The sequence below is a fragment of the Bos indicus x Bos taurus genome, chromosome 1, assembly GCF_003369695.1.
Source record: "Bos indicus x Bos taurus breed Angus x Brahman F1 hybrid chromosome 1, Bos_hybrid_MaternalHap_v2.0, whole genome shotgun sequence".
NCBI lineage: Eukaryota > Metazoa > Chordata > Mammalia > Artiodactyla > Bovidae > Bos > Bos indicus x Bos taurus.
In genome coordinates this window covers 148,008,586-148,080,203 of record NC_040076.1, presented here as the reverse complement: position 1 = coordinate 148,080,203, position 71,618 = coordinate 148,008,586, and the positions used below count along the sequence as shown (strand labels likewise).

At 46.8% G+C, this 71,618-nt stretch overlaps 1 protein-coding gene across 3 annotated transcripts; it reads right to left on the bottom strand.

Moving 5' to 3' along the window:
- Positions 1–43,107: 43,107 nt before the first annotated feature.
- On the bottom strand, positions 43,108–71,098 carry CHAF1B (chromatin assembly factor 1 subunit B). Of its 3 annotated transcripts, none has more exons than XM_027548719.1 (14): positions 70,991–71,098; positions 70,152–70,366; positions 69,124–69,256; positions 68,300–68,417; positions 67,191–67,294; positions 62,881–62,977; positions 60,989–61,073; positions 59,593–59,686; positions 51,844–51,913; positions 51,618–51,742; positions 48,047–48,194; positions 46,862–47,293; positions 46,181–46,275; positions 43,108–45,303 (listed from the first exon to the last, which is right to left on the bottom strand). In XM_027548719.1, the coding sequence occupies exons 2-14, from the start codon at positions 70,275–70,277 to the stop codon at positions 45,203–45,205; spliced, it is 1,728 nt and encodes a 575-aa protein (XP_027404520.1). In that variant the 5' UTR covers positions 70,278–70,366; positions 70,991–71,098; the 3' UTR covers positions 43,108–45,202. The 3 variants fall into 3 exon arrangements, with proteins under 3 accessions (XP_027404520.1, XP_027404529.1, XP_027404540.1); XM_027548728.1 differs by having other exon boundaries at positions 51,651–51,742; XM_027548739.1 differs by lacking the exons at positions 51,618–51,742; positions 51,844–51,913 and having other exon boundaries at positions 44,586–45,303.
- Between the last annotated feature and the right edge of the window lie 520 nt (positions 71,099–71,618).

The following is a 71,618-nucleotide window of genomic DNA, read 5'->3' as shown; positions in this document are numbered from 1 at the left end:
GCACACCTTAATTCTTCTCTCCTGAAGCATTTCTATTTACGAAGCTCAATAAATGTCAATAAATGATTGACAGCCTGGAGCTTTCCAGCACACTGGAGCCCCTGCAGGGAGCATCACTGGCCTCCAGCTCTAGGGAGGTCTGGTTTTTTTTTTTAGTCATCCCAGGCATTCTTCCAAAATAAAGCATTTGCATAGGATTCCTATCCAGCATAATAAATAGCAAGAAGGCAGGACTTAACAGCCAGGAAAACACTGGAGCTTTTTGGTTGAGTGGCTTCAACAGGTGTCTGGGGAAGCTGATACCTGCCATGGGTAGGAGCTCACTGTGACCTTGCTGATCAGAGGATGGAGTCAAGGGGCTCCCAGGACAGAGAAGAGGTTGTGGGAAGGGGGAGACCCAGTGTGCCCTTGGGAGTCCTTGACCCCAGCGCTCCGCTCAGACAACCCTCTCAGCAGGAGGGGTAGTCTCCTTTCCATCCGTAGCTCCATAGATATTTCTGCTATGACGTTCGTCATTCACCGTTGTAGGGTTTATGAATTGCTCCATAATACCCGAGCATAAGAGGAGAGCATGGCAACCCACTCCAGTGTTCTAGCCTTGAGAATCCCATGGACAGAGGAGCCTGGCAGGCTACAATCCAAAGGACACAACTGAAGCAACTTAGCACGCACGCAACCGCCAAGCGTAAGAATATCACCTGCGTTTGTTTTCTTTTTTAATTAAAACTTGTTGTTCTGTTTAAAACCATAATGAGATACCACTACATGCCCATCAGTTCAGTTCAGTTCAGTCGCTCAGTCGTGTCTGACTCTTTGCGACCCCATGAATCGCAGCACGCCAGGCCTCCCTGTCCATCACCAACTCCCGGAGTTCACTCAGACTCACGTCCATCAAGTCGGTGATGCCATCCAGCCATCTCATCCTCTGTCGTACCCTTCTCCTCCTGCCCCCAATCCCTCCCAGCATTAGAGTCTTTTCCAATGAATCAACTCATCACATGAGGTGGCCAAAGTACTGGAGTTTCAGCTTCAGCATCATTCCCTCCAAAGAAATTCCAGGACTGATCTCCATTAGAATAGACTGGTTGGATCTCCTTGCAGTCCAAGGGACTCTCAAGAGTCTTCTCCAACACCACAGTTCAAAAGCATCAATTCTTTGGCGCTCAGCTTTCTTCACAGTCCAACTCTTACATCCATACATGACCACAGGAAAAACCATAGCCTTGACTAGATGGACCTTTGTTGGCAAAGTAATGTCTCTGCTTTTCAATATGCTATCTAGGTTGGTCATAACCTTGCTTCCAAGGAGTAAGCGTCTTTTAATTTCATGGCTGCAGTCACCATCTGCAGTGATTTTGGAGCCCCCAAAAATAAAGTCTGACACTGTTCCCACTGCCTCCCCATCTATTTCCCATGAAGTGATGGGACTAGATGCCATGATCTTCATTTTCTGAATGTTGAGCTTTAAGCCAACTTTTTCACTCTCCTCTTTCACTTTCATCAAGAGGCTTTTGAGTTCCTCTTCACTTTCTGCCATAAGGGTGGTGTCATCTGCATATCTGAGGTTATTGATATTTCTCCTGGCAATCTTGATTCCAGCTTGTGCTTCTTCCAGCCCAGCGTTTCTCATGATGTACTCTGCATAGAAGTTAAATAAGCAGGGTGACAATATAAAGCCTTGACGTACTCCTTTTCCTATTTGGAACCAGTCTGTTGTTCCATGTCCAGTTCTAACTATTGCTTCCTGACCTGCATACAAATTTCTCAAGAAGGCAGGTCAAGTGGTCTGGTATTTCCATCTCTTTCAGAATTTTCCACAGTTTATTGTGATCTACACAGTCAAAGGCTTTGGCATAGTTAATAAAGCAGAAATAGATGTTTTTCTGGAACTCTCTTGCTTTTTCGATGATCCAGCGGATGTTGGCAATTTGATCTCTGGTTCCTCTGCCTTTTCTAAAAGCTTACCAGCTTGAACATCTGGAAGTTCATGGTTCATGTATTGTTGAAGCCTGGCTTGGAGAATTTTGAGCGTTACTTTACTAGCATGTGAGATGAGTGCAATTGTGCGGTAGTTTGAGCATTCTTTGGCATTGTCTTTCTTTGGGATTGGAATGAAAACTGATCTTTTCCAGTCCTATGGCCACTGCTGAAAATTTAAAGGATTAACAACATCAAATGTTGACAAGGAAGTGAAGCAACTGCAACTTACATTCTTGGGAAGTAGACTGTAAATTTGAACCACTGCTTTGATAATTCCGAGGGGGCACTTGGGGGTGCTTCTGGGTGTTGGTAATGTCCTCTCGACCTGGGAGGTAGCTACACAGCTGTACTCATTCTGGAATCATGTATCCAGATGGACACTAACAATTGAGGTACTCTGTTTCAATGTTTGTTCTCTTTACAACTCATGCTATGCTTGTCTCCTTTCCCCACTAGATTGTTCTAGTCATTTTTTTACTCCTGTACCCTTGTACGGGAGTGAGGAATCATAGTTCCTCAACAAGTGACTTGTGGTTGAAGGCATGGCTTTGGGCTTTACAAAAGAATGCCACTATTGAATCCCTTTAGATATGCCACTCATATATTTTACCTATGACATTATTTTATTTGAGGCTTCCCTGATGGCTCAGTCAATAAAGAATCTGCCTGCAATGCAGAAGATCCAGGTTCAATTCCTGGGTCAGGAAGACCCCCCTAGAGAAGGAAATGGTTACCCACTCCAGTATTCTTGACTGGGAAATAAATCCCATGGACAGAGGAGCCTGGCAGGCTAAGGTCCATGGGGTCACAAAGGGTCAGACACAACTTAGCGACTAAACCACACCACACAGTATTTTATTTAAAAAGTCCATTTGCACAGAACTTCTCGGGACCACACTGTGTGGAACACAAGGCCTCCTAGAACCATGGGCCACTCTGCTAATGGAAACTCCACCACAGGGCAAAGGACTTCACTCACACTGAAAGGGAGGAGCAAGTGCCGGCTGACGGACTTTATACGGTGCCCGAGAACCCATCCCTTTTCCCAAGTGGTGGTTGACCCTCATTTCACCAGGAGAGCCAGCGGTAGACTGCAGAAATAGACACATGCTCCTTCCATGCCCAAATGCGGCCAGGGTTATGGTTAAACTGGTGTCTTTGAAGAGAAGCTCTGAAGTATGATTCTGGTGCTCGAAAATACCTGCACACAGATGCCTTTACACAAAATTCTTTTCATGAAAGCAAAGGCTTTCCATTCATATGTAAAGAAAAGGCTTTAAGCTTCCCCCATTTGATCATCTCCAAATCTTCAACCTTATTTACGGCTACTCCCATCTCCTGCTTCCTTTGTGTTCCTCTCTCCTCCTCTCAAAAACCATCTTCACACGAACTGGGGTCCCCAACCCTCCAGGTTTCTCTAGATCTGCCTCCTTGACTATCTCTCTCTGTCCTGTGGTTTTCAATTCTTCCATATCTTTCCTGATTTTCTATTTGTTCTATCAGTTATTGAGATGCGGCTTCCTGGGTGGCTCAGATGGTAGAGTCCGCCTGCCAATGCAGGGCACTCAGGTTCGATCCCTGGGTCAGGAAGATCCCCTCGAGAAGGGCATGGCAACCCACTCCACTATTCTTGCCTGGAGAATTCCATGGACAGAGGAGCCTGGTGAGCTACAGTCCAGGGGGTCATGTAAAGTTGAGGTAGGAATATTGAAATCTCTGACTGTAAATTGAGGATCTGTCTATTTCTCCTTACAGTTCTTAAGTTTTTACTTCATGTATTTTGAAGCTCTGTTATCAGCTGCATAAACTAAGAATTATGTCCTATTGATCTAAACTTAACCATATCAATAGTCACCTTAAATGTAAATGGTCCAAATATTTCAATTAAAAAACAGAGGTTGTCAAAGTGGATAAAAAAGCAAGACCCAACTATAAGATGCCTAATGTAGAAATCCACTTTAAAAATAAAGACAAGTCCATTCCTATGTCTGTGTCTCTAGAAGAGGGTAGAATAAATTGAGAGAGAAAGTAGCATTGAAATATACGCCTTACAACGTGTAAAACAGATAGCTAGTGGGAAGTTGCTATATAACACAGGGAGCTCTGTGATGACCTAGAGAGGTGGGACGAGGGGACAGGAGGGAGGTTCAAGAGGGAGTGCATGTGTGTATACTGATGGCTTGTTCATGCTGCTTTACAGCAGAAACCAATGTAACATTGTAAAGCAATTGTCCTCCAATTAAAAATAAAATTTTTTCAAAAGACAAAGTAAGTTAAAGGCAAAATAAAGGGAAGATACACATTGTTAACACTAATTTTTAAAAGAAAGATAGAGTGGCTATATTAATATCAGACAAAATAGGTTTTAGACCAGAGAAAATTAACATGGATGTTAAAAGGTTAAAATAATGGTGAAGAAGTCATAACAATTCTGAACTCTTTTGGATATGAATTATTCACTCTTCCAGCTCCTTCTCATAAGACAGCGAAAGTAATATTTTTAAATTGGGAGCTGCCAGCAGATGGTGATTGCAGCCATGAAAGTAAAAGACACTTACTCCTTGGAAGGAAAGGTCATACTCCTTATGACCAACCTAGACAGCGTATTAAAAAGCAGAAACTTTACTTTGTCAATGAAGGTCCATCTAGTCAAGGCTATGGTTTTCCCAGTAGTCATGTATGGATGTGAGAATTGGACTATAAAGAAAGCTTAGCACTGAAGAATTGATGCTTTTGAACTGTGGTGTTGGAGAAGACTCTTGAGAGTCCCTTGGACTTCAAAGAGATCCAACCAGTCCATCCTAAAGGAGATCAGTCCTGAATACTCATTGGTTGGACTGATGCTGAAGCTGAAACTCCAATACTTTGGCCACCTGATGCAAAGAGCTGACTCATTTGAAAAGACCCTGATGCTGGGAAAGACTGAGGGTAGGAGGAGAAGGGGACGACAGAGGATGAGATGGTTGGATGGCATCACCGACTCAATGGACATGAGTTTGGGTAAACTCCGGGAGTTGGTGATGGATGGGGGGCCTGGCGTGCTGCAGTTCATGGGGTCGCAAAGAGTCGAACATGACTGAGTGATTGAACTGAACTGAGTTCAGGACAGCAGACTAAATTCATGTGTTTAAGTGCCTAGCCCTCCCAAGACCCCATTAAAATAGGAATTAAAAAAAAGGACAAAATATAACAACAAAGAGAATGGGAGAAGGGACATCAGGGTTTTTTTAATTCATGAAGATAGAAAGCTAATATGAAAAATATAATTATTGAATCAGGATGGTGAGAGACACAGCTGAGAGTACCAGTGAAAAGTCTGCAGTTAAGAAGAGGGACTCAATCTATGGCAGGCCCTAGGGATATTCAAAATGAAGGCTTGCAGAAGAGGAGAGAGGAGGTGAGAATGCAAAATGTCAGGGGATTCCTTGTTTATTGCCTCCCCCCAGCCCCACCACACACACAGAACATGAAAGCAAGTGGACAAACTGGGGAGAGAATCATTACCTGGGAGAGGGAGGTAGTGTAGGTGCTTCTACTTTGGGCATTTGAGAAGTCATTGGGGGTAAAACCAGCTTCCTGCTCCCTCTGGCATTAAGGGAAGACTTCCTTTTGCCAAGCCCTGCTTCTGTAAATAACACTGCTTGCCAGCTTCTGAATTGCTTTACATTTCAAAGAAGCATCAGACATTTGAGGAAAGCCTGCAACATGAAAGAGAAAGAAAAGAGAAAAAACTGACACCAGAGGAAACAGATAGTTCAGAGAAGAGAAGGTTTTAAAATCTCTATTCTATATTGTCAGAGAAATTCAAGATCTTATTCCATCCGTAACAACAGAATGCCATGAAAAAGGTAAGAAAACGGAAAAGGCTCTTAAGCAAAAGCTTTTCTAATAGAATACATTTTTAACAGTTAAATAGAGGGAATGGAACATAAAGTAGAGAAAATGTTCCAGAGCATAACAAAGATTAAAGTACAAATAAAATGGAACCAGAAACTAGAAAACATCATATAAAACATACGAAAGACACAAAGCATCATTTTAAGAGATGAAAAATCTGACAACTTAGGAGTTCCTGAAAGCAATAAAGGAAAAGGACCAGTGGAAAAAACGGTGAAAAAAATTTTCCAAAACAGAAGGGAGACCTGAATTTTCCAAATTGGAAAGGGTTTAGCATGTGTGAAATGGAATGAATGATCAAAAATTTACACTAATAAGATACATCTCCATGAAATTTCAGAACATCAGAGTAAAAGAAGAAAAGACTTTAAAAAAAAACCCCAGAGAGAAAAAAAAATCTCCAGATCATATAGAAAGAATAACTGGCTTTTTCTCATTCAAAACAGTCCTACATTCTAGCTAGTCTCTATCTTAGCATACTGTCCACTCCCCTATAGGCCTTCTTAGACTGTGTGACTGTTTTTATTAATTCACACATATGGTTTTTTTTCTGTCTCCTCCATTAGATTCCAGGTCCTTCAAGGCAGAAATTTTGTCCATCTTATTCAGTATTGTAGGTGTGAGGCCTGGCAAAGGCCTAGGCTGAAAATAAGTCCGTGTTTGAACTGGAGGGAAGCAGAGAAGGCAGGAGGCATGAGCCTCTCCCTGGAAAGTTAGCAGACCAGCACTGACTCATACCATGGTGTAAATGACTGCTACTTCAGCAAGTTCAAGTGCCTGAGGGTGGAGGGAAAGGGGCACCAAGATTTACTTGGGTCCTTACACCACGTGGCAGCCTATCCAACGAAAGAACATTTTTGGAAGAGGTCTCAGCCCAAAAGCTGCCTTTGGAGCTTGAGTTAAATTCAGTCCCTTGCCTGCCTTTTCCACACTGGCCAGGCCACGTTGGCATAGAAATCCTCCCTTTTGAAGCACTCCTTCCATTTCAGCCACCTGCTTTTTTCCACTCCTGAAACACCAAACTGCAAAGCCCAAGCAGTGTATGAGGGCCTAGGTCTTACAGGATTAAGAAACTCTACCAGCACACACCATGGGTTCCACGGGAACATTTCAAGTAGGTGAGACTGGAGGATTGAGAAATTGAGAAAGTGTTAAATGATGGATGGTAATACTATAGGAAGCCATAGAAAATTGCAAGCAACACATTTTGAAAAGAGAATCCTTTTAATTAAAATGTAATAATGACCCAGTAATTTCACCCCTAGGCAAATACCCAAACTAATTGTAAAAAGCTTAAAAGAAAAGAAAAGAAAACAGATATTTAAACAAACTCTTGTACATGAATGTTCATAGCAGCATCACTCACATTTTCCAAAATGTGGAAAAAATCAAAACGTCCATTAACAGGTGGATAATTAACAAAATATGGTATTGGGTTGGCCAAAAGTTTGTTCAGGTTTAAAACCCTAGCCAACTTTTTCTCCCGCCCAGTATATCCACACAGTGGAGTATTACCCAGCCACAAAAAGGAAGAAGGTACAAATGCATGCCTTAATGTGCACGCGTGTGTGCATGCTCGGTTGTTGTAGTCGTGTCTGACTCTTGGCGACCCTACAGACTAGCCCGCCAGGCTCCTCTGTCCATGGGATTTTCCGGGCAAGAATACTGGAGTGGGTTGCCATTTCCTCCTCCAGAGGATCTTCCCGACCCAGGGATAGAACCCGCGTCTCTGCGTTTCCAGCATTGCAGGCAGATTCTTGAACACTAGTGCCACCTGGGGAGCTTTAATGTTAATGAACCTCAAAGAAAACATGCTAAGTAAAAGGGACCAAACACCAGGGTCACCAACTGTATGATTGCAATTATATGAACTTGAATGATGTCCCCAGGATTTATCCACATGGGCATGTACCATAACTTCATTCTTTTTTAAGGCTGAATAATATTCCACTGTATATCTAGACTAGACATGCTGGGTATGTTCCCTGCTGGACCAGCCCAACCAGATCAGAGGTTCCCAGGGTTTGTGGGGGAGAAGAACAAGGAGGGAACTGCTGGGAGCAGTTCCTCCACTGCAGCTGCATCAGGGCTTAGGGAAAAGACTCTCAGCTAACTCAGCATCAAGCTTTCTCACAGCTCAGGAACTCTTTATCTGTTGTTTCTTCTACCTGGAATGCTCTCTCCCCTAAATCGTCAAATGGCTTATTACTTTCCTTCACTCACGCTCCTTCTCAAATGTCAACTCCTCAAAGATGCCCTCCTTTCCTCTCTAGGAAGATCTGGAAGCTGCTGACCAGTGGCAACTGGTGGCTAAAATAAGTGCTAATAGAAGAAAAATCTTGCAAACCAGGCTGCTCCAGCTCAACCTCTCCAACTCAACCGATGCAGAGGAATAAACTGAAATCCAAGGGTAACCCCCTCATGCACAGAACAACCTAAGACATCAACCCAGTTTCCAGTGGAGTCAACAAGTTCAGAATGAAAACACAGGGTGAGAGTTTCCAGAACACTGCTGTCCATAGCCTTGCTCCCCCTTCCAAACCCCCAAACAATTGAAGATCTAAACAGAGAATAGGAACTATCAGCATGCCACATGCCAGAATAAATACTAAAGGGATGGCACAAATAGTGCTCAGGAACACAAAAAGACAAATTCCTCGAATATTACTTTTGAACAACCCAGACAACAAACATGTCCAAAAGTATCGTCATGCCTCTTTGCAGTCTATCCATCTCTCCACCTTCACCCACAGGTTACTATATGGTGCTCTTTATAGAAAACTCCAGACAGATCTTAGTGTTCTCATCACACCCAGAAAGATAATTAAGTGATATGATGAAGGTATGAGCTAAAGCTAGACAGTAAGCATATTGCAACATATAAATGTATCAAATCAACATGCTGCACACCTTAAATGTATACAATGTTATACATGAATTATATCTCAACTTTGAAAAAGAAACTCTAAAAGACAGGAACAGGGATAATTACACTTTGTCATTTCTTATCATTATGACTTTTATGTCCTTTTTTTTTTTTTGCCTTACTGCAATATTTGTAACCTCCAGAACAATGTTGAATAGAAGTGTTGAAAGTGAGAATCCTTGCCTTACTCCCAATCTCAGAGAAAACAACTGTCTTTCACCATTGGATACAATATGAGTTTGGGCTTCCCTGGTAGCTCAGATAGTAAAGAATCTGTCTACAATGCAGAAGACCCATGCACGATCCCTGGGTCGGGAAGATCCCCTGGAGAAGTAAATGGCTACCCACTCCAGTATTCTTGCCTGGAGAATTCTATGGACAGAGGAGCCTGGTGGGCTACAGTCCAAGGGGTCACAAAGAGTTGGACATGATGGAGCAACTAAAACATTAGCTTCGATCAAGTATATTTTAGAGAAGACTATATGAATGAATGTGTAAGGCCTCCCCAGATAGCCATTTTGCTTTTTTACATTTCTTTTCCATGGGGATGGTCTTGATCCCTGTCTCCTGTACAATCTCACGAACCTCTGTCCATAGTTCATCGGGCACTCTATCTATCAGATCTAGGCCCTTAAACCTATTTATCACTTCCACTGTATAATCATAAGGGATTTGGTTTAGGTCATACCTGAATGGTCTAGTGGTTTTCCCTACTTTCTTCAAGTTCAGTCTGAATTTGGCAATAAGGAGTTCATGATCTGAGCCACAGTCAGCTCCTGGTCTTGTTTTTGCTGACTGTATAGAGCGTCTCCATCTTCGGCTGCAAAGAATATAATCAATCTGATTTTGGTGTTGTCCATGTGTAGAGTCTTGTGCTGTTGGACGAGGGTGTTTGTTATGACCAGTGCATTTTCTTGGCAAAACTCTATTAGTCTTTGCCCTGCTTCATTCCGTATTCCAAGGCCAAATTTGCCTGTTAACTCCAGGTGTTTCTTGACTTCCTACTTTTGCATTCCAGTCCCCTATAATGAAAAGGACATCTTTTTTAGGTGTTAGTTCTAAAAGGTCTTGTAGGTCTTCATAGAACCGTTCAACTTCAGCTTCTTCAGTGTTACTGGTTGGGACATAGGCTTGGATTACTGTGATATTGAATGGTTTGCCTTGGAAATGAACAGAGATCATTCTGTCGTTTTTGAGATTGCATCCAAGTACTGCATTTCAGACTCTTTTGTTGACCATGTTGGCTACTCCATTTCTTCTGAGGGATTCCTGCCCGCAGTAGTAGATATAATGGTCATCTGAGTTAAATTCACCCATTCCAGTCCATTTCAGTTCGCTGATTCCTAGAATGTCGACATTCACTCTTGCCATCTCCTGTTTGACCACTTCCAATTTGCCTTGATTTATGGACCTGACATTCCAGGTTCCTATGCAATATTGCTCTTTACAGCATCGGACCTTGCTTCTATCACCAGTCACACCCACAACTGGGTGCTGTTTTTGCCTTGGCTCCATCCCTTCCTTCTTTCTGGAGTTATTTCTCCACTGATCTCCAGTAGCATATTGGGCACCTACTGACCTGGGGAGTTCCTCTTTCAATATCCTATCATTTTGCCTTTTCATACTGTTCATAGGGTTCTCAAGGCCTGATATGAATGAATCAGTTCAGTTCAGTTCAGTCGCTCAGTCGTGTCCGACTCTTTGCAACCCCATGGACTGCAGCACGCCAGGCCTCCGTTGTCCATCACCAGCTCCTGGAGCTTACTCAAACTCATGTCCATTGAGTCGGTGATGCCATCCAAGCATCTCATCCTCTGTCGTCCCTTCTCCTCCCGCCTTAGAGTTCATGAATTCATGACTGTTTGATAACATATTTCTGTCGCCTTGTCATAGGAATGATTACTTGACTGGGTATGGAAAATTGGGTCATACAGAACTCTTCAAACAAAACCCTCATTAGACACTGTTCCATTTTCTTTCTTTCTTTTAAAACTGCTAAGGATAAATCTGAAATCAGATCATTTTCTTTTAGTATATAACTATTTTTGCTATATGCCCTTTAACCTCACCCTTTCAGTAATTTCACTCAGACTTTATAGTTCTTTATTATTTTTGTCCTAAATAATGAAGGACTCAATGTACAAATGTGTGTGTGTTTTCCTCCATTTCAGCAAATTCTGGTTTTTATTATACCTTTTAGTTTTTTTTCTACTCAGCTTGTTCTATTATATTTTTTAGGTCTACAAAATTAACTGTACGTTGGATATTTGGGTTGTCAGTCCTCCACATTGAGCCCTGCTTTTTTCAGATGGAAAGGGCTGTTATCATGATCACAGTGACAGCTTCACAGAAGTGTGTGTTTGTGTACATAGATGGATCAAATGGCATGCTTTGTACACATGCAGTTTGGTATACTTTAATTATACCTCAATAAAATTGAAAAAAGATTACTTAAAATGTAAGCTGTTTGAGAGTTAAAATAAATATAAGTAACTAGAAATGAGGAAGTCATAGGATGAAATATCAGCTTTGAGTCTTTAATCTGTTAAATATAAATTACCTCTAAATAAGGCAGACATTCTAATTGCAAGAATATAATTGTTTTAATTCCTGGAAAAGAAGAAACTATTTTTAATTGACAATAGTATAAAGTAGGGCAAAAACTCCAGAACAAGCAAATAAAACTGGGGAGGAGGAGGACAGATGCTCTGTTTTTCATCTTTCATAAGAGAAAATAAAAAAGAGATAACTGTGTTATTGAAACTGATATATTGTGAGAAAATAGGCTTAAGTATATTGTTTAAATTATAATGGTTAATTTGGAATCCAAACAGACTATGTGCCTTATAAATTCAAAGGAGAAACATCATTAACATAGCAAATGATTAGAAATAGAAAAAACAGAAAGGCAATATTAAGTACACACACACAAATATGTTTTCAGTTAGATGTGATCATTTAGAAAATAATCAGGTAAACTTACTAAAAGGTAAGAATTTTCATACTGGATTTTTAAAAATCTAAGTATATGCCCATATATTAATATTAAAACAAAATAACTTAGACAAGCTGAAAGCAAAATTACAAGCAAAATGATAGATAAATGGGGAGTATAATCATGGCAAATAAAAATAAAGCAAGGGAAGACATATAATATTAAAACTAAAGAAACTTGAATTTTTTGAAGGAAAACTAGGTTATACATAAGGGTCACTTCATCATGGTCAATTTTATAATCCATAATGAAAAAGTCTCTCTCATGAACTGGAAAAAACTGGCAGAAACACATTCGTAGCAAAACATTTTAAGTCACTATTATCAAGTAAGGCCAAACAAAACAAAGTGGAAAAAAAACAAAACCCTCAGATAAAAATGACCTGAATAATAGGATGAAGAAGTTTGATCTTATGCATATATGTCTAATTCTGCATCCTGAAAAGAAAGAGAAAATACAGTACTCTGTCTTTTCAAAAACAATGGCAGTCTTATAAAATTTTACAATATATTAGATCACAAAGAAAACCTCAATAATTTCCAAGAAGTGAAATAGAAACCACATTCTAAAGCTATAATAAAACTAAAAATAATAAAGTTGAAGCAAAAAAAATATTAATACCCAAGCTATCGGAAATGTTGAAAAAAAAGTCTGTTTTTCCTTGTTTCAAAAAGGAAATCAAACTATAACTGCAGCCTATCTAGGAAATTACAATAATGAGGGTATTAAATACCAAACCCCAGGGGATAGGGTCAAAGTTGAAGGCAAAGTAATAATCATATCCTTAAACACTTCTTGCAAAAATGAACCACGAACTTGGGTGGGTGGGGGGGACTAGAAAAATTAATACAAAACTTAATGAAAACATAGAGAAAAAAACACACAGAAGAATTGATAATGAATTCAAGATTTAGGGTTTTGCAAAACAAAGTACAAAGACCACAAACCAGCTTGATCACTTTTGGGAAAAAAAAAAAAGATAAAGATGAGAGAACACAAATACATAAAATTGAAATTAAGCAGGGGAAGCAATTATTAAACAATACTTTTGGCAACTCTTGCCAGTTAATGGTCTTCTGAGAAAGTGCATTTTACATAAACCTGGACTGAAGAAAAGATGGGAAAGCTAAATCAGTAATTTGGGTAAAAATAGTAAAGGCTGGCAGTGAACTGTTCCCCCACAAAAGCCTCATGCTCAGATAGGCTGATGGCAAGTCTTTCAAACTTTGAAAAAACAAGCACTTTCCAGGCTGTTTAAACTTTTCAATGGATGGTGGTTCCTTCCACTCAAGACGGTTGTAAGTGTGGAGGATAAAGGGAGGCAGAGTTCCCGCTGAAACTTATCAGCACGTTTGAATTTGGAACGGCCTTCCCCATCACAGGTTCCGATCGCAGAAGAACCGTATAATCAGCCAGTGACACAGCCTGGGGAATGTGAGCTCACAAGTGGTAGCTGATGCCTTAGGTAGGTGATCTACTAGCTCACCCCTGAGAAACTCACAGGAGGAAAAGGCAAGAGGGGGTTCTTCTCTGGCGGCACAGTGGATAAGAATCTACCTACCGATGCAGGAGACATGGGTTCCATCCCTGATCTGGGATGATTCCCACTTGCCTCTGAGCCACGAAGCCAGGAGCCACAGCTGTTGAGCCTGGGCTCGAGAGCCCAAATTAGCTGCAATTCCCGAGCCCATGTGCCGCAACTATCAAAGCCCTCCCTCCCAGAGCATGTGCTTGGCAATAAGAGAAGCTGCCGTGATGAGAGGTCCGAGCACTGCAACTGGAGAGTGACCCCATCACCACCACCACCACCAGAGAACAGCCCGCAAAGCAACAAAGACCCAGCATAGCTCAAAATAAAATAAATAAAATCATTTTTCAAAAAAAGGAAGAGAAACATCAACACAGAAGGATGGATGGAAGAAAAACAGCCCAAGAAAGAAATCTAGGAGGACTAAGCAGAAATTTAGATCCAGTGTGGCTTGACGCTCAAGTCACTGAAACACAGACCCAGGAGAAGTGACCAAGGGCATGAACCTGATTCGGGCCATTCAGTAGGGAGGTTGGGGTGATGGTAAGAACACAGTCAACAAGCCCCACATGGAAAGCGTGCCTTTCACAGTTACCGAGCACCTGAGGGAGACCAGGCATAGAAAAAAAAGGTGTAAATTTTATGTCCCTTAACATGAGTAAAGAAAAACAGTTTATTCATCAATTAAAAAAAAAATTATTGAAGGGCCGGGGAAAGAGGGAAAGCCCCTGGATTCTTTGTTCTGGGCTCAGTGTCCAACTCTTGGTGACCCCGTGGACTATAGGCCTCCAGGCTCCTCTGTCCATGGAATTCTCCAGGCCAAGAACACTGGAGTGGGTTGCCATGCCCTCCTCCAGGGGATCTTCCCAACCCAGGGATCAAATCGAACCCAGGTCTCCCCCATTGCAGGTGGATTCTTTACCGTCTGAGCCACCAGGGGAGCCCATTTCTCAAGTCTAAAGCACCCTTCTGTGCTCAGCTAGACCCAAGGGCTGGGACCCCTTTGCCATTCAGACTCCAGCAGGAGGTGCCAGAGGGAGCCAGGCCAGTAACCGCCCCTGGTTCTGACTCTGGGACCCTTGGCTTGCCTTGGACAAGCTTCGCTGCACCTCTTCAGAGTGACATGGCAGCCAAGTAGATTCTCCTCAGACCTAAGCTGTGACTCAGAGCAGGCCCAACCTGTGCCCTCTCATTTCTCCTGCTCCAAGGGCCAAAGCTGGGGCTTCCCTGGTGGCTCAGGGGTAAAGAATCTGCCTGCAGTGCAGGAGATTCGGGTTCGATCCCTGGCTTGGGAAGATCCCCTGGAGAAGGAAATGTCAACCCGCTCCAGTATTCTTGCCTGGAGAATCCCATGGACAGAGGAGCCTGGCGGGCTACAGTTCACGGGGTCACAAAGAATCAGACAGGAGTAAGTGACTGACCACACCTGCAGGATAGCAAAGACAGCAAAATATATAATATACACACACACTAGGCCAAGTATCTCAGTTATAAACACTGATACAGTTCCTTTGTAAAAGATTAGCAAACAGATTACATAAATTTACACCGTAAATGAAATGATTTATTCTAAATAGATCTCAGAGGTCTCAGTAGGTCAAAAAAGAAAAAAAGTAAGACCACCACAAGGATCATTAAGACAGATAGACTTTCAGTTCAGTTCAGTTCAGTCGCTCAGTCATGTCCAACTCTTTGCAACCCCATGGACTGCAGCACTCCAGGCCTCACTGTCCATCACCAACTCCCAGAGTTTACTCAAACTCATGTCCATTGAGTCAGTGATGCCATCCAGCCATCTCATCCTCTGTTGTCCCCTTCTCCTCCTGCCCTCAATCTTTCCCAGCATCAGGGTCTTTTCAAATGAGTCAGCTCTTTGCATCAGGTGGCCAAAGTATTGGAGTTTCAGCTTCAACATCAGTCATTCCAGTGAACACCCAGGGCTGATCTCCTTTAGGATGGACTGGTTGGATCACCTTGAAGTCCAAGGGACTCTCAAGAGTCTTCTCCAACACCACAGTTCAAAAGCATCAATTCTTTAGTGCTCAGCTTTCTTTATAGTCCAACTCTCCCATCCATACATGACTACTGAAAAACCATAGCTTTGACTAGATGGACCTTTGTTGGCAAAGTACTGTCTCTGCTTTTTAATATGCTATCTAGGTTGGTCATAACTTTCCTTCTAAGGAGTAAGCGTCTTTTAATTTCATGGCTGCAGTCACCATCTGCAGTGATTTTGGAGCCCAGAAAAATAAAGTCAGCCACTGTTTCCACTGTTTCCCCATCTATTTGCCATGAAGTGATGGGACCGGATGCCATGATCTTAGTTTTCTGAATGTTGAGCTTTAAGCCAGCTTTTTCACTCTCCTCTTTCACTTTCATCAAGAGGCTCTTTAGTTCCTCTTTGCTTTCTGCCATAAGGGTGGTGTCATCTGCATATCTGAGGTTATTGAGGTCTTGATTCCAGCTTGTGCTTCATCCAGCCCCAAATGATTCATATATATATATATATATATATATATATATATATATATCCTCTTTTTCAGATTCTTTTCCATTAAATGTAATATTGAATATAGTTTCCTGTGTTGTACAATAGGACATTGCTATTTATTTTATATGTAGTAGTATCTGTTAATCCCAAATCCCTAATTTATCCCTCCCTCTCCCTTTCCACTGCCTTTTCTAGTTACAGAAAGAAGCAGAAAACAAAGTCAGGAAAAAAAGCACTTCTTTAGATATGAAAAGAGGGAACTTGCTTCATGGTTGAACATTATTATGAAAGTGTTGAACTAGACTATTGAACAATAGAATCAAGAAGAGAAATAAATCACTGAAAATCAGAGGGAAAGTTATACTTATTTCCTGATAATCTAGTTCAATAAGATGGTGGGTTAAAAACAAACAGACCTCCCAGGTGGCCCAGGGCTAAGACTCTGCACTCCCAGTGCAGGGGGCCTGGGTTCGATTCCGAGGACACTAGAACCCACACGCCGCAACAAAGATCCCACATACTGCAACTGAGACCTGGTGAAGTCACATAAATATATAAAAAACAAATAAATAGATAGATGATAGGGAGATAGAGAGAGATGTAAAACTTTTATATAACAAGCAATAGGCATTGCATTCAGATCAAGGCAGGATCTGTTTAAGGATACAGAAACTGCAGCAGTTGTTGTAAGAGAGAGTAGTTAACACGAGGAATTAGTTAAACAGGTATTGGAGGATGGAGAAAAGGAGAAGGTGATTGTAGTAGGCAGAATAATGTCCCCCCCAAAGATGTCCACATCGTAACACCCAGAACCTGTAAACATGGAGGGTGACAAGGCAAGAGCAACTGAGGTTACAGGTGGAGTTAAGGTTTTAATCAGGGGACTCTAAAAGACCCTGATGCTGGGAGGGATTGGGGGCAGGAGGAGAAGGGATGACAGAGGATGAGATGGCTGGATGGCATCACTGACTCAATGGACGTGAGTTTGAGTAAACTCCGAGAGTTGGTGATGGACCGGGAGGCCTGGTGTGCTGCGATTCATGGGGTCGCAAAGAGTCGGACACAACTCAGCAACTGAACTGAACTGAATAGGGAGAGTGGCCTGGATTCTTCAGGTGGGCCCAGTTTACTCTCAAGGGTCTTTATAGGGGGACGGGGTGGGGAGGGGATGTAGGGAGGAGGCACCAGCGGACAGCTGGCAGCCTGAGAAGGACTTAGCCCAGCGTTGCTGCTGGCTTTGAAGGTGGACAAGGGGAATGAGCCCAGAAATGAGGCATCTGGAAAAGGCAAGGATTCTCCTCAAGAGCCTCCGGGAGGGACCAGCTCTGCCAACACCTTGATTTCAGCCCAGGGAGAGCAGCACTGGACGCCTAACCCCCACAACCGTAAAATGATAACTTGGCGTTCTGTTTTATGTTTTGGCCGTGCCCTGCAGCACGTGGGATCTTAGATCCCTGTTGTTGTCATTCAATCACCGAGTCACGTCCGACTCTTTGTGACCCCACGGACTGTAACATTCCAGGCTCCTCTGTCCTCCATTGTCTTTCAGAGCTTGCTCAAACTCATGTCCACTGAGTCAGTGATGCCATCTGTCGTCCCCTTCTCCTCCTGCCCTCAATCTTTCCCAGCATCAGTGTTTTTTCCAATGAGTCGGCTCTTTGCATTAGGTGGTCAAAGTATTGGAGCGTCAGCATCAGTCTTTCCAATGAGTATTCAGGATTGATTTCTTTTAGGATTGACTGGTTTGATCTCTTTGCTGTCCATGGGAGTCTCAGGAGTCTTCTCCAGCACCATGGTTTGAAAGCATCAGTTCTTTGGTGCTCAACCTTCATTATGGTCCAACTCTCAGATCCATACGTGACTACTGAAAAAACCATAGCTTTGACTAGAGACCTTTGTCAGCAAAATGATGACTCTGCTTTTTATATGCTGTCTAGGTGTGTCACAGCTTTCCTTTCAATTTCATGGCTGCAGTCACCATCTGCAGTGATTTTAGAGCCCAAGAAAATAAAAGCCGGTCACCATTTCTGTTTTTCCCCCATCTATTTGCCATGAAGTGATGGGACTGAATGCCATGATCTTAGTTTTCTGAATGTTGAGCTTTAAGCCAGCTTTTTCACTCTCCCCTTTCACCCTCATCAAGAGGCTCTGTAATTCCTCTTCACTTTCTGCCATTAAAGTGGTATCATCTGCGTATCTGAGGTTGTTGATATTTCTCCCTGCAATCTTGATTCCAGTTTGTGATTCACTCAGCCCAGCATTTCTCATAATGTACTCTGTATATAAGTTAATTAAGCTGGGTGACAATGTACTGCCTTGATGTCCTCCTTTCTCTGACCAAGGATCAAACCTGTACCCCCTGCACTGAAAGCATGGAACCTTAACCACTGGACTCCCTGGGAAGGCCCTATTTTGCATTGTTTTAAGCCACTAAGTGTGTGACCATTTGTTGCCGGAGTCACAGGAAACCAGCGTGGGGACAGTGAATTAATACAAAGAAAGAAACATCAGGAAGCAGCTGAGCTCTGCAGTGTTGGAAGCAGGGGAAGAGCTGAGAGGTCTGGAAGCTCAAAGCACAGGTCTGCAGAGCTAGGACCACTGAAGGTTGCGGGGGGCTGGCTCAGGGGGTGCAGACTGGCACCAACACCAGGGCCCTTGAGGGTCCTGCAAGGTGACACCAACAAGATGGCAAGCAAAGGAAGATGTGAGCTCACCTTCTCTAGCCTTGTGGTCTCCCTCTGAGCCGCTGCTAACAGAAATGAAAGCACAGTCAGCTTCCAAGGGAGAAATGTCATGGGAATCCCCTGGCGGTCCAGTGGTTAGGACTTGGCACACTCCCTGTGGGGGGGTGGGAAGAGGAAGCCCAAGTTTGATCCCTGGTGGAGGAACTAAGATCCCACAAGCCTTGTGGTGTGGCCAAAACAAACACAAAAAAGGTGAAATGCAGGTACGAGCATCCCTGTCTCGTTCCTAATCGTAGAGGTAAAGCTTTCCATTTTTCTCCACTGAGTATAATGTTCCTTGTGGATTTGTTGTATGTAGCCTTTATTATGTTAATGTTATGTTGCTTCTGTAGCCAGCCTATTGAAGGTTTATATATGAAGAGAGGTATTTTGTCAAATGCTTTTTCTGCATCTGCTGAGATAGTTGTGTGATTTTTATCTTTCATTTTCTTAGTGTGAGGTGTTATGCTTATTGATTTGCATCCATGGCACCCCAGGGATGAAACCCCTTGGGTCATGGTATATAATCTTTTCTATGTGTTCCTGAATTCGGTTTGCTAATATTTTGTTGAGAATTTTTGTATCTACATCCATCATGAATATTGGTCTATAGTTTTTCTCTTGGGATGTCCTTATCTGGTTTATCAGGGCAGTGCTGGCCTTGTGGTAAAAGTTTGGAGATACTCCCTCCTCGATTTTTTGGAAGTGTTTAAGAAGGACCTGCGTTAATTCTTCTTTGATGTTTGATAGAATTCGTCTGTGAAACCATCTGGGCCTGAGGTTCTCTGTGTTGGGAGATTTTTGGTTTCTGGTTTAATCTCTGCTCATTTGGTCTCAACACTCTCACTTGACACAGTGTTGGAAGGCCTACCCAGAGCAGTGAGACAAGGTCAAAAAAATCAGGAAGAAATAAAATTGTGGTTTGCAGATGATCAGATTCTGTATACAGAAAATCCCAAGAGTCAGCCAAAAAAAAAAAAAAAAACCCATTGAAAGTAATCAATGATTTTAGTAAAGTTGCAGGATACAAAATCAATGTGCAAAAATCAGTTTGAGATGGATCTTTCCATCACTGGCAACAGAAACACACCCTAACTGATACATAAAGCTGCAGTTATTTAAAACAGTATCAGTAGACATATCCCTAGGTAGATTTATGGGACAAAAAAGAATAGAGAAAGAGATTTATGGACATAAGGAAATGTATGAAATAAAAAAAAGGTGACTTCAAACTAATTGGGCAAAGATAAATTACTCGAGGAAAGGTGTTGAAGTGCCTGGCCAACTTTGGAAAATAAAGCTTAACTTTCAACTTCACTTCTGACACTGCCATAAAATCAATCTCATAGAGATCAAAGATTCACTCTTAAAAATAAATGATAAACCAGAAGAGAAAGAGTGAACATTTTTATAGTCTTGGGGTGACAAAGGCCTTTCTAAGCAGAAAGAGAAAAAACAAACTTAACTATATACAATGTAGAATTTAAAGCTAGCAAAAATTACACATAAAAAATCAAGACAAACTAGGGAAAAAAATAATAATACATATATAAAGGCACTCTGATAAACTGATAAGAAAAAAAGCTAAAAAAGAAAAATGGAGGAAAGATGGGCATAAAAACGGCAAATTAAAAAAAAATTAATGGGTGACTTCCCTCGTGGTCTAGTGGTCAAGACTTTGCCTTCCAAGCAGAGGGTGCCAGTTTGATCCCTGGTCAGGGAGCTAAAATCCCACATGCCTCATGGCTAAAAAACCAAAACATAAAACAGAAACAATATTGTAACAAATTTAATAAAGTCTTTAAAAATGGTCATCATCAAAAAAAAACAAAAACTTTTAAAAACTTAATGGAAATTCCAAATGAAAGCAAAAGCGACTGATCTGATCTGATCTGATACCAAAGATTTCGGGACGCGGGGTAGCTCCTCTCAGCCGCACTTAGTGTGCCGGTCGTCGCAGCTGCAACCCCACCTCCAAGGAGCCGTGGCTGCGCGGGCGCAGGGGGACCTAGAGGAGCTATCCCACGTGGAAGGTCAGGAAGGGCGGCGGTGAGGAGATACCCCTCGTCCAAGGTAAGGAGCAGCGGCTGCGCTTTGCTGGAATAGCCATGAAGAGATACCCCACGCCCAAGGTAAGAGAAACCCAAGTAAGACGATAGGTGTTGCAAGAGGGCATCAGAGGGCAGACACACTGAAACTATACTCACAGAAAACTAGTCAATCTAATCACACTAGGACCACAGCCTTGTCTAACTCAATGAAACTAAGCCATGCCCGTGGGGCAACCCAAGACGGGCGGGTCATGGTGGAGAGATCTGACAGAATGTGGTCCACTGGAGAAGGGAATGGCAAACCACTTCAGTATTCTTGCCTTGAGAACCCCATGAACAGTATGAAAAGGCAAAATGATAGGATACTGAAAGAGGAACTCCCCAGGTCAGTAGGTGCCCAATATGCTACTGGAGATCAGTGGAGAAATAACTCCAGAAAGAAGGAAGGGATGGAGCCAAAGCAAAAAGAATACCCAGCTGTGGATGTGACTGGTTATAGAAGCAAGGTCTGATGCTGTAAAGAGCAATATTGCATAGGAACCTGGAATGTCAGGTCCATGAATCAAGGAAAATTGGAAGTGGTCAAACAAGAGATGGCAAGAGTGAATGTCGACATTCTAGGAACCAGCGAACTGAAATGGACTGGAATGGGTGAATTTAACTCAGATGACCATTGTATCTACTACTGCAGGCAGGAATCCCTCGGAAGAAATGGAGTAGCCATCATGGTCAACAAAAGAGTCTGAAATGCAGTACTTGGATGCAATCTTAAAAACGACAGAATGATCTCTGTTTGTTTCCAAGGCAAGCCATTCAATATCACAGTGATCCAAGTCTATGCCCCAACCAGTAACGCTGAAGAAGCTGAAGTTGAACGGTTCTAGACCTACAAGACCTACAAGACCTTTTAGAATGAACACCCAAAAAAGATGTCCTTTTCATTATAGGGGACTGGAATGCAAAAGTAGAAAGTCAAGAAACACCTGGAGTAACAGGCAAATTTGGCCTTGGAATACGGAATGAAGCAAGGCAAAGACTAATAGAGTTTTGCCAAGAAAATGCACTGGTCATAACAAACACCCTTTTCCAACAACACAAGAGAAGACTCTACACATGGACATCACCAGATGGTCAACACCAAAATCAGATTGATTATATTCTTTGCAGCCAAAGATGGAGAAGCTCTATACAGTCAGCAAAAACAAGACCAGGATCTGACTGGGGCTCAGACCATGAACTCCTTATTGCCAAATTCAGACTTAAATTGAAGAAAGTAGGGAAAACCACTAGACCATACAGGTATGACCTAAATAAAATCCCTTATGATTATACAGTGGAAGTGAGAAATAGATTTAAGGGCCTAGATCTGATAGATAGAGTGCCTGATGAACTATGGAATGAGGTTCATGAGACTGTACAGGAGACAGGGATCAAAACCATCCCCATGGAAAAGAAATGCAAAAAAGCAAAATGGCTATCTGGGAGGCCTTACAAATAGCTGTGAAAAGAAGAGAAGCGAAAAGCAAAGGAGAAAAGGAAAGATATAAGCATCTGAATGCAGAGTTCCAAAGAATAGCAAGAAGAGATACGAAAGCCTTCCTCAGTGATCAATGCAAAGAAATAGAGGAAAACAACAGAGTGGGAAAGACTAGAGATCTCTTCAAGAAAATTAGAGATACCAAGGGAACATTTCATGCAAAGATGGGCTCAATAAAGGACAGAAATGGTATGGACCTAACAGAAGCAGAAGATATTAAGAAGAGATGGCAAGAATATACAGAAGAACTGTACAAAAAAGATCTTCACGACTCAGATAATCACGATGGTGTGATCACTCACCTAGACATCCTGGAATGTGAAGTCAAATGGGCCTTAGAAAGCATCACTACGAACAAAGCTAGTGGAGGTGATGGAATTCCAGTTGAGCTATTTCAAATCCTGAAAGATGATGCTGTGAAAGTGCTGTGCTCAATATGCCAGCAAATTTGGAAAACTCAGCAGTGGCCACAGGACTGGAAAAGGTCAGTTTTCATTCCAATCCCAAAGAAAGGCAATGCCAAAGAATGCTCAAACTACCGCACAATTGCACTCATCTCACACACTAGTAAAGTAATGCTCAAAATTCTCCAAGCCAGGCTTCAGCAATATGTGAACCATGAACTTCCTGATGTTCAAGCTGGTTTTAGAAAAGGCAGAGGAACCAGAGATCAAATTGCCAACATCCGCTGGATCATCGAAAAAGCAAGAGAGTTCCAGAAAAACATCTATTTCTGCTTTATTGACTATGCCAAAGCCTTTGACTGTGTGGATCACAATAAACCGTGGACAATTCTGAAAGAGATGGGAATACCAGACCACCTGATCTGCCTCTTGAGAAATTTGTATGCAGGTCAGGAAGCAACAGTTAGAACTGGACATGGAACAACAGACTGGTTCCAAATAGGAAAAGGAGTATGTCAAGGCTTTATATTGTCACCCTGCTTATTTAACTTATATGCAGAGTACATCATGAGAAATGCTGGACTGGAAGAAACACAAGCTAGAATCAAGATTTCCGGGAGAAATATCAATAACCTCAGATATGCAGATGACACCACCCTTATGGCAGAAAGTGAAGAGGAACTAAAGAGCCTCTTGATGAAAGTGAAAGAGGAGAGTGAAAAAGTTGGCTTAAAGCTCAACGTTCAGAAAACGAAGATCATGGCATCTGGTCCCATCACTTCATGGCAAATAGATGGGGAAACAGTGGGAACAGTGTCAGACTTTATTTTGGGGGGCTCCAAAATCATTGCAGATGGTGACTGCAGCCATGAAATTAAAAGATGCTTACTCCTTGGAAGGAAAGTAATAACCAACCTAGACAGCATATTCAAAAGCAGAGACATTACTTTGCCAACAAAGGTCCGTCTAGTCAAGGCTATGGTTTTTCCTGTGGTCATGTATGGATGTGAGAGTTGGACTGTGAAGAAGGCTGAGTGCCGAAGAATTGATGCTTTTGAACTGTGGTGTTGGAGAAGACTCTTGAGAGTCCCTTGGACTGCAAGGAGATCCAACCAGTCCATTCTGAAGGAGATCAGTCCTGGGATTTCTTTGGAAGGACTGATGCTAAAGCTGAAACTCCAGTACTTTGGCCACCTCATGCGATGAGTTGACTCATTGGAAAAGACTCCAATGCTGGGAAAGATTGGGGGCAGGAGGAGAAGGGGACGACAGAGGATGAGATGGCTGGATGGCATCACTGACTCGATGGATGTGAGTTTGAGTGAACTCCGGGAGTTGGTGCTGGACAGGGAGGCCTGGCGTGCTGTGATTTATGGGGTCGCAAAGAGTCAGACACGACTGAGCGACTGAACTGAACTACCAAAGATTTCACTGTGTGTTAAACTGACACACACATGGTTGGTGGGAGTGTGGACCACTTTGACCGCTTCGTAGGCATTTGAAAATACAGATCACCCTTTGGCAGATGCGTTATCTTTTGACTTGGTGGTTTCTAGGCCTTATCCAGAAGGAATCCTTTCACATGGAAGCAAAAGTAGCTGCCCAAGATATCCCCTGTGGCATGTGTCTTCACTCGTGTGTGTTTGTTTGCTCAGTCGTGTCTGACTCTGTGACCCAATGGACTGTACCCAGCAGGCTCCAATGTCTGTGGAATTTTGCAGGCAAGAATGGCTGGAGTGGGTTGCCATTTCCTACTCCAGAGGATTGACCCAGGGATCGAACGCGTGTCTCTTGCATTGGCAGGCAAATTCTTTTACCTCTGAGCCATCTGGGAAGCTCTTGTCGTCTTCACTACCAAAAAAGAAAAGGAAAAAAGTGAAAAGATGACTCAGGGGCACCTAATGGGGGAAATGATTAAGGAAACCATGCTAAGACCACTAAGCACCTATTAAAAACTCTTCCCAGGCTTCCCTGGTGGCTCAGTGGTCAAGAATCCACCTGCCAACGCAGGGGACATGGGTTCAATCCCACATGTTGCAGAGCAGCTAAGCCTGTGCACCACAAGTGTTGAGCCTGTGCTCTATGGGCCAGGCGCTGCAACGACTGAGTCCACATGTTGCAGCTACTGACGGCCACGCACCCTAGAGCTGGTTCTCCATAATAAGAGACGCCTGAGCACCCCAACTCGAGAGTAGCCCCTGCTCGCCATAGCTGGGGAGAGCCCGTGCCCAGCAATGAGGACCCCATAGACTGTAGCCCGCGAGGCTCCTCCGTCCATGGGATTCTCCAGGCAAGAATACTGGAGTGGGTTGCCATTTCCTTCTCCAGGGGATCTTCCCGACGCAGGGATTGAATCCGGGTCTCCCGCATTGCTGACAGACTCCTTAACCTCTGAGCCACAAAGAAGACCCAGCATAGCCAAAAATAAATAAAAAACCAAACTGTCCCCAAGGTCACAAATGGCCTTTACTCTCCAAAAACCACTGGCCAGTGTTCCTGTCCTTAACCTTGCTCATTATGGTCGCATGGGAACCACCCCATCCTTTCCGTAAGTCTCTTCCTTAGACCCGAGGACACGTGGTCGCCAGGCCCTCCTCCCGCTTGCCGCCTGCTCTACTGCAGTCTCTTTGCTCTTCTTCCCCTCCAGACCCAGATCTCCGTCCTTGGCATTTTTCTGTTCCTTGACTGGTGAGTTTGTTCAGCCCCTGATTTTAAAATTTCATTCACATGCTGCTCTTCCAGAGTGCCAGGTCTGACCACTCCACAGCCTCCTCCATTTCCGTACTCACAAGTCTCCTAGCATCTCCAGCAACGCGGCTGAAAGAAACCAGGCTGTCTTCCCAGACCGAAAGGTTCCCCCATCTCGATCCATGGTGTCATTGGGCTCTTAGTCCTGAACCCAGCATCGTCTGTGCTTTCATCTTGCAACAATTGGGCAGTGAGACGCTGGAGAGATGCTGCTAGTTGAGCGCCTGTCACCCTTTCTTCCATTTCTTCGTACCAACAGGATTCCAGTTTTGTTTGGAGGTAGCCCTGGGCTTCCCTGGTGGCCCAGAAGGTAAAGAATCCACCTGCAATGCTGGAAACCCAGGTTCAGTCCCTGGGTTGGGGAGATCCCCTGGAGAAGGAAATGGCAACCCACTCCAGTATTCTTGCCTGGAGAATCGCATGGACAGAGGAGCCTGGCGGCCTATGGTCCATGGGGTCACAAAGAGTTGGACACGACTGAGTGACTAATGCGACAACGAGCAATGTACCCAGAAAAACACATTTATATTTCCAAACCTCTTATATCTAGACCTGGGCCAATTAAATATAAGTGGAAGTTGCTAAGGCTTCTGGAAAGCCATCTTTAGCATCTTTTTTATCAACCCCTGGAACACAGATGTGACACTGGTGGCATGCAGCCACTTTACGGCCACAAAGCAACACACACGACGTAGTTGTTTTTTGTGTTTAAATCTTTCGACCATCCGATACCAAGTATATACAGTAAGGTGCCTTTTTAAAAGTGACAATTTAAGTTTAATTGATTAGCTACCGTTTGTCCAGAAAATTGATATTAGCCATCCTTGTGTTTTTGCATTCCAGGTCCAGCTTCTCTGTCCTCCTACATTGGAAATTGGGGAATTTCCTGGCAGTTCAGTGGTTAGCACTCAGCACTTGTACTGCAGGGGGCCCAGGTTTGATCCTTGGTCAGGGAACTAAGGTCCCACAGGCTGTCTGGTGCAGCCAAAAAAAAAGGAAATTAGCTACAAACAGACTAATCAATGTCCTCAAGACTCAGTAAACCATAGGATCCCCTCCTGTTCCCTTCATCTTGAATGCTGGTCTGCTGCAGTGTGATTTTTAAAGGAAAAAAGGAAAACTAATAAATCTGAGAGCTCTCTGAGTATCCAGAAGTTGACACCTTCTCTGATCCTCAGCCTGGAAAATGGGGAGCCAGTAACCAACGTACACAGAAGAAATCCCAACTGTAACTGGTTATGAAGCTCATAAATATGCACCTCCAGGCACCCCGGGAGGTTGCCACAGTGTTTCGTGTTTCAGAATGTCATTGCAAATGGGGCCCACTTGTAAAAACACTTTTTCCACTGAGCATTAGCACCACCGAGAGGGGGATCAATCCGCTGGACTCCTTACAAGGGAACAAAAAAAGAAGAACCTTTCAGCCAGGCGTTTTATTGACTTTTTAACACACGCTGGTCACCGCCTTTTGGTTTTTGCATTTCCACAGTAATTTCCTCTCTTTACTCCACTTTTTATCTCCAAAGGTACATTTTCTTTTTTCTAAATGGACTAAATAAATAAGTCTGTGAAAGGTTGACTTCGTAGCAGGATATGGGAGACATGTTGAGCTCTCCGAGCAGGAAATGTACTTGCCAGGGAGTCGATAAAGCATCTCTCTTTGGAGGTGTGTTTTGGAATCCGGGAAACAGCCTGAGTCTGTCTGGCAAGAGGAATAGCATTCAGCAGCCCCGGGCTCGGCAGGACGCTCAGACGCGGACGCAGGTCTCAGCAGAACAGCCTAGAAGGTGTTAGTGATACGCTGAGAGCCCGCGGGGAGGGGAGTGCCCGGTTATATATGACTCCTGATGATGGGGGCTTGTGGGGCCTCCCACCACCTGCCTAATTCTTGGAAACCTCTCTCTCCTGAACCAAGGCTTTGGCTTCCGTTTGATCTGGATTCTTCCAGAAGGGACTATCTTAGGGATAAGGTATGGCCGTGCAAGTTAAAACCCCAGCTGGCATCCATGTGATTTATTTAACAGATGCTGTCCTCCTGGTGTTAAAGCTACAGAAAAATAATAATAATAATAATATTAATTCTGTTTGCTCCCAGCTTCAGGGCACATTGGCAAGTGCTGTCTCTGGCTTGGATGTCGCATCAAGCAAAGGGAAGCCCCCACAGAGCTTCTGCTTTTGCCTGGCAGGGCCCCCGCCCCAAGTTTCAGGCTGGATGCTGGTAACAGCAGCTCCCTGCTCAGGAGACCTTGAGATGCTCAGGCCCAAGTTTCCTCCTCTGTAACCGAGGGCACCAACAGAGCAGCCCTGAAGTCCCAGCCCACTCTGTGTTCTCTGGCTGCCAACATTTTCTGCATTCTCAGGAGGAAGGGGGAAAAGGGAGAGCGGTGGGTGTGCAGGGAGCCCGTCCAAGGGCCCCTAAGACTCGTGGCATCTCTCCCTCTAGTGGGAGAAGGGCAAGCACGAAATCACTGGGTCCAGACAGACTCGCAGGCTGACCTTCAGAATACCCAAACCGGTTGCTATCTGTATCCCCAACTGGTGCGGTCTGGGGGGAAACCCCAGGAGTCAACTCATGGGTTTGTTCTTTTTTCTAACTGGAGGATAATTGCTTTACTGACTCATTAAAGACCCTGATGCTAGGAAAGATGGAAGGGGGGAGGAGAAGGGGACAACAAAGGATGAGATGGTTGGATGGCATCACCGACTCAATGGACATGAATTTGAGCAAACTCGGGGAGTTGGTGATGGACAGGGAGGCCTGGCATGCTGCAGTCCACGGGGTCTCAAAGAGTTGGACACGACTGAGCGACTGAATGGAACTAATGGAATTCCTTTACAACGCTGTGTTGGTTTCTACTGTGCAACAGGGCGAATCTCTCATAATCATATATGCCTTCCCTCTTGAGCCTCCACCCCTGTCCCCCCAGCCCAAGTCATCACAGAGACACAGGCTGGGCTCCGCATGTGATACAGCAGCTCCCCACTAGCTGTCTATTTCACACGTGCTCATCTATATGTGTCAACATAACTTTCTCAGTCCCTCCGACCCTCTCCTTCCCCTTCTCTGTCCACAAGTCCCTTCTCTACGTCTGCATCTCCATTGCTTCCCTGTAAATAGGTTCATCAGTATTACTTTTCTAGATTCCACGCACATGCGTTAATATACGATTTTTTTATTTTTGGCCGTGTTGAGTCTTAGCTATTGCATGTGGCATCTTCCCTTGTAACGTGTGGGCTCTTCACTGTGGTGCACGGTTTCCTCCAGTTGTAGCTCAAGAGCTTCTCTCTAGTTGTGGTATGTGGGCTTAGCTGCTCCGTGGCTTGCAGGATCTTGTTCCCTGACCGGGGATCAAACCCATGTCCCCTGCATTGGAAGGCGGATTCTAAACCACTGGACCTCCAGGGAAGTCCCTCTCTTCATTGTTTTGATTGCAGGTAATCTTCATCTTCAGATGACTCGAATGGGCACCAGGCTAAGCAAACTACTGTTCGTGCTGGAGTGATTTCAGAGCCAACAGGACTACATGTCCAAGCCCAAGTAACAGGGACAGGGACCTGGGTAGGTTGGTAGGAAGGGAACAGGTGATGGAAGGTGAGAGGGAGATGAAAGGGACGGGGGGGTATGGTTATATGGCAGGGAAATGGTGCACGGATGGATGGATGGATGTTGATTGGAATGAGGCTGGGTCATGGCAGGTGGATAGGTGGATGGGTGAGTGTGTGTCTACAGAAAAGAGACTGTTTTCATACTAGCTTTTTTTGGCCACGTCGGGAGCAGCATGCAGAATCTTAAGCTCCCTGACCAGGGATAGAACTCCTCCCCCTGCAGTGGAAATGCAGAGCCTTAACCCACTGGACAGCCAGGGAAGTCGCTTCGTAATAGCTGTTAGAGAGAAACGATCAGTGTTCACAATGATTCCAGAAAATCCTCTGGCTAAACAGCAGGTTAAGAGACAAATGTTCCTCACTGGTTTAATGTTTTCCACCTTGTGAGTTCGCTCTTCACAGAACTTGTCTCTTTCAGCAAAGTTTTTATTATTTCCCAGCTGTCCTTTGTAGAGTCACACGACAGAGCCTTTCGTACCTTAATGGCTCATTCATTCAACAGCTGGAGGAGGCAATGGCACCCCACTCCAATACTCATGCCTGGAAAATCCCATGGACGGAGGAGCCTGGTAGGCTACAATCCATGGGTTCTCAAAGAGTCCAACAGCACTGAGCAACTTCACTTTCACTTTTCACTTTCATGCATTGGAGAAGGCAATGGCAACCCACTCCAGTGTTCTTGCCTGGAGAATCCCAGGGACGGGGGAGCCTGGTGGGCTGCCATCTATGGGGTCGCACAGAGTCGGACATGACTGAAGCGACTTAGCAGCAGCAGCAGCAGCCTTCAACAGCTATTTATTCATTGTCTCGCTTTTGACAGGCACCATGCAATATGTTTGTTCTATTTTTTTCCTCTCCAAATAAAAGGGAAATCCTGACAGTCTAGGCAGACAAAAAGCATACAAGTAAATTAATTTATAATCATACACTGTGATCAGTGCCATGAAGTCATGAGAGAATGACAGGTGGGTCTCATCTGGGAAGAGGTTAGTGAGGACCTCTTGAAAAGAAGAGGTTGAAGCCAAGACCTGAGGGTCAGCAAAGAGCCAGGTGGGAGTACAGCAGCGAAGGGGCCTCCAGGCAGAAGGTGTGGCATACGCAAGGCCCTGTGCAGGCAGAGCGCTCGGTGTTCAGGTCAGACGGACGGCCAGGACGGCCCCAGTGTGCTGTCCCGGCTGACCTCATATACGGCGTGTTGGTACCATCCCAGCTTCATCAGGTATCTTAATGTATCTACCCAAAGTGCCCCGGGGCAATCTATTTCAGGGTCACCCTGAGGATAAGAGGCAAGTGATAAATACATCAGAGGGGAGTTTGGGAGCCAAGCGCGCTGGCTGCATGACGAATTCTGTCTCTGCACACTGAGAAACCACTGGATAGGGCTCCTGTAACTTCCTCAGGTACCTTGTACACGTAAAGGCAGCTGGGAGATTCAAGACCAGGAATTTCACCATGATCCGTCCATAAGTTAAAATCTCTTTCCTGAGCGTGTCAGACACTGTGCTATGCACTGGAGATTTTAAAAATGAAAAAGAGAAAAAAAAATTAAAAAGAGAAGACAAACAAATGGCTAATAAGCACACAAAAAGATGCTCAGCATCCTGTCATCAGTGAAATGTGAATCAAGACCACAATGGTAATTACCATATGTACTGGTTTAAGATTTTTTTTTTTGATGTGGACCATTTTTAAAGTCTTTTCTGAAAAAAAAAAAAAATAAAGTCTTTTCTGAATTTGTTACAATATTGCTCCTGTTTTATGTCTTGGTGGGGGTTTTTGTTTTTTTGGCCACGAGGCACGTGGGATCTAAGCTCCCCGACCAGGAATCGAACTCACTGATTGACCCTGTGCACTGGAAGGGGGAGTCTTAACCACCCGACCACAGGGGAAGTTCCTGTATTCATTTCAGGCTGCCGTAACAAAGAACCAGGAGCTGGGCAGCTTAGACGACAGAAAGGTCTGGTCTCCCAGTTCTGAGGCTAGAAGTCAAAGACCATGGGTGTGGGCAGGGTTGGTTCCCTCTGCGGCTGTGCGGGCCCCTGAGGCCTTTCTCGCGGGCTTCTCCGTGGTCCTCTTCTCCCTGGGTCTTCATGTTGTCTGCCCTTTGTGCATCTCCACCCCTGTGTCCAGATTTCCCTTTCTCATAAGAACACAGGCGTGTTGGATAAAGGCCCACACTGACCTCGTTTTAACTCGATTGTCTCTGTAAAGATCCTATTTCTAAATAAAGATCCTATCTCTAAATAAAATTACATTCTGAGCTGCTGGGCTTAGGATTCCAATGTATCTTTTTGGGGGACACAATTCAACCTGTTGTGCTATTCTTGTTGTTCAGTCGCTCAGTCGTGTTCAGCTGTTTGCAACCCCATGGACTGCAGCACGCCAGGCTTCCTTGTCCTTCACTGTCTCCCGGAGTTTGCTCAAATTCATGTCTGTTGAGTCAGTGATGCCATCCAACCATCTCATCCTCTGTCGTCTGCTTCTCCTCTGGCCTTCAATCTTTTCCAGTATCAGGGTCTTTTCCAATGAGTCGACTCTTCACATCAGGCAGCCAGAGTATTAGAGTTTCAGCGTCAGTCCTTCCAGTGAATATTCAAGGTTGATTTCCTTTAGGATTGACTGATTTGATATCCTTGCTGCCCGAGTGACTCTCAAGAGTCTTTTCTAGCACCACAATTCAAAAGCATCAATTCTTCAGCGCTCAGCCTTCTTATGGTCCAACTCTCACCTCTGTACATAACTACTGGAAAAACCATAGTTGACTATAAGGACATTTGTCCTCAAAGTGATGTCTCTGCTTTTTAATATGCTGTCTAGGTTTCTCATAGCTTTTCTTTCATGGAGCAACCATCTTTTAATTTTGTGGCTGCAGTCACCATCCACAGTGATTTTGGAGCCCAAGAAAAGAGAACTGATGACAGACTCAGATGGATACTTGTATACTAGGGTTCATAGCAACATCATTCATACTAGCCCCAAAGTGGAGACAATCCAAGTGTTCATAAGCAAATGAATGAATAAACACAATGTGTTATACCTATACACTGGAATATTATTTGGTCATAAGAAGAAGTTAAGTTCTAGTACATACTGCAACATGGATGAACCTCAAAAATATTATGCTAAGTGAGGTAAGCCAGTCACAGAAGGACAGATAGTGATGATTCCAGTTATACAAAACATACAGAATAGGCAAATTCATACAGACAAAGTAGAACAGAGGTTGCCAGAGGCTGTGGGGTGAGAGGAATGGGGAGTTGCTGTTGAATGAGTACAGAGCTTCTGTTTGGGGTGATGGAAAAGATCTGGAGATGGTGGTGGTGGTAACAATATAATGAATGTAATTAATGCCACTGAGTTGTATACTTTAACACATTGTTGATCAGGGGGATTTTTGCAGAAATTAATGTCTGTGGTGATTCGTTATGTAAGTGACTATTGAAGCATCTCTGGTGAATAAAGTTCTGGTAACAAAAAACATTGATACATCTTTGACAATAATAAATTAAAATGGCTAAAATGACAAATCTTATGTTTTATATATGTTATGATAACTTCGGGCTTCCCTGATAGCTCAGTTGGTAAAGAATCTGCCTGAAATGCAGGAAACCCCGCTTCGACTCCTGGGTTGGGAAGATCCCCTGGAGAAGGGATAAGCTACCCACTCCAGTTTTCTGGGGCTTCCCTTCTGGCTCAGCTGGTAAAGAATCCACTTGCTATGCAGAAGATCTGGGTTCGATCCCTGGGTTGGGAAGATCCCCTGGAGAAGGGAAAGGCTACCCACTCCAGTATTCCAGCCTGGAGAATTCCATGGACTACATAGTCCATGGGGTTGCAGAGTCAGACACAACTGAGCAACTTTCACTTTCACTTTCTTTCATAACTTTAAAAGAGAAGATCCAGTCCCTGCTTTCTATGGGCTCTCAGATGGGTGGTGGGGTGGGAGTGGCATAGAGATGGAGCTGGAGAGAGAGCTGGTTCTGCTCCAGAAATCCCCCTTGGGAGCGGACTTGGGGGCAGCATCACCCTGGACAAGGGCCGGAAGGAGTGGCTCCCAGGCACTCTGGAGGTTCAGGTGGTGATGGGTGGGAACCCCAGGCCGTGCAAGGGCTTGTCCAAGAGAGATCAAGGTGACTTCTTGTCAATGGTTTTCAAATCTAAAAGCAAAACACTGTTAAAGGAAAAACATCAATCAATTTAAGAAAGAAATGGGCTTCCCTGGTAGCTCAGAAGATAAAGAATCTGCCTGTAATGCAGGAGAGCTGGGTTCAACCCCTGGGTCAGGAAGACCCCCTGGAGAAGGGAATGGCAACCCACTCCAATATCCTTGCCTGGGAAATCCCATGGATAGAAGAGCCTGGCTGGCTACCATCCATGGGGGTCACAAAGAGTCAGACACGACTGAGCTACTAAGTAGTCAGACACTACTAGCCCTAGTGGTAAAGAACCTGCCTGTCGACACAGGAGACTTAAAAGACTCTAATTCGATCTCTGGGTTAGGAAGATCCCCTGGAGGAGGGCATGGCAACCCACTCCAGTATTCTTGCCAGGAGAATCCCATGGACAGAGGACCCTGGTGGGCTACAGTCGATGGGGTCGCAAAGAGTCAGACAGAATTGAAGCAACTTAGCAAGATAGGCACCCACTCCAGTGTTCTTGCCTGGAGAATCCCAGGGACGGGGGAGCCTGGCTGGCTGCCGTCTATGGGTTCGCACAGAGTCGGACACGACTGAAGCAACTTAGCAGCAGCAAGATAGGCATGGAAAATTTTATTTGCACCAACCTGAGGGTTACAACCTGGGAGACAATCTTCCAGAAAGCTCTGAGGATCGTTCTGCCTGTTACAGCACAGTTATATACATTTTTAAGACAAAGCATTATACATCATTATACACATTGACAGTTCATACAATCTAGAGCTACATGTACAAAGCAAGTAGTGGGTTATGGCTCACTGTGGTCCCTTAACAATTAAAAAGGAAGGTTATCTCCTAAGGAGTTGTGACCCTTTATGAAATTAAGCAGGAAGTTAAGGAAGTCTGGTTAATGCAGCATAAGACACACGGAAGGGGAGGGAGGAGGCCCAAAGGAGCCAAGAAAACGTTACGTCTAAACTTTCTTGTCTTGCCAAAAATATGAATTTTATTTCACCATTCCTGATGCTCAGTGAGCGTCTACTATGCAGAAGGCCCTTCACCATCTCATTTCCTTCTCAGAGAACCAAGGAGATGAGAGCGGTCGGCACCCTGGCCTTCCCCAGGGAACCCGAGGTGCAGCGAGGCCACGTGACTTGCCCACGGCCACAAGCATTAATCGGTGGGGACGGGCCTCCAGGCCAGTTCTCTGGGCCCAGGGCTGCCCCCTTTCTGCCAAGGAGAGCCCAGCAGATCCATCCTAGCTGCCAGGAAGGGGTCCCGGGCCAGGCCAGGCAGGCGGCCACAAGCTCAGTCTCCCCTTTGGGGTCCCCCTGAGTGTGTTGGCAGCCCCAGGCCCTCCACTGCATATTCTGCCAGCACTCAGGGCTCAAGCGGGCACATCTAGGAACAGAAAAAAAGACCGCAGGACAACGGACCAGCCCTGATTCCTCCAGCATCTCAGCTGAGCCTTGAATGGCTCGTGCCCAGAGAAACCAACTTCCCTCCCCAAGGTGGCTGGTAGGTGTGCGTCCCCACCGAGGCCCTCTTTCTTGCTTTCTTTTTAAATATTAGTATTTGTTTACTTGGCTGCCCTGGGTCGTAGCTGCCGCATGCAGGATCTTCATTGTGTTTGTGGCACGTGCCATCTAGTTCCCTGACCAGGAATCGAACCTGGACCCCCCGCTCCACCGCATTGGGAGTGCAGAGTCTTTGCCACTGGATCACCCCACGAAGTCCCAAGGCCCTTCTTTCAACTCTCTCGTTTAGTGAAGCACAGCATGGCACCCCCATGTCACACAGAAGAGAGCTCTGGTTGCACAATTCGCTGCGCTGCTGAGCAGATAAGCGCAAGAAGCCAACCCAAAGCTGCAGGTGAAGGCCAGGCCGTCAGGGTAACAGACCTGGTGTCCGCCCACCTCGCCGGCCGCGACCCCCCAAACACCCTGCGGGTCTCACACCTTTTGCGGAGGCCTCTGGAGAAGGCAATGGCACCCCACTCCAGCACTCTTGCCTGGAAAATCCCATGGACGAATGAGCCTGGTAGGATGAAGTCCATGGGGTCGCTAAGAGTCAGACACAACTGAGCGACTTCACTTTCACTTTTCACTTTCATGCATTGGAGAAGGAAATGGCAACCCACTCCAGTGTTCTTGCCGGGAGAATCCCAGGGACAGGGGAGCCTGGTGGACTGCCATATATGGGGTCACACACAGTTGGACACGACTGAAGCGACTTAGCAGCAGTAGCAGCTGGATGGCCAGATGGTGTCTCCTCCGTCTTCTGCGTCAGCCAGGAGACAGGAGACCCCTGATGAAGCTGAAGGTCTGGCCTTAGAAGTAAAAATGGCCAGTGACTCACAGCCGAGCGGGGACCGGACAGACCCGGGTTTGTTTTCAGGCCAGGCTGCCCCTCGACGCTGTCATTTCTGCTGCTGCTGCCGCCGGCGTGGTTTCCACCACCGGGGCGGGCCAGCAGTTTGGCAGCTGTATGTTCGGAGACCCTGCTCTTCCTGGAGCATGTTTAGCCTGGAAAAGAGAGCACCCTGAATGAGGCGGTGGAATTCCCTGATACATTGGAACAAGGGTGTGCGCTGCTCTGTGTGGACATAAGCAGACCTGGGTTTGATTCCATAGGTGGGAGATGCGTCCACCTAGGCTGAGCAGGGATGGAGCACAGGGTGGTGAGCTCCCCATCACTGGGAGGGTCCAGGTTGAGGCTGGGTGAGATGAAGCCTCAACACACAGCAACCACACTTGGGAGCAGGGGGAATTACCTGAGCAGGACTGCTGGTGGTGCTCAAGGGCCTGGCCCTGGGGCTCTGTTTTCCTGGAAGACAGTTCGGCCTCTGCCCCTCATACAGCCCAGCGTGGGCATCTACCCCTCCTGGGCCTCGGACCCTCCTCTTCCTGTAAGAAGGGCAATTGGCCAAACATGCGCGAATCCCACCACGCTGATGGCTTCCAGCTCTGTAACTCCAATCTCTAAGGCCCTCCTGGTGTGCAGTCTTGGAATTTCATGTCACGAGTGAATAATCACAGTCATCAGAGTCAGAGTAGCTACAGGGACTGTCACCTTGATTTCCAGAATGCTCCTCAATTGTGGGCACCCCCCATTCCCACACCAGGCCAACATTCTGGCCCAGGCCCATCACCACTGCTCGGACCATTGCAGTCGCCTCCTGAGGGGTTCTCTGCACCATTCTCAGTGTGCATGCAGAGGGCTCTTTCTAAAACACAGCGGGGAGTGGGTGCCTATGAGGGGTTCCCCTTTGTACTTTGAATATATTCAGGCTCCTCTCCATGCTTAACTGCCCCCATCTCTGAACTCATCACACACCATTTACTGGCTGGTTCACAAAGCTCCATCCACATGAATATCAGTCTATCTGTCTATTCCTGAAAGGTCAGGCCTTCCCACCTTGGGATCTTTCTGGCTGTTTCTTCTACCCATACCTCCTCATATTTCAAGCCTTGGCTTAAATATCTTCAAGTCAGTCCTTGCCCTGCTGCTAAGTCTGCTAAGTCGCTTCAGTCATGTCCGACTCTGTGTGACCCCATAGACGGCAGCCCACCAGGCTCCCCCGTCCCTGGGATTCTCCCGGCAAGAACACTGGAGTGGGTTGCCATTGCCTTCTCCAATGCATGAAAGTGAAAAGTGAAAGTGAAGTCGCTCAGTCGTGTCCGACTCCTAGTGACTCCATGGACTGCAGCCTACCAGGCTCCTCCGTCCACGAGATTTTCCAGGCAAGAGTATTGGAGTGGGGTGCCATTGCCTTCTCCAAGTCCTTGCCCTACCCCATCCTAAAGCCCTGTAGCATGCACCCATGAGGAGGCGTCACGCTCAGTGGTGGAGGCGATGGAGATGTTACTGGAGCAGGAATGGCTGATGTGTTTGAGGCTCGGTGGGTGGGGGGCACCTACTCCATGCTTCTCACTGAATCGGCATTGCAAGTCCGTGAGGAAGGGGCACTCTGTCATCTCATGTTACAGGTGAGCAAGACAGGCAAGGCTCAGCAAGGCTGAGCAACAAACCCTTGGCCACACAGCAAGTGGCAGAGTTAGGGTTCAAGCCCAGACAGGCTGGCTGGCCCCAGAGCCCATGACCTTCAAACCCTGCAATTGCTGAGAACCTGGGTTCTGCTGGGTCCAGCTGCCACAGGTTAACTCACAGCTGCTTCCGCTTGTACCTCTCATAGTAAACCAGCTCCATGCTATTTTAATAGCTCCTGAATTGCTCTTCGAGGAGCTGTCAGAATATCGTGTAGTCTCATAGATTAGTTATTTGGGTGGAGAGAAGGCATTCTACCTAAATATCTAAGATATATTGAACTAACCATGAATTAGGGACCCAGATCTCCTCCTCTCCAGAGTCCAGTCTGCTGGTCTGCTCGCCAGACCATGAGCATTCTCAATTTCCAAGGTTAGCCAAAACTGGTGGTTGTGGTGGTGAATATTTTTTATGCGAATTTTTTAGGGAAGTGGAGTTGACTTGTAATGTTATGTTGGCTTCAGATCTACAGAGAGTTGATTCAGTTGTCATTTTTTTTTCAGATTCTTTTCATTATATGGAGCTTCCCCTGTGGCTCAGATAAGAATCTGCCTGCAGTGCAGGAGACCCAGGTTTGATCCCTAATATATAGATATCAAATATAGTTCCCTGAGCTATACAGTAGGCCCTTGTCATTTACGTGATGGCTAATTTTAAGTGTGCATTTAGAGAGTGTTTTGGGGTGAGAGTAACATTTAAATTTGTGAACTCTGAGTAAGTGGATTGTTCTCCCTAACTTGGGGGTGGGGCTCGTCCAATCAGTTGAAGAGCTGAGTAGAACAAAAAGTCCAGCCTCACTAAGCAAGAGGGAGCTCTCCCGGGTTTCCACTTGCCAGCCTTTGGACTGGAACTTCAGCATCAGCTTTCCTGGGTCTCTAGGCGGCTGGCCCACACTGCAGATTCGGTACTTGCCAGCCTCCATAATCGTGTGAGCCAATTCTTATAGTGAATCTCTCTCCCTCTCACTTGTGTATTTATACGTATGTATAAATTCACATATTTGTATATTTATATACACATACGTGTGTATAGTTATATACATACATGTGTGTATACTTGTGTACATATATGTGTGCATATTTATGTGAATGCATGCTCAGTCAACTAAGTCATTTCCAACTCTTTGCGACCCCATGGACTGTAGCGCACCAGGATCCTCTGTCCATAGCATTTTTCAGGCAAGAATACTAGAGTGGGTTGCCATTTCCTTCTCCAGGAGATCTTCCCGACCCGGGAATCGAACCTGCATCTACTGAGTCTCCTGCATTGGTAGGTGGATTCTTTAGCACCAGTGCCACCCGGGAAGCGTGTGTATATTTATATGTACATATATAGAGATATGTGCATATTTATGTATACACACATATCCTATCGTGTACTTGTCCGGAGAACCCTAGTATAGTGATTAAATATGTCCCCAGGGATCACAAAATTTCTCCCCTGAGAAAATGCAAGTCTCAGTTTAAGAGGAAAGTACATGTCCCACTCAATCCTTTCAACCACCATATGAGGCAAAGGCTGGATTCCTGTTTTACAGATGGGAAAACTGAGGCCTAGGGAGATGACGTAAAACACGCCAAGTCATACAGCAGTTCAGCAGTTGAGCCTGAATGGAAACCCCACCCTTTCTAGACCCAAAGTCCATGCCTGGTCATGCTCCCCTGGACCCTCTTCACACCGCCTCATACACTTGGCAGCCCCATTTGTGGTGAGAACCCCACAGTCACTTGGCGTGCTGGCCTAAGCTCCCCCGCCACCATCTAGGACCACGCCCTTGCCAGCAAGTGGAACGAGGGCTAAAATTGTTAGGTGCTGGCTTGAAGTCTAAAGCCGGAAGGGTTCATGTTGATGTACGGCAGAAACCAACACGGTAATGTAAAGCAATTATCCCCCAATTAAAAATAAATAAATTTAAATTAAAAAGGGGCTTCCCTGGTGACTCAGAAGGTAAAGAACGTGCCTGCAATGCAGGAGACCCGGGTTTGATCCCTGGATTGGGAAGATCTCCTGGAGTAGAAAATGGTAACCCACTCCAGTATTCTTGCCTGGAGAATCCCGTGGACAGAGGAGCCTGGAAAAATTTTAAAAATAAAACTGGAAGGGTCTCGAGTGTCCTAAGCAGAAGCTACCCTCTCACTCGGCTCCCAAGGAAAAGGTTCAGAGCCAAATGCTCCTCCGATCCCAGCACGGTGCCTGCTTACCCCTGAGCCTTTCGGGTCAGTCCTGTCAGCTTGCAGGGAATGTGATAAATAGAATCTCATCTTTGTTTCTGCACTTGTCATATTATTGAACAGGGGATTTTTGCAGAAACTAAAGACTGTGGCCAATGATTTATTATGTAGGTGAATACCGAAGCATCTCTGGTCAGTAACGTTTGGGTAACAAAAAGCACATTACTATGGTCAGTATTAACATTTTTCCACAGCAGCAACAAGGTCCAGCTAACAGCTGCATCACATATAGCTACACTGTGCCTTAATCTCCTTTTGGCAGACACTTTGTTTCCATTTCCAAACATTGTGACGAATCTTTGTGCATGTCTTTGTACAGTTGGGAGGTGTAGTGGATATTACCTTTGCTGCTAATGTAGAGAAATGTCATTATTAAGGCTGTATTTTTGGTTTAAAAATTTTAAAACCCTTCTGAAGTTAGTGTCTTCAAGCTCATTATACTTTTGGTAAGCTGACTCTAAGTGCCTTTTCAACCTAACTTACATGTATGTGAAGTTCTCCTGGTGTGCTCTGAGTCAGCATGTGACTTGGATTTATAGAGCTCTTTGAGAAGACAAAATAGCATTTAATTATCTAGAAAGTAATAAACGTGAAAACTAATAGATAATATACTACTTCCATAACAACGGGATTAGAAACCCTTTCAGTGAATATTTGAAATGAGTTAATAAATTTGACAGTGGAGCTAAGACCTGGCAATATCGCCCCCTAGTGGCTTGTTGGAGCGCTCGTCCCACCCGTAACCGAGAGTTGGTTCTCGCTTTGGGGGCGGCTCCAACAGCACAGCATTAACTCATTCCTGTAACTTCTGGGTTAGAAGCAGAGTGACACTGGGGCGCGGGGGAAGAGCAAAGTTTTCTTCAGGATTCGGCTTCTTCTTGAGTAGTTGAATATGGAGGTTATGAAATCAGTGAGTCCAAAGAATTTTAATGCCAATCATTGGCATATCATCCGGATTTCACAACGCCTACCCATTCCCTTGGACCACAGGGATATCCAACCAGTCCATCCTAAAGGAGATCAGTCCTGAGTGTTCATTGAAAAGACTGATGTTGAAGCTGAAACTCCAATACTTTGGCCACCTGATGCGAAGGGCTGACTCATTTGAAGACCCTGATGCTGGGAAAGACTGAAGGTGGGAGAAGGGGACAACAGAGGATGAGATGGCTGGATGGCATCACTGACTCAATGGACATGAGTCTGAGTAAACTCCGGGAGTTGGTGATGGACAGAGAGGCCTGGCGTGCTGCAGTCCATGGGGTCGCAAAGAGTCAGACACGACTGAGCGACTGAACTGAACCGAACTGATCCCATTCTCAATGCCAAGTGAGCTTGAGGCGCCAAGGGAGGCCGAGTTGGTGGTGGGCTCCTCACTGGCAGGGGACTGCATCTGTCCTCACCCCCATCACTCAGAAGCAGCCTGAGCCCAGGGGATGCCCACTGGATGCATCAGAGATGAGCTGAGAAGGGTGTCTTGCTCTTGGGAATGCCTAGAAAGCCTGATCTGCCTCCTTCCTTCCTCGCCCCCTCCTTTATTGTTTTTCCCGCCTTCCCGAGAGGCCTTCCCCACTGAAAGCTGCAACCCACCCTCCACTCAGCTCCCATAACACCCCTCACCTTTCTCTTTTTTCCCTAAGTCATCTTTTTGTATGCACTAGCTTTATGGCTGGTCTCCCGCAGGCAGAACGTAAGCTGCGGGAGGGAGGGCAGAGCTTTGTCTGTTTTGTGCTCGTGTATCCACTGGTGTCTGCATGCTGTGCTGTGCTTAGTTGCTCAGTCGTGTCCAACTCTTTGTGACCCCATAGACTGTAGCCTACCAGGCTCCTCTGTCCACAGGGATTCTCCAGGCAAGAATACTGGAGTGGGTTGCCATGCCCTTCTCCAGGGGATCTTCCCAACCCGGGGCTCGAACCCACATCTCCCACATGGCAGGCGGATTCTTCACCAGCTGAGCTATCAGGGTATCTAGGTATCCAATGAATAGATGAACCAAGTGAGCAGATGAGGACACATGGATTACTTCCATAATCCTCTCCCTTCTCCATCTGTTGCTCTGTCTGGCCAGCAGGGGCTGAAGTTGGCATCCAAGGACACTCATGTCAAGCCTGACAGGAACGTGGACCCCTCCGGGAGAGATGGAACTAAGTAGGCAGCAGAGACTCCGAGCCAGGCAGTACCAGACTCCAGTACCAGCCCAGACTCTAGTACCAGGCCGGGTCAGGGCAGAGAGCACCCTCTAGTGCGCATGAGAGTTCATACTTAGGTGACACCAGGTGTCTATTATTGAAAGTCACTCAGTCATGCAGACTCTTTGCAACCCCATGGACTGTCCATGGGATTCTCCAGGCCAGAATACTGGAGTGGGCAGCCTTTCCCTTCTCCAGGGGATCTTCCCAATCCAGGGACTGAACCCAGGTCTCCCACATTGCAGGCGGATTCTTTACCAGCTGAGCCACCAGGGAAGCCCTTGTGCCTATGCTACTGCTACTGCTAAGTCACTTCAGTCGTGTCCGATTCTGTGCGACCCCACAGACGGCAGCCCACCAGGCTCCCCCGTCCCTGGGATTCTCCAGGCAAGAACACTGGAGTAGGTTGCCATTTCCTTCTCCAATGCATCAAAGTGAAAAGTGAAATTGAAGTCGCTCATTCCTGCCTGACTCTTAGCGACCCCATGGACTGCAGTACCAGGCCCCTCTGTCCATGGGATTTTCCAGGCAAGAGTACTGGAGTGGGGTGCCATTGCCTTCTGCGCTTGTGCCTATGACCCCCATAAAAAAGGAGGAGACTGGATCTGGTTTACCCTCAGCCCTTTAATTCTGTTTCTCCTTTCTGCCCTCCTGCCTTTTCTCTGACCCTTCTCCCCTACCAAAGGACGCATAGTCTTTAGAACTGTGAAGAAACTCCCTCAGATGAAGCGGCTTGTCCGAGGTCCTGCCTCTCCCACACAGACTGACAGACACACACACATCAGGGGAGAGGGAGCTGAGACTGCAATACAGCAAAAATAACCCAAAAGGGGAGATGCAGGAGTGCTGGGAGAGTCTAGCTGGGACGGGGGGCCAGACCCGTTCATCCTGCACCCCTCACTCACCCCCAGGACTCAAGACCTTCGTTACTTAAATGGACACTGACAAATCATTTTGGTAAGAAAGGCCCATAGCATCATGATCATGCAGACAGGGGTGCTTTCAGCAAGGACGACAGTGGCTGGCAGGGGGCAGAAATGAGTCAGAGGACTAGACATTGACTCACCCTCCTGCTCCCTTCCTGCCTCTTCCCCACGGGGGGCCCTGGCCCTGGTGGGCGCCCTGACAGGCCTGGTCACCCAAGCCTGGTGTGATGAAGCCATCACCTCTGCTGCCGGCTTCCCCGAAGGCCTACAGGCCACTCCTCCCCAGACTCCAGGAAACTTGTTATCAAGTTCTCCCAGGCCTCTCTCCACCCAGCAGGCAGCCGGGATTCAGACACAAAACCCACCTGCCTACAGATCAGAATGGCGAGCAGGTTGCTGCACTCAGCAGGGATACAGCAGCAGCTCCCCCACCACCACCTGGGTGGAAGCAGGAGGCTTTGGATCAGGATGTGGGGGTGCTGCTGCTGGGGCTCTTATTGCCGAGTGTGTAATTTATAGTCAGGGTGGCAAACGGGTAATAACTGTGCCTATAAACAAGCACCCTGCCTCCTCCCCATTCCTGCTGTCGCCCCTCTGCTGCGGGTGGTCAGAGAAGCAGACCTGCTCACCGAGGCACGCAGGACCCACAGTGACTCCTGTTTGCATGGGACCAATCCCTACAAAAGATACGTCGCTCCAGCTGCAGGATATTTTTATTTTTTGGCTGAGCTGCCTATCACATGTGATCTTAGTTCCCCAAATAGAGGTTGAACCCGTGCCCTGCCCCTGCATTGGAAGCACGCCGGAGTCTTAGCCATCAGACCACCAAGGAAGTCCCTAGCTGCAGGAAATTTAAGGTCATTTTTCCTCTGAAGAGCTGATGGCATCTCCCACACATTGTTATCCTTTCGGTTTGGATAGAAGCGCTGCTGTCCCTCAGTGATGGACCAGAGAAACAAGAGAAAGCTTTCCGTGCAGATGCATTTAACCAGCAGAGACTGCCTCCAGGGGAAGCTTCCCTCTCTTGACTTCTCAATCCTGGCTGCGCCTCAGATCGCCAGAGGGGCCTTCAAGAATCCTGAGGTTCAGCTGGCACCCCAGACCAAGAAGGCCAGACTTGGGCCGCAGGACCCGGCCATCGACGTCTGACAGCTCTTTGGGGGACCTCAAGGTGGAACCCTGGTCAAAACAGCTGCTCTTCGACCTCTCAAAACATCTTCGTATTGGATGTGACCCACACTCGTATTACTATAACTCTTCGTCAATTCACCTGCAAGCTCTCCACGTTGTAAATCACCCCCTTTGCCTCTTTCCCGTGGAGAGGGAGGCGGGCTCTTTTTCCTGATAACTGGGTTGTGGACGGAGGTTCCCAGGTGACTCAGCGGTGAAGAATCTGCCTGACGATGCAGGAGAGGCGGGTTCGGGAAGATCCCCTGGAGCAGGACACACAACCCACTCCAGTATTCTTGCCTGGAGCATCCCATGGCCTGAGGAGGCTGTCGGGGCTACAGTCCATGGGGTCGCAGAGAGTCGGACACAACTGAGCGCACGCACGTGCACAGGCTGTGGATGAGGCAACAAAGAACCAAATTCTTTCCAACTCTCTTGCTTGCTGCTGGCCTGAGCTGAGGAGGGTCGTTCTCCCACCCTCAGGGGCTCCCCGCCAGAGGTGGGATGTGCGGGTCCTGAACTCGCCCTCTGGTCTGGCTCAGACAGGGCAGGGGGCGCTGGTGCAGCCCCACTCGGGGGCTTCATGCGGGGTACCGGCCTCAGGTGTCGTGGAAGCAGCTGTTAGCTCCGCTCAGCGTGAGGCAGCCGCACCGGCGCCTGGGGCTGTGCCCGTCGCCACCTCTCAGTCACGTAGCCAGCGTCTCTTGTGCTAAGAGGAGCCTCCAAATGTGTGACGCCTGCTGCAGGGACGGCACATCACACATCTCAGCCCGCAAGGCCCATTTACCCACAGGAGGAAAAGGACCACACCAGCAGCCCAGGTGCTGAGTGAGCAGAAGCACAGGCCACCAAGCATAGGTACTTCTTTTGCTTTGAAAAATCAAGAAGGTAACCTATGTGTTAACCAAACTGCATATACAGTAAAATTGCAACCCTTCCTCTTCCCAAAAATAACAGAAAAAAAAGATTTTAAAAAGGAAATATGCTGAAACAGTAGCAAGGGTTTCCTTCAGGTGGTGAGATGGATGATTTCCACCTCCAACCCCGTTTTTTTCCCCTAATTCACTCTAGTTTACTATCTTTCTAAAAAGAGCATTATTACCTTTAAAATCTGAAAGCAAACATAACAAACTTCCAAAAGTTAATCAACTATTTAGAAGCTAAGTTGATCAAATAATCCAACACACTAAAACCCAATGGAATAAACCTCAAAGTACTGTCTCCTCTAATTCCGGCTGGAGGAGAGTCCACCGTCAACTGTCTGCGTTTTCATACAAATATTCCAAGGCAGGAGTCACTCATTTTCACATCAGGTAACACTGAAAGTGAAAGGCGCTCAGTCGTATCCAAGTCTTTGCGACCCCACAGATGATACAGGGCTCCCATCTCAGAAACTCAAGAAAAAGAGAATATAATCTATTAAGATGTTCACATCTCCGAGGGAAAAATGTATCCTAAATACAAGAAGCGACATATCTCTGGAGAAGACCAGTCCACGTGTATCTTCCGTTACAGAAATCCATTTCCGACGGACGGTGCTGCTCTCAGCTGCCTTCAGGCCCGCCCCTCCCTGGCACCCGGGTGCCCCAGAGCTAGCCGCCTTCAGGCACAGGACAGGTATCATTGAGGGTCCATGACTCGGGGTCCTTCTCCATGCTCACCGAGTCGGGGCCGCTTCAGCTCCAGGGGGCTGACCTGAGGGTCTGCAGGCGTCTCTGAGGCTTAAACACACACAAGGTTGGCAGGTGAGTGAAGACGTCTCTAAGTTAAGAGCTGAAGTTTACGAGATAAATTTCGTGTACAGACAAAGGAACTGGACTGCCTGGCCTGGTCCTTCGTGGATCTGAGGGGGAGATCTGACCCAGCGGTTTGCAGCCAGGGGTGGCTGTGCCCCTCGAGGGACAGTGGGCAGAGTCTGGTGACACTGCAGAATGTCACCAGCAGGGGGAAGGGATGAGAGTGCCCAGGGGTGCTGCTACGCCACCTGCATCCACAGGACAGCCCCACAGCGAGGACTGACACCCACAGCGCCAACAGGGCTGAACTGAGAACCAGCTCTACACCATCTCCCCACCTCAGGTTTAAACGACAAGCCTGGTAAGATGCATCCTTTTTTAAAGCCAGGTTTTATTTATTTTTATTTATATGGCTGTGTGGGGTCTCAGTGGAGACACACAGGATCTAGTTCCCCAACCAGGGACTGAACCCAGACCCCATGCACTGGGAGAGTGGAGTCTTAGCCACTGGACCACCAGGAAGTCCCAAGATGCATCCTTCTTTCTCAGAAGTGACTTAAAGTCACGCAGTGTTCATTTCCAAAAGAGACAATATTCTCGTTAATTATATTAGACCAGTAACAGTGTCACTTGAAAGTGAAAGTGTTAAGTCACTCAGTCGTGTCTGACTCTTTGTGACCCCATGGACTGCAGCCCACCAGGCTCCTCTGTCCACGGGATTTTCCAGGCAACAATACTGGAGTAGGTGGCCATTCCCTTCTCCAGGGGATCTTCCCGACCCAGGGATTGAACCCAGGTCTCCCGCATTGCAGGCAGATTCTTTACCAGCTGAGCCACCAGGGAAGCCCACAGTGTCACTTACCTGATTGAATTTCCTCTGTGGAAGGGCTGGAAGTTATAGGGGTTGATATGGAGTTCAGTGGAGAATCTGTCTTTAAGGGTATTAAGTTTATTCTCCTGGATTAAAAAGAGAAGTAAAAGGTCGTGAGCATCACAGAGGTTGACCGTATATGGTACCAAGTTTCCGAGGAAACAAGGAAACCAAGGCCTCCTTACTCAGTAAATAAGGATCATGTACTCAGTTAAATCGTCACATAAATAATAGTCAACCAGTCATCTAAAAGCTTCAAAATCCATGCTTTGTTAACTTCCAATGACACACTAACCACCCTGCTAGGTGCTTCATATAAAGCCTATCGGATGTGGCTTCCAGTATGAAAGCTCTAAGACACGGATGGTTCTTTTTAAAAAAATCCACAGTCTCAATTCTCAACAGTTACTTTTTTAAAATTCTAACTGCAAGAAGCTCACAGGAAATTAAGGGGGGACTTTAATATCAAAAAGACTTCAAACACCGTCCCACTCCCCTCCACCACCAGAAGTGAGGTGGACGGAGGTCTGAGCAAGGACAGGGCCCCTCGGACGTCAGGAAACGTTTCTCTGGCCGCCGTGTGGGAGCTCACACAGTACAAGGCGGGGGGCTTTCAGCTCTTGCTGTTTTTCCAACCGCAAGGACGCGTTCTTTCTGCGTCTGCGTGCTTACCGGGGTGTGGGCTTGCTCCAGGCCTGCAGGGTGTTCAGGGTGACCCTCCGGGACGGCTGGGCCTTGGCGTTCTGACCGCTGGGCTGCAGGGGCTTCTCCTTGGGAGGCCCTGCTGGGGAGCCTCTGGCACCAAGAGCGGCCATGGGGGTGTCCTTGGCCGCCGGGGGGGCCTGAGACTGTTTCGCCTGTGGAGGGGTGGTGGAAGGGCTGCTGGGGTCCTGGACTCTGCCGGTGGGGGTCCCTTCCCCAAGCCTGGGTCCTGGCGAAGATCCAGAGGGGGTCTGACCCTTGGTTTTCTTCGCTGTATCGGGAGTTCGCAGGCTCAGAACCGGCTTCTCTTTCAGGGGGATTCCAAGCTCATCTTTCTCGAACGTCACGAAGGAGCAATAACCGTCTGTGGAAGAGATGGCCAGGAAGGCCCCATCGCTGGACCTTCGTTCCCAAAAAGAAGCAGAAGGGAGGAAGTTTACCGAATGCTGTTGGCCACTCTGGGCGCGCTCATCACCAGGCAGGAAAATGGAAGTGCGAGCACCGTCCCCAGCTTTGTTTGAAGACAAGAGTCGTTGTGGGGAGGGGGCCCGGCTGAGAAAGGGCTAGTGTGACCCCTTCCCCACCCCCCGCTCCACCCGCCTCGAGCTTCTCAGGGCCCCAGCATCTCTGCCTCGTCATGAACTTCACCAGGGAATCTAGGTGAGACGGCCTCCTCTCGCCCACCAAGATCAGAAGAGGACTAAAAGAAGATCAAGAGTTACAAAGAGCAAGAACCGGGTGTGGGGCGGCCAGGCCCAGGCTGGGCCCCAGCGGGCGGGGAGACGGAGGAAGGCGCCCGGGGTGCTGAGAACCCCAAGCAGGAAGGCCAGGGCGGCGACCCCCCAGGACAGGCCCACTTCTGGGGCCCTCTCTGTGTCTGGGGTTCCTTCCTCCCGGGGGCCTGGCAAGTCCCTGGACGACCAGGGAGCCCAGGCGTCTTCCCTTCGGTTTATGAGAATGAGAAGAATCCACAGGGCGATCCGTGTGGCATCAACACCCACTGAGATGACCACCAGAAGCAGTATTGTAGCAAGTGAGACACAGCTTTCCTTGTTAATACTTTTTTTCAAAAAAAAAAAGCTGGTAAATAAGAGCCAACCAAGCCAACTGCAGGGCTACCCCAGGGGAGGGTACGTGTCCTCACTGTCCACTCACCAGGAAATATCACTCAGGGTGTGGTAATGGATGTTGGACACGTAACCGAACGGGAACAGCTGCTGGGTGTCGTACAGAAGCACCGAGTCCTCGGAAGCGACGGCGAACACCAGGCGGTACGGCAGGCTGACCAGCTCCATGCCTGGTTCTGGTGACGGGCGAACACAGGGGCAGAGAAGGTCAAACAAGCCAAGCTCTCAGATCAAACACATCTCCACCCCTCCCCCACAAAGCCCCGCCCCTGGGGACATAAGTGACATAATTTCATAAAAGACTAGTTTGCTGTATGCCTTACAGAATTCACTTTTGTCTTATTTTATATATGAATATCAGAATCCAGGGCTTCCCAGGTGGCTCAGATAGTAAAGAATCTGCCTGCAGTGTGGGAGACCAGGCTTTGATCTCTGGGTTGGGAAGATCCCCTGGAGAAGGAAATGGCAACCTACTCCAGTATTCTTGCCTGGAGAATCCCAGGGACAGGGGAGCCTGGTGGGCTGCCATCTATGGGGTCACAGAGTCGGACACGACTGAAGCGACTTAGCAGCAGCAGCAGACTAAGATAACAACATCTGGAGAGGACAATGGCACCCCACTCCAGCACTCTTGCCTGGAGAATCCCATGGACAGTGGAGCCCGGTGGGCTACAGTCCATGGGGTCACAAAGAGTTGGGTGTGACTGAGCGACTAACACACATGTAAGAATCAAGGAGAACCATGCATGAACCAATGAGGACACCATGTTCTGATCTGAGACTCACGGGCACCTGAGACCTGAAAAGAAGGGAAGGAAGGTGTGTGGATGAGGCAAGTCACCCTGTGGTCAGCACCTGACGAGGAAAAATCAGGGTCACACAGAAACGCCTTATCAAGGGATGTTTTCATGCTGTCTGCGCTGTGCTAAGTTGCTCAGTCATGGGCGACTTTTTGCGACCCCATGGACTGTAGCCCACCAGACTGCTCTGTCCGTGGGGATTCTCCAGGCAAGAATACTGGAGTGAGTTCCCATTTCCTATTCCAGGGGATCTTCCCAACCCAGGGATTGAACTCAGGTCTCCCGCATTGCAGGGGGATTCTTTACCAGCTGAGCCACCAGGGAAGCCCAGGAGTACTGGAGTGGGTGGCCTATCCCTTCTCCAGAAGATCTTTCCGACCCAGGAATCAAACCGAGATATCCTGCATTGCAAGCGGATTCTTTTACCAGCTGAGCTAGCAGGAAAGTCATTCATGTAAAGGTTTAGAAAGTTGAAAATAGCTTCTGCATCTAGCCTTGGAGTAACAGGGACCAACTGACCCTTCCCCTGAAAGAATTAAAATACCTGGCAGAACACTGAAACCAGGGTCCGGGGGACACTGTCCACGAGCCCATGAAGGACAGCAATCTCACAGAGATGGGAAGCAAGAGACCCGAGCCCCGCCACTGCCCCCGCTTTCTGCCTGTAGGTTCCAGGCCCCGCAAAGGTGGAGGAGACCCAGGCGGCGCCCAGCAGACGCCCCGAGCTGGGAGCCAAGAGGCCTGGTGGAGCATGCGGTGGCGGGGTAGAGAGAGAACTGCGGGGGCCTCCAGAGTCTTCAGCCGACGCTGGCAGTAAACACACGTGAGAAAACTATGGGAAAGAAAGAGCCATCCCTAAGGAGGCCAGCAATCAGACAGACAATCAGGAAGTATCTGCAACTGATGCTAAGGACAAGGGCTTGATTTCCCAAATACACAAACAGCTCATGCAACTCAACAACAACAACAAAACAACCCTATCAGAAACGGCCAGGAGACCTGAATAGGCATTTCTGCAAAGAAGACATCCAGATGGCCCAGATGAAAAGCTGCTCAACGTCGCTAATTAATAGAGAAATGCAAATCTAAACTACCACCTCACACTGGTCAGAGCGGCAACTGTTAAAAGGCTACAGACAACAAATGCTGAAGCCAGGGAGCACAGCCAAAATTTAGAAAGAAAAAAAAAAGAATGAAAATACACCTGTATCCACTAAGGTAAAATCCCCACAATGTCTAATAAAAAATTATCAGGCACGCCAAGAAGCAGAAAAATATCCATAATGAGGAGAAAAAAAGTCAATCGAAACCAACCCTTTGTACACAAAGCCATTAAAAGAGTTGTTTTAAAAACTGTAGTCCAAAAAAAACACAAAAAACACTGTAGTCCACGTGTTCTAGAAGCAAAAGGAAAGCAGATATGCATAAGGAAGAACCAACTTGAACTCTGGAGATGAAAACCACACTGTCACAGGAATACACTGGATGGCACCAAGGGCAGGTGACAGAGAAGAAAAGGTGCGTGAACTCAAAACACGGCTGTAGAAACTATCCAAAATAAAACGCTGGCAGGCAGGGGGCGGAGGTGGGGGAGTCCAGTAACAGAGCATCAGTGAGCCGTGGGTGGCTTCAAGCAGCGGGATACATGTGTGGCTGGAGTCCCTGAAGAAGAGGGGAGAGAGGATGATAGCAGAAAGTCTCTGAAGAAGTAACTGGCGAAGTTCCCCACATCCGGGACTTTCCTGGAGGTCTAGTGCCTAAGATTCTGTGTTCCCAACACCGGGGGCCTGGGATTCAATCCCTGGTCAGGGAACTAGTTCCCTCGTGCCGCAACTAAAGATCCCGTGCCCACAGCTAAGACTGGGTGAAGTTGCTCAGTCGTGTCTGACTCTTTGCAACCCCATGGACAGTAGCCTACCAGGCTCCTCCGTCCATGGGATTCTCCAGGCAAGAACACTGGAGTGGGTTGCCATTTCCTTCCCCAGGGGATCTTCCCGACCCAGGGATCAAACCCAGGTCTCCTGCACTGCAGGCAGATGCTTTACCATCTGAGTCACCAGGGAAGCCGCTGATCAGGTACAACCAAATAAATAAATATATTCTTTTTAGAAGCTCCTCTAATTTGATGGAAACTATAAACTTGTAGATCTAAGCCAGTCAATGAACCCCAAGCACAGGAAACACAAAGAAAACTGCGGCAGGCACACTGGGATAGGACTACTTACAGCCACCAACAAACAGAAGAATCTTAAAAGCAGCCAGTGGAGGGAAAACAGTTACACAGAAATCCAGTTCATGTATCAGTTTTCCTGCACAGGGAACTGATGATGAATGACAGTCAGCCAAGCAGCAGAGAGACAAAGCTCCTACTTTCATTCCTTTACAGATGCTAGTAGCAAAAGAAAAAGAGTGTATTCTAGACAATGCGTAGGCTGACACGTATTTTGATAACGTCAATCTTTGCTCCTGCTGCTGCTGCTGCTGCTGCTGCTAAGTCGCTTCAGTTGTGTCCGACTCTGTGCGACCCCATAGATGGCAGCCCACCAGGCCCCCCTGTCCCTGGGATTCTCCAGGCAAGAACACTGGAGTGGGTTGCCATTTCCTTCTCCAATGCATGAAAGTGAAAAGTCAAAGTGAAGTCGCTCACTTGTGTCCGACTCTTAGCGACCTCACGGACTGCAGCCTATGAGGCTCCTCCGTCCATGGGATTTTCCAGGCAAGAGTACTGGAGTGGGGTGCCACTGCCTTCTCCATCTTTGCTCCTAAGATTGGTCAAATGGAACTAACCCCCATACTCACCTCTTCCCTCCCTGCCCTGGTCACTTAACACACCTGCTTCTGCCACCGGCCTGAGCTCAAAGTAGACGGGGCAGCAGCGGACAGCGAGCGTCGCCTTCGCAGGACACGGAAGGTGGGCGATGGGCCTGGAAGATGAATTGCGGTTTTGCAAAAAGGCACTGTCACTTAACAAAAGCAAAAAAAAAAAGAATGGGTAAACGTTTCATATATTTCTTTAACTGCCTACCTTTTAAGATTTTTCCTGGAGAAAACGTAAGTCGTGTTTGTCACATTTTCACCGGATTCCACGCACCCAGCTGAAGAAGCAGGAGAGGAAGGTGAGGCCTGTGTTATTATCAGACTGTTCACCAGCAGAGACGCAAGAGCATCAGTTCTGGTTTATATAAGATTCCCCAGAAAGATTATTTCCTGTACAATGTTTGATGTCTGAGGATAAATGCAAACATCTCGTCCCTGTCTGGGCTCAGCCCTTACTGCGGTTCTAGCCACCTGTCACCCCCCTGAGTGTCACCTCCCAAGGGGCTCAGCCACCTGGGAGCCCCTACCAGGCCTGGGCAGGAAGAACAGAAAGCAGGGACCCTGGCCTCAGCGGACCTCTGCCTGGGAATCCAGCTAATCCCTGTGGTGAAGCGCTGTGATCAGACGCTCGGCTTGCTGTCCCCCTCGATTCTGACCCCAGCTGCCACGCAAAGCCTGAGATGCCGGGAGCCGGCATATCGCATATTGAGTGCATATTGCATATTGCATATTGAGTGCAGCACTTTCCACAGCATCATCTTTCAGGATCTGGAATAGCTCAACTGGAATTCTATCATTGCCGGGAGCCAGTGTGAGGAACTCCGCCCATGACAAAGGTCATGAGGAAGGAGGCTCGGCATACGCAAAGGCGGGATCGAGCTTCAGGAGTCCCCCTGGAAATTCTCGAGCATATATCCTCAAAACCAGAATCTGCCTACTTTCTGCTTTGTGCCTTCACCTACACCTCTGACTTTACGAGGGGCTGTGCCCCACTACCTCTCTGAAAAAAAGACTTAGCTTACAGCTCCAGTTAATAATTCCTGGGTGTGACAGTGTTTAACCTACAAACTCCTTTGGAAATCCTCTAGCCTGCCTGAATAGGTTTTTCCGGCCACATGTGATTGTTCAGAGCCTCCCAACTGTGAGAGGCATGAGATGTTCTAAACTGTCTAAATACAGATTCCTTTGAGTAGTTAAAAGATTGATTAGAAATTGTATTGGTGAAGGGATTTTCACTTGTTGGGCCAATGTTTGCTGCTAAGTTTCCATATCCCTTACCTGCTGTGTCCCTGGCAGTGTAGTGATTAATATAATTGGTGTAAGTAGTAGCTTTAATGTTTGTAACCTAGGACCCTTGAGTTAATTCTTTTTCATGTTATAGCCCACCACACCTTTGCTCTGTAGGAATGCAACTTTATCTAATGCTTTTGGAGGGTGGCTCCTGACCAATCACCTTTAGAGAAAAATAAGTTTTCTGAAGAAAGGGTCTTAAAATGTTAACAGGCCTCCGGGCCAGAAGATGATGCAAATCACCTAAGCTTTTGCATATGATAAATCTGCAGGAAGAAAGCCTGGCTTGCTGCATGACTCTACCCCTTCCCCCATTATCCTCTATGCATAACTTAAGGTATAAAAACTACTTTGGAAAATAAAGTGCGGGCCTTGTTCACCGAAACTTGGTCTCACCATGTCGTTCTTTCTCTTACCTTCTGGCTGAATTATTCAGCCTCTTTTCTCCACTGAATTTCCTCACTGAGCTATCCTTATTTCAGCCTCTTTTCTCCACTGAATTTCCTCACTGAGCTATCCTCATTTTATTACTCTTTATATCCTTAATTAACGTTTAATTAAGCAATTGTTTCCTGATCTTCGCCTATGCCGTCTCTCCTTTGAATACCCTGGATCAGCCGGGGCTGGTCCCCGGCACTGAGACTTGGGTTTCTTCAATCTGCCTGATGGCGCCCTGAGGCTGCCAGGAGACCAGCCCTCTGCTGACATCTCCAGCCCCCGCAGAAGCTGCATTTGCCCTGGGGAGCAGTCCACATCTGAGAGCTCACCTCAAGCTATACTCAAAACCAGGTCAGACCTTGTTGGAGAATGCCAGTCACACACAGCTACTCTTGGGAACATCTCCCTGTTTTATACTAACATTTCCACACACCTATACAACCACACAGTCTTCCACATGACCATTCCATACCCCCAGGGGAGGGCAGCAGACAGACCCAGTGTCTCCCTACCCTCTCCCGCTCACCCATCCTTCCATCCCTAAATAATCCATCTTAACAAACCATTGGGTCACTGCTAATTTCCTCCATGCTCACATAATCATCACAACCAGTTATAACTCAACTGCAGGTATATTATACAGTGGCTTTTTAAAATCTGTTTTACAAAATGAGATGTTATTCACACTTGTGCTCATTACCTGCATGGCACCAATGGATCCTTTCGTTAGTAGCTGCCTGCTGTGCACTGGTATGAAAATACCGTAATTCATCCTCTCTAAGTGAGTACTGCTTTTTGTTTTTTTTTTTAACTACAAACCATGTTTGCAATAAACACACTTGGACATATACCCTATGAACTGTTTTCATTTTTTAACGAAGTGAATCTCAGACGACTCAGCAAAGCAGATGCACTGAACGGTTATTAGACTGCTTTCCAGAAAGGCTCTGATAATCCACACTCCCTCCAGCAATAGCCACACCCACACCCTTCAGCCATAGGTATTTTCACTGTTTTTCAGTGTGACATGAATAGAGCCATACCTAACTTATATCAAGGTAACCGGCACTGCCTTGACTGTTGCTGGGTTTCTGAACATTCTCCTGTGTGTGCTGATATCACATGAAGATCTGCTTTTCTACAAACTGCCTTTTGTATCTGGCTCTCATTTCTCTCTTCCAGATTTTTTCCCTTTGTTTTTCTGTTCTTCTTGCCAATTGGAAGAGCGCTCACATACGGTATCATTTAGCACTTTCTTTCCTGTTCCATGAACATTATTTTCCAGCTCCATCATGACTACTGATATTGTCTACTGCATCTCTTGCCTATAGGCAAGATCTACATTCTACAGCCAAGTAGGTCTGTCATTTAAGAGCTTCTGGGTCTCCAGTCTTTTGCTTGGTCCTTCCCAGTCCTAGAAAGGCCTTCTAGATTTTCTTCTAAGAGTTTTACATTTTCACTTTTTATATTTAAGTACGGAGTTCACCTGAGATTTATTTTTATACATAAGCTAGGAATCCAATTTCATTTTCTTCCATACATCTAGACATTCCAGCATTCTTCACTCACTAACCCATTCTTCCCACTGAAATACCCTCAGGTTACCTACTAAATTTCCTTTTGTCCCAAGATCTATTTCTGGATTCTGCTCTGGTCCACTAATCTATACGCTTATTCCTATACCAATACGGGTACAGAGGAGCCTGGTGAGCTAGTCCATAGGGTGGCAGAGTCGGACATGACTGAAGTGACTGAGCACCCATACCAATACCATACTGATTTGATAACAGTTATTGTTGTTCAGTCACTCAGTTCTGTCCAACTCTTTGTGACCCCACGGACAGCAGCACACCAGAATTCGCTGTTGTTCTTCAATATCTCCCTGAGTTTGCTCAAACTCATGTCCATTGAGTTGGTGATGCCACCCAACCATCTCATTCTCTATCATCCCCTTCTCCTCCTGCCTTCAATCTTTCCCAAGATCAGGGTCTCTTCCAATGAGTCGACTCTGCATCAGGTGGCCAAAGTATTGGAACTTCAGCATCAGTCCTTCCAATGAATATCCAGGATTGATTTCCTTTAGGATTGACTGGTTTGATCTCCTTGCAGTCCAAGGGACTCTCAAGAGTCTTCTCCAACACCACAGTTCAAAAGCATCAATTCTTAAGCATTCAGCTTTCTTTATGGTCCAACTCTCACATCCATGTGACTACTGGAAAAAACCATAGCTTTGACTAGACAGATCTTTGCCAGCAAAATAATCTCTCTGCTTTTTAACGTGCTGTCTAGGTTGGTCATAGCTTTTCATCCAAGGAGTAAGTGTCTTTTAATTTCCTAGCTGCAGTGATCATTCACAGTGATTTTGGAGCCCAGAAAAATGAAGTCTGTCACTGTTTCCATTATTTCCCCAACTATTTGCCATGAAGTGATGGAATCGGATGCCATGATCTTCATTTTTTAAATGCTGAGTTTTAAGCCAGCTTTCTCATTCTTGTCTTTCACCTTCATCAAGAGGCTCTTTAGTTTCTCTTGGCTTTCTGCCATAAGGGTGGTGTGATCTGCGTATCTGAGGTTATTGATATTTCTCCTCGCAATCTTGATTCCAGCTTGAACTTCATCCAGCCCGGCATTTCACATGATGTACTCTGCATATAAGTGAAATAAGCAAGGTGACAATATACAGCCTTGACGTACTCCTTTCCCAATTTGGAAACCAGTCCATTGTTCTCTGTCTGGTTCTAACTGTTGCTTCTTGACCTGCATAACAGGTTTCGTAGGAGGCAGGTAAGGTGGTCTGGTATTCCCATCTCTTTAAGAATATTCCAGTTTGTTGTGATCCATACAGTCAAAGGCTTTGGCGTAGTCAGTGAAGCAGATGTTTTTCTGGAATCCTTTTGCCTTTTCTATGATCCAATGGATGTTGGCAATTTGATCTCTGGTTCCTCTGCCTTTTCTAAATCCAACTTGAACATCTGGAATTTCTTGTTTCACGTATTGTTGAAGCCTAGCTTGGATAATTTTGAGCATTACTTTACTAGCGTGTGAGATGAGTGCAACTGTATGGCAGTCTGAATATTCTTTGGCATTATCTTCCTTTGGGATTGGAATGAAAACTGACCTTTTCCAGTCCTGTGGCCACTGCTGAGTTTTCCAAATTTGCTGGCATATTGAATGCAGCACTTTCACAGCATCATCTTTTAGGATTTGAAACAGCTCAACTGGAATTCCATCACCTCCACTAGCTTTGTTTGTAGGGATGCTTCCTAAGGCCCACTTGACTTCACATTCCAGGATGTCTGGCTCTAGGTGAGTGATCACATCATTGTGGTTATCTGGGTCATGAAGATCTTTTTTGTATGGTTCTTCTGTGTATTCTTGCCACTTCTTCTTAATATCTTCTGCTTCTGTTACGTCCATATCATTTCTGTCTATTGTACCCTTGTTTGTGTGAAATGCTTCCTTGGTATCTCTAATTTTCTTGAAAAGATCTCTAGTTTTCCCCATTCTATTGTTTTCTCTAATTCTTTGCATTGTTCACTGAGGAAGGCTTTCTTATCTCTCCTTGCTATTCTTTGGAACTCTTCAGATGCGTATATCTTTCAGCATTCAAATAGATATATCTTTCCTTTTCTCCTTTGCCTTTCGCTTCTCTTCTTTTCTCAACTACTTGTAAGTCCTCCTCAGACAACCATTTTGCCTTTTTGCATTTCTTTTTCTTGGGGATGGTTTTGATCACCACCTCTTGTACAATGTTACAAACCTCCATCCATAGTTCTTCAGGCACTCTATCATATCTAATCCCTTGAATCTATTTCTTACTTCCACTGTATAATTGTAAGGGCTGGGATTTAGGTCATACCTGAATGGCCCAGTGGTTTTCCCTACTTTTTTCATTTTAAGTCTGACTTTGGCAATAAGGAGTTCGTGATCTGAGCGACAGTCAGCTCCTGGTCTTGTTTTTGCTGACTGTATAGAGCGTCTCCATCTTCAGCTGCAAAGAATATAATCAATCTGATTTCAGTATTAACCATCTGGTGATGCACGTTTATAGTCTTTTCTTGTGTTGCTGGAAAGAGAGTGTTTGCTATGACCAGTGTGTTCTCTTGGCAAAAGTCCGTTAGCCTTTGTCCTGCTTCATTTGGTATCCCAAGATCAAACTTGCCTGTCCCCAGGTGTCTCTTGACTTCCTACTTCTGCATTCTAGTCCCCTATGATGAAAAGCACATCTTTTTTTGCACTATAAAATCTCTGACATTCAGACAAGGAGATGCTGCTCAAGTGTTATTCTTCTTTCATATGTGCTACATTCTCAGTCGCTCAGTCATGTTTGACTCTTTGTGACCCCATAGACTGTAACCTGCCAGGCTCCTCTGTGCATGGAATTTTCCAGGCAAGAATACTGGAGTGGGTTACCATTTCCTTCTCCAGGGGATCTTCCGGACTCCCTGGATGAGGACTCCCAGGATTGAACCTGCATCTCCTGCATTGCAGGTGGATTCTTTACCACTGAGCCACATGGGAAGCTGGTTGCATTATTCTTTGCATTTACTCAACTAAACAAATCTGAGATGTCATCCAATTAAAACAGAAAACCAAAAGAAACAACCAAAAAAACCTTAAATGGGATCCTAAATGGAAAACAATGAGTATGTTAATTTTTAGAACACGAAATATCTATTTGTTCAGAACTTGTTTTATAACCATCAATAAGACTTTCTAGTCTTCTTCATCAAGGCTCTGTGCCTTATTAAATTTTTTCCTATGTAGTCCCATGTCTTCTGGACTTTGCACTATTATGAATGGAACAACTGTCCTTTTCACATTTCTAAGTACTTATTCTAGTGTAGCAGATACAGAATTTATGTATTTTTACAATATTTAGCCACTTTATCAAATTCTTTTTTTATCCCAATAGTATTTTTTTAATCTCTTGGATTTTCTAGAAACATAATCCTATCACAACATTTTCTCTCTTCTTTTCCAATCTCTGTCATTGCATTTCCTGCATTTATTAACACCACTGAGAATCGTTAACAGTGACAGTAGAAACCCATCTGGTATCCGATTTGAACTGAAAATGTCTTTAGAGCTGCCCTTTAGAAAAAGGATTTGATACTGAGTTTAGTAAGTAACTTTTAATATACTTAAGCAACTATTTACTCTTGGTCCTGGGACCACCCCCAAGCCAATGTCATTCCCACATGTTCTCTGTTGTCCTTTTACAGTCTGATCCACACGTCTGTGTGATTCACACACTCCTGGGGCCCCCACCCAGCCTGGCTGGAACATGTAATGGCAAACCTGACCCACGCCTTCCCGTTTGGCTGAGCCCGGGGTTCACATCACTGAATCACACACAGGATGGTACCTGAGCAGTGGAGCGCAGGGGTTGGTCTCTGAGACCACGCTGGCCATAGCACTGTCCTGGCTGATTCTGCTAGGCTCACCCTCTTGCCCTCCTGCAGGCAACGAGCCTGACATGTCCTCACTGATTCTGCTGACCTGTCAGACTTGACCACTACACTGCCACAAGTTATTCCGACCTGACATGTCTGTGTCTAGACCCTGTCACAATAGGATGCATCATTACTCAGAATAAACACGATAAGGGCACTTTCTCATTAGTTTTAGAACTATGACCTCGGTATACATGTCTAGGGAAAAGGAATTTGTTAAAAAAATTTTTTTAATTGAATTTATCTAAGAGAATGCATTTATCACTCTAGTCTAGTGGCTCCCAAATTGTCTGTGTGTTAATACCACTGGGGATCTTTTTGAAATTCCAAAACCCAGATCACACCCTCCAAACCAGTTAAAATACAATCTCTAGCGGGGTGGGACCCAAGTACCAGGACTTTTGGAAGCTCCCTGGAGGTTTTGGAAGGGCTTCCCAGGTGGCGCTAGTGGTAAAGAACCCATCTGCCAATGGAGGAGACCTAAGAGACGTGGGTTCTATCCCTGGGTCGGGAAGACCCCTTGGAGGGCATGGCAACCCACTCCAGTATTCTTTTCTGGAGAATCCTGTGGACAGAGGGGTCTGGCGGGCTACATGGGGTTGCAAAGAGTCAGATACAACTGAAGCGACTTAACAGAGTTCAGTGTGTGGACAAGTTGGGATCAGTGCTTTCATCAGAATTCCCTGAGCTGCAAAAAGCAGCCCAGAATGAGGAGCACAGACCCCAGCACTGCTGCCCTCCTGCCCTCAAATCCAAAGCTTCGTGAAACACACCTGGCGTGAGGAGCAAAGATCCATCAGGAGTGAAACTCAGTCTTCGGAAGAACGACTTCATGCTGTCGTCGTGGAACATCCGGTAACTTCTCGCCTGCAGCACATGAAGTTTACATGTTATCCCGAATCTTCACATTCACAATAAAGGCTTACCAATTCCTATCTCTTCACTACATATTGTCATCTATTACTGACATAATAATAAGTATGAAATTGAAACACATTACAACTCAAATAATCACACAGGACTGCAAAGGCCATCAGTCTTGAACTCATCTCCCACTGTTGGTAAGGAAAGCCGTGTGCGTGTGTGTGTGTATCTACGTGTTTGAAAGTGAAAGTGTAAATTTGTTCAGTTGTGTCTGACTCTGCGACCTGCCGGGCTCTTCTGTCCCTGGGATTCCCCAGGCAAGAATACCGAAGTGGGTCTACGTGTTTGTGTGGTTTAACAATTATTAAATGATATACCTCTGTAAGAACACACCACGCTGTGAACAGTGCTTTGCCTGGGAAATGAGACTGGGAAAAGGCAGGAAGGTAACTAGGAGCCCTTTTGTTTGTTATCTGTGTGTATATATTTAGAATCTCCCACTGAATGAACCCTTTTTAAAAAGAAAACAGGAACCCCATCATCTTCCCAGACAACACTGCTTGAACACCTATGTGGAACAGTTTTTGCTGCCATGCACCTAACACTTTACAAACACTAAGCTTTTAACCCTCCAGACCCAGCCCAGCCCGCAGCTCACTCTGCCTTATTAACCTGCTGCCCAGGACTGCTTTGCAGTTATCCCTCCTCTGCTCCAGTAACCAGCTCGCTCCCTTTCAGCTCCTTGTCTGCCTTAGTACTCCGTCATCTGACATCTCAAGGACCAGGGTGCTACCTTTATTTGCCGCTTCTTCCCAAAGATCAGAACACTTCCCATTCCTGGGTACCAGCCCAGTGGCCCGCGTTGCCCCTCTACCTGCCTGGAAGGTGCTGGACCCACCTGCCTTCCTGTTGCCTAGGGCTGGGATGCTCCTGGTCAGTGGTTCCTGGCCCTCACTGCACCTCAGACCTGGGGCCCTGGCTGCCTCCAGCCACGTGAAACGCATCTCTGGGGGTGAGGCCCAGGCACCTGTACTTTTACATGCTGCCCAGGTGACTCCATAGCTCATGCAGGACTGGAAACCACTGAGCTTCACCACCTACTCTTCCCCTGGCCCCCAGAGGTCCCCACTCCCACTCAGGTCAGCCCAGCACCCCCACACTGAGACTCGGCAGTCTGAGAGGAAGTCACACTGCAGTTCAGGTGTGGGGGCCTGGCCGCCAGGGGCTTAGCCGCAGGATACAGAGGTGCTCACGGCTTCCTGGGTCCCAACTTAAGCACAGGTGGGATGAATGTCAATCCTGTACCTCTCCTTCGGCCCCCACTCCAGACAGCATCTTTGAGACGTTAAAAGCCACACGTTTCTTCTGCGTGCTGTACACCCTCAGGATCCTAAACAAAGAAGACAAGTCTGACCTATCTCTTCTAGTAAGTGAATTACGTTTCCCATAGAAACAATCTAGTACCAGAACTAAAGACTGCTTCAACAACTTGCGGCCTGCAAAACCACTGACCAAAGACTTTCAAACTTAACTGAATGACTCGGGCAAATATTAACAATTGAAAGGCTACTGCTAATGAAGGGGGGAAATACGCTGTAATTTCACTTTTTTATGGAATGTTTCAACTTGTCAAGGGAGATGAACTTCAGGTCTTGGACGTGTGGCCCAATGGCCATCTGCACGACTGTTGTGAAGTTGATTTTGTGTGGAAGGGTCTTGGCCTCAGGGATTTGCAAGAGTAAGGAAAACACTAGCAGGTAAACTGGTTGTTGGTAATATATTATTCCCCAAGCCAATCAGACTGTTTCACTCCTGAGTGTTGAATAAAACACATACACCAGGGGATTACCCTGGCAGTCCAGTGGTTGTAACTCAGCCCTTCCACTGCAGAGGGCATGGGTTCAATCCCCGGTTGGGGAACTAAGATCCCACACGTCACTGGGGCAAAGCCAAAGAATTCCCCCACATATACCAGAAAATAAATGACATCTGAAACGTTACAGGAGATTCTTCAAAAGATAAACACTAATTCTTCCTTAGTGTTTTCATTCCAGGGTTATCTGAAATCCAGTTTGTTATACTTAAAATTAGCTGTATGTGCTTAGTCACTCAGTTGTGTCTGATTCTGAGACCCCATGGACTGTAGCCCACCAGGCTCCTTTGTCCATGGAATTCTGCAGGCAAGAACATTGGAGTGGGTTGCCATTTCCTACCCCAGGGGATCTTCCCGACCCAGAGATTGAACCTGGGTTTCCTGTACTGCAGGCAGATTCTTAACCATTGGAGTCACCAGGGGAGGCACTTCTCAATTATGGCAGTAATAAACCTAACAAAAGACTTTAGTATAATTTGGCTCTATATGCTCTATATTAAAAATGTCATTATGTACTTTTTTTCTGGTGATAATTTTCAATCTAAAACAAATCTGCAAATGGCTAGAGCAGGACCATTATAAATCTGAGAAGCAAAGCTGAAGAGACGTGAAAAAGGACTGTTATGACTGGTGAGCAATGACTGGTGCCTCTGTTGTTGTTGTTGTTTTTAATTTGGCCACACCAGGCCTTGTTGCAGCTGTAGGATCTAGTTCCCTGACCAGGAATTGAACCCAGGTCCCCTGCAGTGGGAGCACAGAGTCTTAACTACTGGACCACCAGGGAAATCCTCCTGGCTTTTTAAAAATTCTTTGTTCCAAGAACACAATTAAATTACTGTATTTAATTACACCAGTAAATACAGCAACAGGACCTCTTTGAAACAAGGAGGAAAACAAGACAAAATATCTTCTTTTCAAATTAATTTAAACGGAGTTGTTAAAATCACTGTAGCAGTAAACACTAATCAAAAAAATGAAATAAATATCCAACCTTACCACTAGGTATCTCTTCTTTCCTAAGTCATATTTATAAAAGACTTTTTCTTTAAAAAAGTTCAGATTTAACTCAGAGCCATTTCTGCATTCACTCACCCATTCAATAAAGACTTAAGTACTAACTTTGTGTAAGGCTTTTGTCCTAATCAGTTTCCAATTTCTTACTCTGTTTTAAGAATAACAGTAAAATAAAACGCTTTCTATGAAATCAGGAACAAAAGAATCAAAGCTAGATTGTGGTTTATATTGGTTAAGCTGTAATAAAAATACCTCTGAAGAAAATTTAAAGCTAACAGAGATGAGGACAACTCATCAAATACTAACTTACCTGTCACAGCTCAGGGTAGCAACATATTGACCCAAAGGATCCCAGGTTACTCCTTGTACGTAACTTTTATGTTCATTAAAAATTGAGATCTTCTGGCCTATGGATAAAGCATACAACACATTACTAAAACCCGCTAATGCACAAATGGTATAAACCACAATTTAAGTATTATTCCTTTGCTGTTCCATCATTCAGCACCGGGCGATTGAGCCTCTGTACCAAATCCCACGTCAGGCTCTGGGGTCAAAGATAACTTCACATGGTGCCCGCTCCCAGGGAGCTCAGAGCTCCCGGTGGCAGCTATGCACACACAATCCCCTTGGAGAGCAAGCTGGAGAGAAAGAATACGAGTGGCAGGGTCAGTGGGAGGGGGGAACAGACCACCACAGGGCACACACAGACACCATGGGGAGGACGAGGGGCAGCCGCAAGAAAGCAGGGGGCAAGGGTGAAGGCGTGAGCTCAGAGTTCAGGTCTCCAGGTAAGGCAGGACATGCGGGGCCAGCGGGGAGAGAAGGCAGCATTCTGAGCAAACCCACGGGGTGAAAGCCAGCTTGGCATTCGGGGAAATGACAGGCAGCTGAGACCGCTGGTGTGTGCAACACCCTCATGTGCGAGAGAAAGGTTCTGGGGGCTCACAGTGCGGCTCGGCGCAACGCTGAGCTGGGAAGTGACCTGCATGTCAAGGATGAAGCTGAGGGTTGAAGAGAGCACACACAGGAAGTGTCACTAGTAGGAAGGGGACAGGAGACTGGGTGAGAGCCAAGGGTCTGCCCCAAAGCAAGGCGGGCCAGGATGGGAAAGGGCTTTGGGGGAGAAACGTGGAGGATAAAACCAGTCGCACACAAAGACAACCTGGAAGAACAGAGGAGGGGGTTAGGAAGCCTTGGCCAGTCTTTGAGAAACAAAACCCTCTTTTGGGGGGAGCACTCTACACCTGGCCACTCACTCTGGCGATTTCCTCGCCTCTCACTTACTCAATCTTCTGCCAGGGGCACCCGCTCCCCACACCCACCACTGCCCCCTAAAACCACAGGCCTCGAGGTCGCCAGGGACCTTCGTGTGCACACCACAGATGTCAGAGTAACTGTCCGTCCCCCTCCCCTTCATGAGGCTCTTCTCTGGGAGTCTGCTGAGATTAAGGTGGCTGGGGGTGAAGAAGTAGTTTCAGGAGATCTTCGGAGGTTTGTGGGGGAGGCTATTGAGGAAACAGGGGTGGGACTGGACCTCACAAGCAAAAGGGGCAGGGACCTTGGGACCACCCACCCGCCCCCGGAGGCTGCTGGGGACGCATTTGCAGGGGCTCGGGGTGCAGCGTGTGGGGCTGTGACCAGCTGTGCTCAGCCCGGGACCAGGACCACAGCCGATCCTGGGCTGGGGTTTGTCTTGGTGGGGCAGGTGGACGAAGATGGTCTGTGTTCGTACATGATCCCCTTGGGAAACAAGCTGGACAGGGAGAATACAAGAGGCCGGAGGGGCCGACAGACCAGGAAGCAGAGGGCTCAGTGGACTGCGGGGCTCCTGGAAGGAGACGAGCAAGAAGTGGAGGTGCTGAGGGACCAGCCGCAGATGTGCTGATGTGGGGGGCAGGCCGCCTGGCCTGAGGTGTCCCTATCAGAGCTGTCAGAGGACAGGCCTTCAGAGACAGATGCCCAGCTCTGGGACAGCGGACAGCAGACAAGACAAGTGCGGACCAAGTGGGCATTTTTCAGCTCTGGAGTCAAAATCACTGCAGATGGTGACTGCAGCCATGAAATTAAAAGACACTTGCTCCTTGGAAGAAAAGTTATGACAAACCTAGACAGCATATTAAAAAGCAGAGACATTACTTTGCCAACAAAGGTCCATCTAGTCAAAGCTATGGTTTTTCCAGTGGTCATGTATGGATGTGAGAGTTGGACTGTAAATAAAGCTAAGAGCCAAAGAATTGATGCTTTTGAGCTGTGGTGTTGGAGAAGACTCTTGAGAGTCCCTTGGACTGTAAGGAGATCCAACCAGTCCATCCTAAAGGAGATCAGTCCTGAATATTCATTGGAAGGACTGATGCAGAAGCTGAAACGCCAATACTTTGGCACCTGATGCAAAGAACTGACTCATTTGAAAAGACCCTGATGCTGGTAAGGGTTGAAGGCGGGAGAAGGGGATGACAGAGGATGAGATGGTTGGATGGCCTCACTGGCTCAATGGACATGAGTTTGAGTAAACTGGGAGTTGGTGATGGACAGGGAGGCCCGGCCTGCTGCAGTCTGTGGGGTCACAAAGAGTAGGACAGGACTGAGCGACCGAACTGAACTGAAGGTGATGGGCAGTAGATAGAATCACAGCACGTGCAAATCCACAAATACAAAAACTTACTGACTTTGAATAACCTTGCCCATGTTACACGTTTAAAACAAAGGCTTACAATAAAGTCTCTATTTCCACACTCCTTAAAAACTGTTCCTCCCCCTGCCCCCTTCTCTGTTGTCCCAGGATCAGCATGCCACGTGCTAGTAAGTAAAATCAGGTTGCTCTATTGCTCAAAGCCCTTTGGCAGCTCACGATCACACCTAGGATAACCTGAGACCTGACCCGGGTGGCCGGGCCCACCACCACCCTCCAGCCTCAGGTCCTCCTTCCCCCTCCTGCTCCTGCACACCCTCAATTTCCTGTTGCCTGGACACAACAAGCCGTTCCAGCCACAGGGCCTCCGCACTTGCTGTTCCCACACGCGGGAACACCGTTCCCCGAACAATGCACACAGCTCACTCCCCAACTTCATTCCAGTTTCTTTTCAAACTCCACGTGTTCAGAGAAGCCTTCTTGATCACCCGACCACTCTCTGACCCCCTCAGGGCGCTATCACTTCCTAACATTGGATGGACGTTTGCGTACTTATTCACAACCTGCTAGAACTTGACCATCATATTTGGGTATTTTCCAGCACCTGCAAGAGTGCCCAGAGTGCTGGCAGTGTTCAAGGTCATTACAGCTGGTTTCAGAGGTGCTGGATGGAGTGTCCGCAGACACCAAAATATCAAGGTTTGGGAAAAAGAAGATGAGGATGCTGGTCACGCTGGTCCTCCCCTCGGCAGAAATGTCGCGGACTGATTAGAAAGAGTGTGTGTGACACAGAGGAGGCAAGAGAAGCTGCTTCAGTGGACAGCACGGAACTATTAACACAAGAGAGGCTTTTACAGCGTGGACGGAAACTGGGCGGATGCAGCACTGAGACTGCAGAGGATGCCAACAGCCACAGCCTGACCCCTGACCTGGGTATCTGGGCTGGTGGAGAATGACCAGATAAAGGAGAGGAGAGGAAGAGGTTTGGGAGAAAACACCAAGCTTGACTGCAGGACTGCGGCGGGGAAAAGTGGTTAGGCACTGGCCACCACTGCTACTTTCAAATTGTAGTTAACTTCTCACATGTTTACCTCCCACCTCCTCCCACACCCCTCCAAAACAGGTTCTTTCAAAGCAGCGAGGTATCCTTTGCTTTATTTGATGTCCTGAAATGTAAACCTGACCATGAAGTGAAGTGAAAGTCACTCAGTCGTGTCCGAGTCTTTGTGACCCCAAAGACTATACAGTCCATGATATTCTCCAGGCCTGAATACTGGGGTGGGTAGCCTTTCCCTTCTCCAGGGGGTCTTCCCAACCCAGGGATCAAACCCAGGTCTCCCACATTGCAGGTGAATTCTTTACCAGCTGAGCTACAAGGGAAACCTGATCACAGCTACCACTATATCGAGCAGGCAATGCCCCACTGATGATGATGACCTGATAACCTTCCAAGATCCTCAGGTCCGTGAAGGCCGGGATCAGCCCTGTCCCTCCCCACCTGCTCCCTTGTCATGTCTGCACCCCCAGGCGTTCGGTGTCTACCTTGCTTTGGCATCAGCAACTCATGACTCATAACACCACTGCTAAACCTCATACATTCCGACTGCATCCCTGGCATACGGGGATAATCCCTAAGCTGTCCAGCTAAACTTCTGTTTCAGTTCGCTAAAGAAACTCTTCTGAAGCGTTTCATGGTTCAGCTTTTCAGCCACTTGGAATATTGCTCCCCTAATAATGGGCTTTCCTGGTGGCTCAGACAGCAAAGACCCTGCCTGCAATGCAGAAGACCTGGTTCCAACCCTAGGTCAGGAAGATCCTCTGGAGGAGGAAATGGCAACCCACTTCAGTACTCTTGCCTGGGAAATTCCATGGGTAGAGGAGTCTGGCAGGCTGTAGTACACGGGGTTGCAGAGAATCGGACATGACTGAACGACTAACACTTGCACTTTTCCCCCAACAATAGCAAAAACACATCACACATCAGCTACCTTTACTAACGTCCCACATGATGGCCGTGTTGTCCACAGAGGCAGAAGCCATTAAATTCCCGTCAGTTGCCCAGCAAATATCATACACGTCTTCTAAGTGGCCCCTAGAATCCAAAGAGGAAAAAGAAAAGAAAAAGCAATTCTTGTCTTGAGGAGAGGAAAAAAAACAAATGTCAAAAATTTAAAGGCAAACTCAAGGCCCATGCAATGGGATTGTAGAATTCCCACTAGAGCCACATAGCTATATTAGCTGTAGCTATAAACTACTACCTTCAAGGATACTTGTATCTTTAAAATTGATTCAAGTTTACTAAAGAAAATTTTATAAGAGAAACTAGGAAAACCTATTTTAATGGCTTTTAATGGAAAATCCATTTTAATCCATATTTTTATCTTTTTAAGCCAGGGGTCCCCAACCCCTGGACTGGTACCAGCCCGTGGCCTGTTAGGAACTAAGCTGGCCGGCAGGAGGCTAGGAGGAGGCCTGAGGAGGCAGGAGGAGCCGAGTGAAGCTTCCTGCGTATTTCCAGCCACTCCCTGGCGATCGTATTACTGCCTGAGCCCCGCCTCCTCTCAGGTCAGAGGTGGCTCTGGATTCTCACAGGGCCTCGAGCCCTGATGGTGCTTGAGAGGTACCCAGGTGGTAGGCTCCTTGTGAGAATTTAATGCCTGATGATCCGAGGTGGAGCTCAGGCCATGATGTGAGCTCTGGGGAGTGGCTTGGGGAGGAGGACTGCGGGAGACCATGAAGAATCAACTGCCTGCAGACTCATATGCAAACTCTATCACTGAGCAGCAAGTGACAACTGTATAATTATTTCATTATATATTATAATGTCATAATAATAACAGAAATAAAGTGCACAAAAAATGTAATGCACTTGAATCAGCCTGAAATCACCCCTCACCCCTAGTCTGTGGAAAAACTGTCTTCCACAAAACCTGTCCCTGGTGCCAAAAATATTGGGGGGCTGCTGTTTTAAACTATGCCTGCATTACTGTCTTGCACAAGTAAAAGTTTTAAGTGAGATATGAAAGTCTAAATGCCTATCAGCTGAATGCATTCAGGTCCTAAAGCTAACCCCTCCGCAGGTCCCTCCCAAGGTTACCTCAGGGTTTTTACGACAGTCCAGTTCTCCTTGTTCAGCTGAGCCTCATCCTCGTCCTGAAAAGCAACCTGTTCCGGCTCCTTGTTATCATTCACCTTCCAGAGCAGAATGACAGCATCTGCAGAGTGAGTCGATTAAACGCAAGTCATGCTTTCCTGTGTGGCCTCTTCACTTCTGGATTTTTAGGACATTAAACAATATCTACAATATCTACAGACACTATGGCCATGAGGATTTACCTCTAAGAATTCGGGCAGGAACAGCAAGTTTCCCTTCTGAACAAAACTTTCTACTAATTTACTGTGTTCTTAAATTGTTTTTTCAGTATCAGATATTTTAAGCTCTATAATGGAAATTTTGGGTTTTTTTTGGGGGGGTGCATACTGGGTGGCTTATGGGATCTTAGTTTCCTGACCAGCAATGGAACCAGGGCCCCCAGCAGTGGAAGCACAGGGTCCTAACCACTGGACCACCAGGGAATTCCCTCTATAATGGGAATTTTCAAACGTATACAAAAGTACAGAAACTGTTCACTGCAGCCCTGTTTACAATAGCGAGGACATGGAAGCAACCTAAATGTCCATCAACAGAAGAATGGATAAAGAAGATGTGGTACATAAATCCAATGGAATATTACTGAGCTATAAAAAAAGAATGAAATACTCCCCATAACATATCCCCGTAACTCCCCTAAATTATCTAAATGACAGATTCAGAGGGTCAAGCAACCTCTGAAATGAGAAAGTATATCTAGCTCAAATCTCAGTATTGACTATGAGACATGTGTGTATCTGGTTTCTAAAGATTCAAAGTAAAATACTCACCATCCCCTCCCGATGCTAAAATTTCCCCATTTGGAGAAAAACGTACGACATTGACCGCTTTGGTATGGCGAGCAAGATTGGACAAAAATTCAACGATGGCCTTTCCATCTGGTCCTTTTTCTACCTTCCAGACCTGTTGATACAAAAACACTCATTCAGAGAAACATGTAGTGAGCAGGCTTCATACTGCACCTACTAAAACAACCCTGTACTGATTTTCAGAAAGAAAATTTAGTTTCTGTTTCGAAACGTAAGAGGAAGTAACTCCTATCTGAAACATAAACCTCCTGTGCCACTGCCTCCCACCTCCTCCTTGTGCAAACTCTTCCCCTAGAGGAAACTGGCCTCAGGGTTCTGAAATAATAACATCACCACATCCAGTGACATCAGTCTATGTAACAGGACCCTAGGAAGAAAGTTGCTCTCTATTGCCTCACTGTTGACTCAAGGTCCTGACAAATTATCCATCTGGGCTGGACACACATATACATACACTTTGTTGCTCAGTTGTGTCCGACTCTTTGAGACCCCCATGGACTGTAGTCCACCAGGTTCCTCTGTCCATAGGATTCTCCAGGCCAAAATACTGGAGTGGATTTGCCATTTCCTCTTCCAGGAGATCTTCCCCACCCAGGGATCCAACTGGCACCTCCTGCCTTTAGCAAGCGAATTCTTTACCGCTAGTGCCACCTGGGAAGCCCCTGGGCTAGGTAACTTAGTACAATAATTTGTGATGATTGCCTGCAGTGTGCATGCTCAGTCCTGTCCGACTCTTTGCAACCCCAGACTCCTGTGTCCATGGGATTTCCCAGGGGAAAAAAATACTGCAGTGGGCTGCATTCCCTCCTCCAGAGGGATCTTCCAGACTCAGAGATCGAACCTGCGTCTCCTGCATTGGCAGATTCTTTACCGCCGAGCCGGCCACCTGGGAAGCCCTGCGTTTAACAGTCATTATAAAAACACAAGAGTGGAGAACGCCACTTCAACGTTGCTTCCTGGGCCCTTCCCATTCCCCGTGCCCCACTTACCCTGACAGCCGTGTCCACCCCAGCGGAGGCCAGCCGGTGGATCCTCCCGGCGGCTCCATACTGGAAATCCAGGCTGTACACCGGCTCCTTGTTGTGCCAGGCGATTTCGCAAGTGATGACTTTCATCCTCCGGGGTCTTCAAGGAGCGAAACACAGTTCCTCAGGGGGTGGTGGGGAGTGCCCCCGTTGGTTCTCCAAAGACGGAGGAGAGACAGCTGCAAATGGTTAGTGATGAGATGAATCTTCGAGCCGAGGACTAGGCACTGAACGCTCAAGCCTGAGCCAGGAGCCCTGCCTACCATTAAAGACACTGCCTTGGGAGAGGATGTCAGTGCGGCCCTCTGACGCAACCCTCGCAGCTCCTCCTTAAGTGGTTCGCGGAGTCCTCGGTTGTTTTCAGTTTATTCTCCGGGAACGTCCGGAAAAGCAACGAGGGACGGACACCCAGGGAGGGGAAAGCAAGGCCCGGGCCGGGCCAGGCCAAGCTGAGAGGGGGGCGAACCCAGGGATCAGGGGGTGGGCGCCCCGGGGCGACGGGTACCGGGGGTGAGGGAGGGCCGGGGCCGCGGGGGAAGGGCTGCTCGGCGAGCCGACCGAGGCCGGGGACGAGGGGGCAGCCGGAACCGGACCTGAGACCTGGCTGAGAGGAGGCCGCCGGGGGCACTGAGGCCGGGCCGGGGGCCAGCCGCGCACACGCGCGCTTCTCCGAAGCTCTCCCGGGTCCTTGCGGCTGGCCCTCGGCGAGGGCCGCTCGCCACCCTCACCTGGCCCCTCACCCCTCACCCAGGCCCGGCCTGGAAAGCGTGGGGACGCGAGAGTCCGCGCGGGAGAACCAGTACCTGAAGAGAAACGCTCAGGCCGCTGGGCCACCAGCTCCCGCCGCCGCGCGCGCACCGGTTCCCGCGCGCCGCAGGCCCGGCCTTCTTGTGGGCGGGGCCTCGGGACTCCCCGCCTCCGCGTGGGCGGGGCTCTAAAGACTGAGTGTTCACCTCCTCGTGGGCGGGGCTCCACAGAGGCCCTGCCCCGCCGCGGAGGCGTGACCAGCGCCCTCAGACACTGGGCTGGCTCCCGCCGGTTTATTTCCCTGCGGACCGACGCATCGGTGGAAGAATGAGGGAGTCCAATCACTTCTTCCCTTGTTAATTAAGCAAACATTCTTAGCAAACATTTACTGAGCATCTGCTATATGCTGGACCCTATGCTGGACCTGGATACACAGTGGAGAGCGAAGCTGACACAGACTTCAGTTCAGTTCAGTAGCTCAGTCGTGTCCGACTCTTTGCGACCCTTTGGACGGCCGCACCTCCAGGCCTCGCTGTCCATCACCAACTCCCGGAGCTTACTCAAACTTATGTCCATTGAGTCGGTGATACCATCCAAACATCTCATGCTCTGTCGTCCCCTCTCCTCCGGCCTTCAATCTTTCCCAGCATCAGGGTCTTTTCCAATGAGTCAGTTCTTCGCATC

Excerpts from the sequence above, each read along its gene's own strand:
- CHAF1B (XM_027548719.1), bottom strand. The coding sequence starts at position 70,277 with ATGAAAGTCATCACTTGCGAAATCGCCTGGCACAACAAGGAGCCGGTG. Across the intron at positions 62,978-67,190 it reads CATGTGGGACGTTAGTAAAG|GCCAGAAGATCTCAATTTTT; the intron begins GTAGCTGATGTG and ends CTTTATCCATAG. Across the intron at positions 46,276-46,861 it reads TGGAGCAAGCCCACACCCCG|GAGAATAAACTTAATACCCT; the intron begins GTAAGCACGCAG and ends TTTTTAATCCAG.